Genomic DNA, 72,089 nt, shown 5'->3' on the forward strand with positions numbered 1-72,089 from the left:
TTCATTCTCCGTCAGCAAATGTAGCCTCAAATTTGCATTAACGAGCATCCCATTGATTGGAGGGCACTTGAAGGATACTTCAGGCTAGTCCGAGCAGATCGAGTGGATTAACATTCGATTAAGTATTTCTCGCTCGCAGGGCTTCGGAAAGGGGATTTTCTCCCCTGCCACGGGAAACCACAATTCGATCGTTGAGCACGTTCTCGGCTGGTGAAAGTTAACTGACCACCGACCATCCGTTCAATGCATTGTGGCCACTCCACACACACACCACAAGCTTTACTGTGAAACCTTGGTGAAGTTTTCCACGATGTTATCGCCCCATCGTTGGCAATCGCTCGCCACCGTAAACAAATGAAATGAAAACTCTTTATCGCCCGCGGATCAGCACCACTGTGGGGAGGGGGTTGGGGGAGAAAAAAAAGGAAACCCCATAACGTGCTTCGGGGTAATAAATATGAGGCCTCTTTACGGTAAGCAGGTTCGGTTGGCCCCGGGTTTCCGCAAGTTGCCACGCGGTTTCGTGCCCGGTGGTAGGGGGGGGGGGGGGGGGGGGGGGGGGATGAAATCGGACAAACCTGCGCCCATGAGAGCACTTTTTTGCTAGGTCGGGAAATGAAAATTGAATCATGCTGCTTTACCTTCGCCGAAAGTCGCGGAGTCATAAATTGAAACCGTTTCTCAAACAAACACATCCATTCATTCATTCTTTCACCAACCAATCCAATCCAATTGTGGCCAACAGGGCACGAAAATGAAAACGAAACGAAAGCAAAGCACACACACACACACACACACACACACACACACACACACACACACACACACACACACATTCATACACGCATACATGGGAACAAAAGGCTCGATTTGTGTAAAGCACTGGGCGCCCCATTCACGTGCGTGTAACGACCCCACACATCGGTCTCGATGGAGGTGCCTGGTCGTTTACGTGGTTTGTGCCGCCCGAGCCTTTGTCACGCCGTGTGCCACGGTTAATTACATTATTTGACCGTCACCGTTGGCCTTAAATGGTTCATGCTGAATTCGCTGAACTGTTTACCTCATGGAAATGGGCTTACGGTCACGCTAAATGGAGAAAATCTTTTAGCTGAGAAATGTGGTGGAAAATATAATACACCGTTTGGTGTTGTAAAATTATACGGTGGCCTAAGTACATTTGATACCATCATAATGGAGGAATATAGTAATTTGAATGGTTTGTTTATTTCGAGAGTTAATTTGAAGCTGTCTATTTAAGAACGATTGACGGCAGAAGCAACGGGAACAAAAATATATTATTTTTAAGCAAACATTTAACACATGATAGATTTGTTTGTTCTTCCACAATAAACCGTAATTAATAAGTAATACATTTAAAAATGGATTGAACAGCTTCATTTCAGTAAATACCCAACTTCCAACACGAAAATCTTCGTTCATCAGCACACGGGTAAACGATTCCAGAGATTTGAACAACAAACTGATGCGCGCACGCGGAAATTCATTTGAAATGCTGGGATAATGAAATCATTTTAATCACGGTCGCAAACATTGGCCACTCGATACGGGTTTTCGGGGGAATGGAAAACGAAAACAAACGCATGTTTGCGAATTCGGTTTTCCAGTCCCACATCCAGCTGCATCTCTTGTTTGGACGTGGCCTACCAGTTTTGCGAGGGAAAAAAACACCTCCAAGCCGGTAAAAAGGTGTACCGTTGGATAGCTTTTAATTACCGATATTCAATCAATAAACAATTTCGCCCGGCACAATGTCAACAGCTGGATGAAAATCTCGCCTGTTTTGGGTACACGGGCGGGAAAACGCGGCCGGGATTTGTTTATCCCGCGTATGCAATTATGATAATTTGTAAATAATTGATTTTATGCACATGGTCACGTAACGCGCCGACCGTGTTTTGAGGGGCGGTGGAAAGATGTTCTGGACTCGCGGAATTCAGGACGCTCGTGGAGCATGAGCTTCATTTTTCACCGATTTGTGATCAAACAAAGCCAGTGCGGAACGGTCTATGAAGCGATAATAGATGGTAAATGAATCAGTAATGGTATTCTGATGTCAATCCGTTTATGGGGAACTTAATTTAAATGTGGCATTCGCGTTGCCTTTGTGTAATGTAATCCCTCAGTTCAATATGGAAACAGATCATGAGGTAATTAGAAAATTAAAAAAAAACACGTCGACTATTTAAGGCTACAGATAGCAATGAAGTTAATTCAATTTTGGAGGCATAGTCGGTTTGCTTTCATGCTGCATTTAATTTAATTTCAACATAATAATCGAATCAACCACCCAAACCTATTATTTCATCAAATCAAAATTTTTGCTTTCCACGAAGTAAATATTGTGTGTTCATATCTCAAATGCAATTCAATGAAAAATGTTTCACTGATTTCACCCAAAAACCCATGAAGCTTTCGCGGGGGGCAAGGCTGAATCCGATGCTCACCCGTGCGCACTTGACAGTAAAAATTTCGATCTATATTCATGAATGACAGGAAATGAGAGTGAAAAGAAGAGGGTAAAAAATCGGCAGCCAACGCAAACACCGAAAATATATTAATAAATCAAGAACCGCCCAAAAACTCAACAACACGCAACTGTGGCGATGCTGTGGATTGAGTTTTCTGTTTTGTTTCGCTTTTCCCTTTCATCCGAAAGTCCTGGAATTTGGGAAAAAGGTCTCGTCATCCGGCAAACCCGTTGCAACCTTGGCTAAGGGTTCGGCTTGTGTTCGGCGTAAAATCCTCCACTACACCGGCCACCGCCGCCGTCATATTGACCGCCACCTGCACTCCGTGGCTAACCCGAGCGCACCGGAGCATTGTTTCCGTCGAGAGTAAATAATTCATTGCCCAACCCGTGCCACCTGGAGGGGACTGTGGATGGCGCCGTCCCGTTCGGCGACTCACAACTCCCAAATCACTTTTCCTTCCCGGGGTGCGTTTCGTGTGCCCTTGGGCTTGAGGTATCGAAGTTGTAAACCAACTCTCGACTGGAGGAAGGAGCAAAAATGGATCCCCGTTACAGCAGCGGAGGGTGTACTTGAGAAGAACAGGAAGGCAGTAGGAGCAAGGACGAAAATGAAAAACCAGCCATAATGGAATACGCCTTGTCCGGGGAAAACAATGCAGTCGACGAGCTCGGGGAGCAAATTATAATTTCATTCACCTGTTGGCCCTCGGGGAAGCACCTTGTCCCGTGTCCCAAGTGCACTGGGCGATCCATTTTTCCTACGGAGCCTAGTACTGAGCTCAGGAAAACTGGCAAAGGAAGTGGTTTAGCTATCCTTTCCGCACATCTGTAAAAACGAAAAAAAAAGAGCAACTCAAGCAACCAACAGGGACGTTCATTGAGATGTGAAGAAAAGTGTTTTTTGTGATTTATTTCACTAGCGTTTGTCTTTTCCAACCACTTCGCAACTGCACCGGTGTCCCCGGTAGTCATGTTCCGCTTCTTTTCGAGGTCCCCCGGGGCATCCATGCTCGGAAAATCATAATCGCATTTATGTGTAGCATTTGCTGTCTCGATGAATAAGAAAACATAAACACACAGAATAGAACTCGTTAACGAAATGTCCTCGTCAAGTGAAATATAACGTCATAAACCGTTAATAATTCATAAATGATTACATCACACGACAAGCATGGTTGTGCTTGAAGAATTGTTTTACCAAAAGGATGGGTTTGAATTAAAACATTCGCATGAATTGAAATCATAAACCCGTATTTTTGCTATAGGTACGAATATGTCAGGATTATTACTTTGTCAAATTTTTATCTGTTTCATGTTTTATTTGTTTTAAGGATTTAAAAAAATGTCATAAAGCGTTATTAGGATTCTTCCAGATTTCTTTTTCAAACAGAAATACGATACGCAACATAAAGTTAATTATTTTTTAACTCGGAAAATGCATACTTTTATGCCTTCAATTTATATTTTCTTGACAAGGATTCGTCCTTGCAAAATTCCTTTGTTTAAGCCTTTTTTACGTTAGGGCGTAAGGTTAAATTTATGAGACTGGAATACAACAATAATGCAAGATTATCGTTAATTTATGGGGTGGAAACTATTTGAAAGTGCACTGTTGTGCAACCTTACGAAGCAAGAAAAGAGCTGCTTGAAAATGCATTTTAGTTATACGTAGCACATTAAGAATATCACCGGAAAGGAATTTCACATTTCTGACCTATCCTATGGTTTTTCATGTTAGATTCTAGAAATAACACAAAAAATGTGCAGATCTAACCAAAAACCGACGACTTCCAAGAAATGGAGTCTGTGTGAAATGGGCTGTTTGCGAAATAAAACATGGAAATGGCAAAATAATCTACCATATCCGAGGACAACAAAGTACGCTGCAATCCTCCTAAATCAGTGTGCTTCTCTCGTCCTTCGCAAGGAAGTCTATCCTTTTTCCCTAGCGATACTTTTTTAGGGAAACGGAAAAACAACATGTGCACAAAATCAACTGGAACGAATTCACAAATCAAAACATTTACCGTGAATCTCGGCGAATCGGTGTGCACGCTCTAACACAATTTTCCGACCTAACATATGCAATAAGAATTAGTCACGGCCGAGCGGTGGACTGTTTCTGCTTTTCCCATAGGTTTTTATTATCGGCTCTTTTCGATCAATTCTTTTTTAATAATTTTTTTTGTCGGCCAAATCTGGTTCATCAGCTTTACGTAATGTTGTTTGAAGGGAGTTCAGCAAGAGAAAAAAAGGTGGAAAAAATTGTCCACGCTGATTCGACAGAATATTAAACCAACTCAGAGTGCCTCGCAACTCGGCGTGTTGCAGATCGGGGGGTTGTTTTATTTACCCTCAACTGCCCGGCCGACGGTGCAACATCAAATTGGTAAAACAAGCCGCGTCAGGTACCATCAGGTACCATCGGTGATAAATGATTTTGTTTTGTTACTTCTGCTGCTTTCCCTCTCCCAATTCGTTTACTTCCTGTGCACCATATGCTTATTGCATGCAGGACACGTCCAATCCATCGGTCCAGCTGTTGCTAACCGTTGTGGCGCTCGGAAGCACGGAGTGGTCGGCAAATGGTCGTGATTTTCGCTGCGGAATTAATCAAAATTGATGTTCAATATTTTCCATGTAAATATTGGTGATATTTTTTTTATCACTCGGTTTTTACGGCAAACCCTATGAAACTTAATTTGTTACTGAACGTCGAACAGTGGTGGTGTTGGCTAGGAATGTTTTTTTTTTCGCCAAATGGATGATATTTCAACCTCATCGAAGCTGTTTATGTGACGTTTTATAACAAAAAAAAAAACAAAATGCATAAAAACAAGGCGCGCAGAAAGAATGTTTGTGATTGTAGGGATTGCGGATGGTGATTTATTGATACACCGTAGCTAAATTAAAACGAATTCACATAGCTTATTAACAGCAATTTCGCTAATTATCGCTAAATATGAGAGAATTTGATGGGCTGCTAATTATAATTAATGGCATTGTTTACTCACTTACGAGCAAAACAAGTTAAACTGAGTTTTTGCTATTGAAAACTGCACATAAGAAAAAACTTGGTGAAAATACATACTACTCGCGTGAAATGACATTCTTCCTGAAGTATCTTTCAAACAAATAACGCATTATCTTTTGTTTTTAAGTTTGTAACTTATCAGTTGTGTACAAACAAAACTACATATGATTAGATAAAGTTACTTACAATCATGAAATGACTGCAAGTAAACGATAGTTCATTGCCACACGGTTTGAAAGTGTGCAGGAAAATAAATTTATTTTAATTAATTCATTGACCACCAAATTAGCCACTCCGTCATGATGGATTTTAATTAAAAATTCACATTTTCCCAACTTCTCGCTCGACTCCCGGTGGAAGTGCCATCCCGTCAGCGTCAAACAAGCTGCTCCCCTTTCCGTGACGCTTATTCGAGGATGCCACCGTCGCCGCGGGGGAACTAATTGAATCTTCGCCCGGGAGAACACGCTCACCTGTCGCGGAACTAAACTCATCACACCCCGCTGCCCCAGGGGCCAAAGGTGGCGGAAAATGAAGGAAAAGGGAAGAGCAAAAATGGATCAACACTCGTTTCACACTCACACGTCGAGCCTGACGCTGAAATGACATAATCTAAGATTCCGATAGGTCCGGCGAGTTCCGGCGTTGAAAATCGAAACCAACCCCAATTTTTCCCTAGGGCTAGAAGACGCCACCGCGGCGTATCTGCAGCTGGACAGAACTGGCACTGCTCCGCAGCGGATGCCGACGAAATGAAGACTAACTGTAAAATCGACTGTTTTATTGTTATTATGTCCCGCGCAGCTGAAGTTTCACACATCAAGCGTAAATCGTTGACGGCCGTTCCGTGGAGCAAAACTAAATTCCCTTCGGTTCAGCGGCTCGCGGCCACAATCGCGATCAGTTCTCAACGCCGTTGTCTCCTGCGTCGCCTACGGGGTTGAGGTTGAAAAATTAATTAGATGATAAAGTATCTGATTTCCCGGGCAGAAATATTTATGCCGTATCAAATTTTATTATCAAACTAGGTTCGACCTGGAGGTCGTCCGGCGTCTTTCTAGTGGTGCATCAGTTCCTCGTTTTTTGCTTTTGTTGTTTGCAGACTCCCCGGAATGATTTGGGCACTCGCAGCATCGTCTTGTGGTGCGACGTGCAAGCGACGTGATAAAGATGATGATGTTACCTCTTTTCTTTCTATTTTCACAGTTCCCTGGCTATGGTTACGGGAGCGTACGATGACAGTGTATCTGATAAACGGAAGTGCCTAACGGTCATCACCTGGAGCCTTGTGATGACTAGCACAATACAAGCATGGCAGTGTTGAGACTAATGTGTGATGATTGGATAACATAGTTTCAAAGTATTTCATTAAATGATACAAAATATAAGCAGCTTTTTGGGTTGTCATATATAACATCCTTCAGCATTCTTTTGTTTTTATCCTAAAAACTAGGAACTACAAGAATTTGTTTTCTTTTGCATCTTAGTGGTTGGTTTTACTATTTATTCACTATTATTTTGATTGCAAAGTTTAATCTTTTCTAGTTCAATTATATAAACTTGTCAAGAGTTACTTTCAGCATTTTTCTAAAGTACTTCCTTGTGATATTACTCAATGACACAGAAAACAATTCTTCGATTCATCTCAACATTGCACGCTTCCGCCCTTCGTAACAGCATCATACTCCTTTTATCTCACTTTAATCGTTCGCAAAACTTCAAACACTCATCGAACGACACGAACGACATTGGACTTTTATCTCTTGCCGCAACGACCGAAACCGAAACTGAAAGTTTGCCTTCCAGCGAACCGCAAAATCGCATAACGCAAAGCAGTTATGCACGGAACATTTCGCGATAACGATAACGATCGCCCCTAGCGGACCGTCAGTTGCGAGTGAAACTAAAAATGGTTATAGTGGTCCTTTGTGAATTGTAAGAAGAACCAAACTTCCCAAACAGAAGAAAAAAAACGCCACGGTTCAAAGTTTCCCGATATCATGCACGGTTGGCAAATGGTTGGCTGGATGAAGTCACCGGTAGCTTCTGACCGAAGGATGAGATATGTTTGATTTATCACTACGATGCGTTCCAACGACTTCGATTGTTTATTGGTACAGATTCGGCCGTGATTTACGACAAACCGGCGTCGGCGGCGTGCATAGAATAAAAGTTTGGAAACCATGTCAAAGCATTACGACATCGAAACGAATCGGATCCGAAATGGTTTGCTTTTCCTTGGATTTGTACAGCCTGCTGTAACTTATAATTCTACTATAGACCTACATAACGTGTCTTTGAAGAGAACTGCTACTGTTTGATGTGCGGTGACATAAAATGGTTCCCATCGAGAAAACCATTTGGGACATGCAAATTTGACTACAATACTTAAGTCTTGTCTTTGCCATACCTTGTTAAACATGATGAATAGCATTGAAGCGGCAAGATGCAATTCTGTCTTCGGTGGACAAATTAATAAAAGCTTTCAAGACACGCTACCATTCTATGCTAAACTGAAAGAAAAATGCCATACTTACGTCACAAGAGAATGTGTTTTATGTCAATGAATTGTTTGATCATGCAAATTTTACTTTTTGAGGTATTCAGTTATGATTTTGCTTGCATAACTTTCTCATCTGCAACAAAGCCGTTTGTTTCTCTTTGCTGATGCAAATGATTCGCTTCTTTTAGATGCTTCAAATATGTCTTCATTTGCGTAGCCTCTGTGGTGCGTTTGACACAGATCCGAACAATGCCATGTAGCATCTTTGTACATTCATGAATTCTTATGAAACATCGTGGCAAGAAAGCTTTGCGTTCATTTGTCATCTGCGGAAAACAAATTAAGCAAACTTGGAGGCCTCGGTGTCATGTCACGGCATTGTTGGGAAATCATCGCCAGCGACCGCTGCTATTTTGTGGGTGAACGAAACTCCAAAAACACGCTGTTCAACACGCCTTCTGCACACTCATCTTACAACCCCATCTTCTAATGCCTAGCATTGAGGCGAGAGTTAAGAGAAAACTGTTCACCTTTTCAAAGCTCCAGCAGTTTGCTTTTTTTCGGGAGGCGTTCGATTTCGGGGAGTGCGTTCTTATCCGATCGAATGTTAAACAGTGTCAAAAACAAAACCTTTATCCCCCATTCGGGAAGCGTTGGCATCTGAGCCGGTGATTACTCGCCGGCCCGATAGGAATCCGTTCTGATTCATTCGCTCGAGGCGCGTTTTGGTGCGTCTGTCGCCTGGCGGTGTCTGGTGTTGCCTTACGCACGACTAATGACTGCTGCGTAAAGGGAACGGAGAAAGGAAGCTGGAGACCCGAAACACCCGAAAAGACAAGATCAATTTTGATTAATACTCGCTTCGCCGGGCCGCATTCTTCTTTCCGTCCCCGCCGGACAAGTCGACACGACAAGCAATAAATTCACGCCATCCGAGGGGGCGGTCGGATCTCCGAAATTCGAGTGCTTCCATGCTACACACAAGCGGCCACCTTGCCCCGACGGATCTACGTCGAGCCCAATTATGGGTCCATCATCAGATTTCCAAGCGATTTCTGCGGCCACCGCACAGTGGGATCATCATCCGAAGCAAATGAAATCAACCGATCGGAACGTAAACAAGCAAAAATAAATATATATTTCAGTTTAAAGATATCAATTATTTACATGCCTAAACATTCATGAGGAGTAAAAATGATTCTGACAACTAAACTTTGTATAGAAAAGTTATCACTTGAGCAAGTGAATAAACAAAAAATGATTCATTTTCTTAAATGTTCTATACAACGATAAAAGTTAGATACATTTGGTGGATTACATCCATACTTTTCTTCAAACTAAGCTATAACAAAATTGCTACTAGCCTTATACATTACCTTCTAGATGACTTAACAGGGAGTGTGTTTACCAATTTTCTTATATTCGTACTGTGACAACCTACCATCGCATGATTCCACTCCTTTACAGTTTGTGTATTTATAATAATCTGCTTTAGGGAATTTGTAAGAATGAATTACATAAGTTTTCATAACTTTAAAAGGTTCGAAAGACGAGATTTTATCTAAATAAGAACCGTAAAATATTATTTCCGATTAAGTTTGAGAGCTGTAAGCAAAGCTTGATTTTGTGATGCATTTAACAAGATAAATGAAAACATTCTTGGTGTTTCACGTATTTTTTAAATTGATTTGAGCAATAAAGTTGGCCTTACACCCAACAACAACGCTTGTTCCTTACATTAAATTCTAGTATATTTATCCAAAACATTTTTACAAATTGAAGTTTTTCTATTCATTCACACAAAGAAAAAGGTCTGTGGGCTCAAACTTTGCAAACGACTTTTCAAAGTGATTAATGGCCGCTCTGTTCTCCAGTACCGTATCACTGTGCAATCGAGATTCCGGGGAGGGAGCGATAGCAGCGTCTTCTTCGCCAACCTGCGACGCGACATGAGCTATCAGCTTCGAGCGACTTTAATGGTTTGGCCCACCACGAGAAGCCACAGCCGCCCGGCGAGAGATGGAAACTCGATCGGGCTGCTTCCAGCACGAAAGGCCAGCATCCTTTGCGCTGGCCACCAAGATCTGATAGTGTTGCAGCCGGTCCCAGTTACCTCCGGTTTCAAGCAAGGCGAAGGTATGCGGCAGGGCTCTGGCTGAAGCCTTCCACCATTAAAAACAAACAATAATTCTGTGATTGAAATCTTCTCGCGCCTATGACGCGCCAAGGTCCCCGAATCGGACCCCATCCATCTCGGCGGGGCCACCGTGGCGTGGATTCGCGCCGTCCGGGAGCTGTTGACGGATTGTTGTTTTCCGTTGTTTTATTTGGTTTGATTCGTAGGAAAATAAATATTAATGTCCATTTGGCACTCTCGACCCCCGCTCCGCCGGACGATGGCACGCCTGGTTTCCATCGGCCCACAGCGATTAACAAGGCCGACAACGAGCGTCGAACAGCAGAGTGAGGAGCAAAACAAAAAAAAACCCCAACCAAACAAAACGAACGGCCTGACAAGATCATCAATCTGCCAAACAACTAACGCCAACAGTGCCAGCACCCAGCGTTACCGCGGCTAACAACGATGCTCGCTGATGAGATGCCCGCTGATGAGCTGTCGAACGTGACGGTCCATTTGTGCCCCACATGAACCCAATTTTCAGCAGCACCATAAATGTCGCTTCCACCAGCGAACTTACGAGCCCTCGCATGTGTAACGCTAGTGAGCGAGCGAAAATATGAATACATCCATATTAAGACGTAACCCGAGCGTCCGGTGGCTACTGGAAGCCTTATTTGTACAAATGATTTGCATACATTTATCCACCAGCAGCAGCAGCGTTCAAAACTGGATCATACAAAATCACAAAACTCGCGTCAGGTGTCAGTGGAACGGATTGTTATCAGTAACTTTGGACACATCTCTATCGAGTTAGAGGGATTGAGAATGTTTTACCGCTACTTGGTCTACTAAGTCATACGGTAAAAGTCCTAAATATTCAATCAAACCATTATTGGAAAAATGAGAGAAGAAAAACGAACTTCAGTTTTATCTTCAGCATAACGTAAAATCTTCCTAGTAAGCAAAACTTGCAAAAACCACAATTGTTGTTCGTGAAATATATTAACACGGTATATGATATAGCATCGAATAATTTAATAAGTAACAAATAAAACACCTCAAGACATTAATGTCTTGAGATAAATTTATCAAATTACGTACGAAACGAATACGAAAGAGCACTATTTCCATTTATTAAAAATCTGATTGGTTGAAAGCTATTAAAGAAAACGTTCTATTGTAGACGGGGAATTACATATTCAAAGCATTGCTTCTGAATAAAATATATATTAAATAATAACAAATAGCAAACCATATCTCTGTCATATTTCACTTCTTTAACAGGAAAATAAGACCCGTTATGGTAAGGTACATTCAAAGATAATGTACTCAATATTGTTTTATTTATCACAAGTTTATAATGAACATTTTCGCAAAAGTACGGTTCTTGTTCTAGTTGATCAAATCTAGTTAGTAAAGTAATGGATATTGCTGCCCAGCTCAACCTATGACGTGCAAAATTATTTCGAACAATCCTCCCCGACGATGAAGGGCTCCAGTGCGGCCTAACACAATTCCTGGGGCAATCATCCAGCAAACCGACTCTTTTGCGTTATCAATTATGCAGCTGCTCCTTAATGCACAAAGTATCGCTTTCTTGCTCTTTGGGGAAAAAAGGACATCTTCGGGACCGGTGCAGGGGACCAAAGCGATCGTATAATAATATTTGCTCTGCTTAAAACGATTGTGCAGCAAATCGTTACGCCCTTAAGTGCCTACCGCTCGGTATGGCTAATAGAAGACCCATTAAAAAGTGCTCGATGGTATTTCATTCCGTCTTGTGATCTGTGCGTCGTTTTTTGTCTTATGCTACTCCGTTGCTTTCATTTGGTCCTGAGGGTATGTGTCTGGGGGACCGGTTCTTACCCCGAACGCAAAATAAATGCTTCGAAAGAGATTCAACTGATTTGCTTTTGGGCCCCGAGTTTACGAAACGAGCTACCCAAACTCCCTGGACGGTAATATATCATCCTGCTTTTAGAATATATATACAGGCAAAGAACCTTCCTTCTAGGGTTTGTCTGTGTGTGTGTATGTGTTCTAATTCTAGATCCATCCGTATCGATTGGCTAACACCTCGGCGAACGACCGATCGGGTCACTTTATTATCCTCCTGGCGACAATCAGCACGCTTCGAGTTTCAGTCACAGCAAACGGACAGAATTTAACAAACATACATAAAACCCGGTACGGCACAGTGGGCGATAAATATCTCAGGCGTCGGACAAAAGCAAACAAAAAAACCGCGCACCGTGGACGGGCGGAGGAAATCTTTAAGATAAATCAAAGACACCGGACCGATTCATCATCGGGACAAACGATAGGTTTGTTCGTTCACCAACGGTTTGGCGTTCAGTTCTTGACAGTTTAGGACGTTCTGGGTTTTTTTTCCTCCCGTGTTCCGAGGAAGGATTTCGAAACTCACCGGAATACGCAAAGCAGATGGGGAAAACAAACCGCGCGTAGGATGCTCCACCTTACCGAACCATCGGCCCCGGTGAGGGATCATTAATTTATTGTCTTATTATCTGACGAAAGCAAAAGGAAGCGAACGAGCGTTTTACAAGTGTTCTACTGATGTTTTGATTTCGCGGAAGTGCACGGAAGTCTCCCGGTGATTCAATCAGCGAAGACCGCGACGTACAAAAGCCGAGAAGAAAACCGGCTGGAATTCCGGCACGATTTCCTTGTCGGTAAGGATCTGTGAGGGTGAAAAATCGTTTCTTCCATTCCTAATTGATGTACTCGGGGCGGACGAAGCGTTGGTGAATGCAAATTTCTCAAACACTGGCCGTCAATCTGATCTAAATAGTCCGGTGGGTGTTGGTTGAGCTCGAGTGGTATTTCGCCAAGTGATTCACAGCGCATTGGAGAACGAAGACATAAGATAAGACAAAACATTGGTTAATTTTTCAACGGTAGCTTATCGAGCCGGTTGAGCTAAACAAATATCGTCGGGTTTATTTTGAGTAATTGGGTGGGTGTTTGGATATGCATCGCAGTAATAGATTCATTGTGACAAGATACCTTACAAATGCTGTCATTTAGATACTTTGATGGTTGTTTAATGTTTTCAATCATGTCTAATGTTCAACGATTTCATTTTTTTGAAAAGGTGGTAACCAAAGTGCTTGAAATAAAATATTAATTATTGTGACAATAAAATGTTTTTTTTTCGAAAAAAAAGCTTCTTTCACAGTCTTTTCTTCTTTTTCGTATTTCACCAGTATGTTCAAAGTTTTCAGTTTCTGTAAAATGTTATTCAGAGATGAGAAATCGTCGCATAAACATCGGTTTATCCTCGCAAACATATCGATTATTGATACTGTTATTATTTCATTAAAAATAAAATGTTTGCATTCTTCAATAATCATTTAATTAACTAGGAATGCAGATACATTCATGTAAATAACATCCATAGATTTCGCTATAGGCACATCCTGCATTCATTCACTTGAAAAGCATGCCTGCATAAACTATGCAATCTTCCATCACATATCTTCTTGTTTGTAAAAATTAACGCTTACATAAAAAAAAAAAATATACTTTGCTATGAGCCATTCCATTCACAATATGTTTCAAATCCTCGTTTTCATAAGTTGTTTTAATGCAACTGCTATTCAATTTTCGCACACAGCATTGTTTTAGTTTAGTGCTATTTAATGTGATGCAATAAATTAAATTATTTTTGATAAAAAACATCTTAAAAGAAAAAAACGACAACCAGTTGATGCAACACACCAGTCACAACATTCAATTGCGTCTAGCAGACAAAACTTGCTTCATATAGTGACACACACATTCGAACGTGTTTTTGGAACAACTATCCATCACGCCATCATAAACCGGTAAGGATCCGTGAATGCAGCAAACAATTTGTTCCACGACCACGACCCCTCGTGATCCGAGGGCTTCCATCGCTACTACAAAAAGAAAAAGATAGAGAGAGGACAAAAAATGCGCAACATAAAAGGCCATGCCGATGATTGCAATGGTATGCTCGGATGTTTCCAAACACGCCGTCCCGCCGGGATGGAACGGAACGTCAAGCCAGCACGCCGCAGTACCTTGACATACTGGATACTCTTTTCGGGCCAAACCTTGAAAACGCAGCATGCCAAGCACGGCCTGGTGGCTTTTTCGTGTGTAATGAGAAGGGAAGAAGAAATCTGGTAAATATGATGTACCACCGACCAGAGCGATTGAAAGAGGTTACAACAGCGCGGCAACGAGGGAGAGAATTAGAAAATTTTAGCGTAAAATGTATGCAAACGAGATGCGTACCGAGAAGAATTAAATTTTTGAGAGAGAAAAAAAACACCCGAGATGGTTGCAACAAGTCGACGGAATCGGAGGAATCGCTCAATGTCGACCCCGATGGGAATGACAGCTGAAATTCAACACCTGTACAAACAAACGAACAACGCGACGGAGGGGTAAAAAAAACTTCAGACTCCGCCGCTTGCAGCGGCAAAGGGTAAAGGCCACCGTACTGGAAGGTCTAGCAATTGCAGTGTTGGTAACTGCAACGGACGGAACACCGAAGCATCTAGCGATCTTGGTGAACGGAACTGGATATCGATGCTCCTTTAGCGTGCGTGTGTCCCTTCGTCGGAAAGGAAACACAATAGCGCAGCACAATTATGATGCTTTCTGGGTGTCACATTAGGAGCGACTCGTTTTTAATAGACAGAAGAATGGCCCAGACCCGTCTTCTTAACCCGAGGGTCCCACGGAACCCGAATTGCCGGAATGCAAAGGCGGGCTGCAGCGGGAAAAAAGCAACCCCCGAAAGGTCACAGCAGACATGCACACAAAAAGTATGCTAATGGAACGTGATTAGACAATATCAACAAAGGATTAACATGCATTACGATCGTACTCTCTCGACCGCTCGCCGCCATTGTTGATCGCCCGGTACCGATAGGGTTGGGAACAACGCCCGAAACACGGAAAGGGCCGTCTGGTTTCTTCTCAGTGGTTCGCGGTCCCGGGCGTCGAGGATTAGGTGAAGTTGACGTGACGAGAATATGTTACACAATCCCGCTCGGCCCACGGTGGCCCGGCATCGTGGCCTTTCTGCGCCGAAAATCAAATGACAGTAAAAATCCGCTTAACGGGTGACGGTTTTCACGGCAAAAGAATCCACTCGGGGTCTTCCTGGTTATGTCTGGTTGAAGTTTAGGACTGGCTGATGCTATCTCCGACGGCTAGGTGTATTGAGCCGGAGGAATTAGGGTACTTCAACGAACACCCCTCGTAATTAAACTGAAACTCGATACCTATTTGAACAAAAATCTCACCAACAAATTCACAAATCATTTCAAACCTACTGCAAAGAGACAGCTGCTTTTGCTTTGAACATCTAATTTTCAGCCTAAATTAAATTAAATGAAATATTATTTTGCTCGGATGTCTTTAAGTTGACAAAACATCAACACACATTATACATTGAAAGTACTAATTGAACAATACAAGATAAAAAAATAATTTTAACTACTTATGATCTTACATGTATTGATCTTAGAAAGCACCCTAAATGTAAATTTGTATAATGAATGCAAGACTTAGTTTGGATAGGGTAAGTCTAATGCAATAAAATATTCACCAGCTATTGAAAAATGATTTCGTTTAAGAAAGTTATTCAGTTAAATGAAATTTACTGTTATGTTCAATGATATATTGAATTTTGTTTTCCTTGAAAACTTCTAGCTTCATGCAAGCTTTTGAAAACAAAATTTAACAAAAAAATTTTATTAGTAATTGAAAAAAAAATGTGTTCTTTCACTTTTTAAAACTATCTCCTTCGAAGCCATTATTGTCGTATAACACAACATTTCGCACGCAAAACTTTGTCACGAAAATTAGCAATGATGATGGTGACTATCATTGGAAATATGCCTTCTTAGTTTTACGTGCTCACTACAAGTGTAAGTTTGCCTAGTTTAATGCCTCTTGGGAACTACAAAACCTGTCTGGAGCAGTTCAATCAATGATGCATGATGCAGCGGTAAGCAATTCGGCTGGCTGAGCACTAGAATATTTATAAAATAAATGAACGACACATCTGCTGCGTTCGGCTCCGATCGATGCATTGCTGATTATCGCCAAAACTACCAGCACCAACGAGCTGAGATTTTCCCCACCACTTTCAATCTGGTTTTCATAGGCTTCCTAGGGGAACCGGGTGAATCGAGAGACGGATGGATCATCAAAAATTCAGCACTCAACGCACCAAAGGTGACTCATTTGGCTCGAGTCTAATTCAGGGGGTTTCCAAACAGCCGTTGGTGAAGTTCAAAAGCCATGCTTCCTGGATTTTGCTATCAACAACCTAAAACCCACTGGATGAAACATTATGCGTTGCAGCGGATCGAAGAGATAGTTTTCGGTTACAGTGGTTTCCTCCAAAGAGAGAAGATGTAAAACCAACTTCCGCTTTGGTTGCGCTCGTGGGGAAGATGTATCTTTGATCGATCGCTATGTTCCTTGCCGTCCAAATACGCAGTGGTGTAGAGATGATGGATTTTCGAAGAAAAACTGTCAAACTCCAGCAAATTTGTCTTCCACTATCGTGCATCAGAGTGAGGCTGGCAACATTTCGGGGGCTCTGTTCAATGAAAGTAAAATTAACTATGATATAGAAGAGTAAGGGATGGAAAGAGAAAAGTCTTTCGGTCCAGCATTCAACGATCAAACGAACGATTTCCTTTTCCCTTCGTATTATTTTGGGGGCATCTTCAAATGTCTCGCGAGTGTAAACACGACGACACGCCGTGGTGTCCGGTGCCGCACTCTAGCTGAAAGTTGAGGCCACAGGCGCGAGAGAGTGTGTCGTCCGCTGCGACTCCGCTGATTTAGTATCCGGCCAAGCAGCTTTTCAGTAATTAATTACATAATTAATTGCCTGAAAACCGAATATAAGCAGTAATCTATGGAACACATAAAATATTTAATGTTTTCTTTATCATTCACCTACGGCGAAGCCAGCGGTCAAAGTATCAACCCTCGAGAAAATTTATTGGATGCGTTCATCCTCCGTCCGGCCGTTTGGTGTTGGATCCCTTCCCCCGCTTCCCGCCAACCACACGCTGGTCAAAAGGGCCAAGGAATGATGTTTTCTTTTCGCTTTTATCTTTTTTCTCCTTCCGAGTTGAACCACAAGGGAGTCGGGCCGGTGTCTCCAGGAGGACCGTTTCCGGCGATGGGACGGAGTTGAACCGTCTGATCTTGCCTGGTAGTTTGATTTCCCTTTTTTTCCTATGTCACCTTCCCGCTTCTTTTTCCGTTCGTTGTGTGATTTCATTCATCCGTTCTGTACCGTTTATCTATCACCTATTTGGCCGTGGTGTCCATTTTTATGCCGTACGGCGTTCTTTGGAGGTGGACTGGGAAAGCTGAACCGAACCGAATACTCTAGGCAAACGCCGGCATTATAAATAGTGTGGTGACCAGCTCACAAATCAAGCCCGCTTCGGTTTCTTTAGCGAACAGAGGGAGACTGCAAATGGGGGATGAAATCTATCATTAAATTTGGAAGGAAGCTGGACACCGGACACATCATTGGGTCAGCGACTTGCGGTTTTTGGCCGATTTCCTATTTGCGGCATGGAGTAGCCCAAGGTATCGATGGATTATTGTATATCGGATCCAAGGGTGCATTTCAGGGCTAGGAGAATCTTATTTATCAAGTCTGACAGTTAATCATTAAAGATATGATAAAGATAGAAAACGTTGCAGATGTCGTAAGATTCGAGACGTTTACGAAGGAATTTAAACACACAATTTCATGGTGAAGATATAATAAACAAACTGCAAGTAAAAACATACAATCCTCTATTCTGTGCTGAAAAAGTTCTTAAACCAATGTACCTAACACAGAAAAGATCTAACAAAAACAGCAGGTTGGAAAGAATCAGTAAACTTTACAGTTTCAAATGTAGAAAAACAAATCCTATGGATTTTTCTGGGAATGAAACTGAAACCCACACACAAATTGAGTATGGTTTTCCCGTTTGACAAACGATACTCATTTAAGAATAAATGATTCGGATGAATCATTTGCAACGGAACCGGGCATGTGGGAAACAAACCTTTTTATTGCACTTTATCCATAGATCCACATCTTCCGAGGTGAGAACGGTTCGTTCGGTAGCCGTTCGGTGCCGGATCCATAATGGACACCTCTTCTTCGACTTCACCATCCATCGTTTCCTTTCCCCGCTGCCATTCGCTGGCGATAATGAAATGGAAACTGTCAACTAATGTGTTTTCAATACACAGCATCATAACGCTCATTAGGCTTTAATTGACACTCACGGGACGTCTCGTTAGGTCTGTACGGATGGGCCGGCATTAATGACGCACACCATTCGGAAGACGCACCGTGCACTCACACGGATGTCTCCTGCTGCTGCTGCCGCCGGCTAATTAGACGCATTCGCATCACTTACCCCCGGGGTGAGGTCATCCGCATATGCGTTTCGTGTTTGATCGAGCGAGTCGTTCCGACCCACCCGGAAAAGACAGCATTTGGTGGTAAGAAGATTTTCACGAGCCATGAGCAAGCTGCTAAGAAAATGTTGCGAAGGAAGTGTGCAGCAACTTCCTTTTAATTGGTATTAAACGAAGAGCCGCTGGAAATTGTGAGCTTTTTATAGCTCGTCGTAGGAGGTAGCCTTCCTACTTGCATTTCCTTGTTTGTTTTTAATAGATACCTATTGTTTAATCTGCAGTTTTCCTATTGTTTCATTATTATATAGTTGGTAATATCATAGAAAATAAGTGCATCAATATGTTGTTCGATTTGATTCAATTCGATTCCTTCGATTCAAAATAGTAATACTTAGTACTTAGTATTACTTATTTAATTTAAAATAAAAGCCTTGGTCCTGCCACCGACCGAGCTGTGGGATTCCAAATTTCAACAGAGGCCGTAACGACAGGCAGAAGGAAAAATTACATAACCATTCCGTTCTTTGGGCCAGAAGGTCGCTTCAACTGGTCTTAAGTGTCAATGGGGGCCAGTTACTCAAACAAAACGGCACGAAGCTCCTGTCAAACATGTTTTCGTAAAATCGCGACAACGTGACCATCATCGATGTTATAGCTTATTTAAAAACAGGCGATGACAAGTTGTAAAAAAATCCCCGGTACTTTATGTTGCTATTGAAGATTGTTATAATATATTTAAAATGTTTTGGTGTCTTTTAACTCTCATAGAATGCCATCGTGGATGAAAACCAGCGAGAAAGTTTTGCACAGCAAGTCGCTGTTCTTCCTCTCAAGATTTCCAGCACATGGAGAAGTATACAGTTTACAGTGGCTTTGGGAATTAATCAACTTTATGAGAAAATTTTATAGAAATATCCAATGGTTTGGATTTACCTGGCCACAGTAAATCATGCATCGGATAAATTGAAAGAGTCAAATATAATTGAAATATACCACACTGCTATTCCTGCTTATGCCTCTCAACTACAACCAATCGAAAACACATTTACAACACACAAAGGTAGGACCTATTCCAACATTTAAAGTCGGAGTAGCATTTGGTCATGGATACCACACAACAACTGGAAAAGATCCTTACACGATTGATTTTGTCGGCTATGGCTAAAGTTTCGTCCAAGGACCGTAAAGCCGGCTTACTGGCCGTCGGAATATTTTTTGAAAGTACTAAAAAGATACCTTAACTACTTGACAATAATATTTACTTCATTCAATTAGCTTGGCTAACTTTTATCTTACCGCCGATAAAAAGTTTGTCTATTTGATTTAATGCAATCGGTATTAGGTAGAATTATTGTTACAAGATTATTTTGTATAGAATAAAATACATCCAAATCGAAATGAGAAGGTTTTTCGGTTCTTAAACTAAACATGTTAACTGACGTATTAAACATGTAAACTTATTTTGTGAATAACCATAGCCGGGCACATTCTGTGTCCTCCTCTTGTAGTTTTAAGAACACACTATTTGAACCACCACAATTCTACTCAATCGATATCTTCCGTCGTACCTCATATAAGGGGTACTTTTAAGCAATCAAAAACCCAGCCAGAGAAAAACGAATGCACAAAAATACCCAATTCTTCACCCATCCAGCAGACAGACAGCTAAATCCTGTGTGAACGAGGGTGCCAAAACTTGCACACCAAATGGCCACGACAAGCGAATGAAGATTTATTTGCGCGGTTTTGCGCATCCGCACACGCGGGGGCGATTGACCTCTCGCTGCAGGACGTGTGTAGAATATCGGAGCCGACCATTCATTTACTGGTATCCAGGAGATAGACCTTTTTTTTTCCTTCCGGTCCTGACGCTGTGTGGTGGGATGCTGAGGTGGACGGAGGTGTCAAAGCTAAATTGACGGTATTTATATTCAAACGAATTTCATTGAGCATTATTAGCGCTTGCAGTTCACGTACTGCTTTAGCCAAATGTCTAGCGCAAATGTCCAGAACAACTAGACGTGTTCCGCATCGGTTGGTCAAGGAAAAACGAACATCAGCATGCGAAAAACAAGTTCAAACAAACGCTAGGTTTGAATGTCGGCGTTCGGACGTGAAATGCATTCGAGCGGGCTGTAAACACCGAAATTGTTCCCCGTCCACCACGTGGCTCACAGTTAGCATCCATGTGACAGCGTTTAAAACTTGTTAATTAAGCGTTTCAATGAGATTTAAATTAAACGCACCGTCCCAGGGCTTGTGCGATCGAATAAATTGGGCCTTTTGGCGCGCGCGGGCTCGTTTATCCCGCGCATCAAACAACGCGTGTCCACGCCGTACATTTACGTTTCATTTATTGGCATTTGACCTGACGCGTCGGAAGGCGGCGGGTCGGGGCGGCAACGGTCGGACGGATGGTCATGCTCAAGCGGATACACCACAACACCCTTACCCGTTGCCGATGATTCAGTCAGACTCCGGAATTCAGCCCGGTCCGGTTCGGATCCGTTGGTTTTTCCAACCCCACCCTCCTACATCCATTTTCCGCGACCAAACCGATGTGCATGTGGATGTGGTCCATCGCAACGCCCGGATAACAATTGGACGCATTAAAACACTATCAATCACAACTAATTTGAATTTTTAATAGAACCGGCAAACAAGCCTGAACTCAAACCACGGCACGCAAACCACGGGTTGACGAAGGGAAAGTGTTCTACGCCGATGTCGGTTCCGGTATCGGTATCTCTGGATGGGTTTTCCTCGGTTTTTCGTCCATGCTTTTTCTCTCTCTCTCCTCATCTGTTCTCTTCCCTAAGGTCGCTGGCGTTTGTATGAGTACGGGAAAATGATTTCCATTTGTTTCAATTATGGACGTGTGTAATGCGTGTGATCATTGCCTGTGGTCGGCCCTTAGTGGCCATCAGTTTGGTGTATTTAATCGTGTTGCTTTCATTTACATTAAAGTTATTATATCCGTTAGCATAAAGCCGCTAATAAAGTCAAGAATTTATTTATCATCGGTTTGTTTTTCGTTCAAACTTATTTGGCTTCGCATTTCAACCAAGAAAAAAAAATACTTAAAAAGGAATAGTTTTATGAGATGCTTATAATTTACATAAGAGAACTTTTGTCCATAAAATTAATGTTACCATGTTCAGTAAACTTTGTGAGATGTTGAAATTTTTTATCAGAATAGCATTTGAAGAAAAGCTTTCTAATCCTGAGGAAAACTTTCACATGCCATCGATATGGTAGACACGTTTGCTGATCTTATCATTACGAAATGGTTGGAAATTAGAGAGAAAAAAACATATCTCTTTTGCAAAATAGCAAACTGAAGGCTTTACCAGATGTTACCGCTCCGATCTAATTCGATTGCTATCATTCCAATATTGACCTGAACCTTGTCCTATGGCAGAGCAACGGACGGCTCGATGGGAAGTGAACGCCAACCGCCACATCCCAACATCAAACGCCAAGACAAACGAACGCCCGAACGGGGAGCGATGGGCGCCAAGTAATCGGGTCCGTGCCGGGCCGAAGCTGTGGAGGAAGGCGATGAAGATGAACGGAGGAGACAGGAAAAAAGAACCGAAAAACCCCCATTGATTAGATTGCCCCGGAATCTGACGTGATGCGCAATTTATCTAATGAGATTGCTATCGCCACAGTCATCACCAGTCGGTTCGCAGTGCCAACGCAAACGAAAACCGCTCCGTTCGGCCTCGTTAAAGCCCGCCGTGACGATGAGATCTTGTTACTGGGAGGGTTCGTGTCAGGGCGGAAAAAAAGAGGTAGGCCCACCTCTCGATAGGCCCCCACATCGGCCTGGAGGTCTCGAAGGAAGGAAGGTTTGGGTGGTACGGCTCTGAAGAAGACATTCACCACAAATGCCCGTACAATTTCGTGAAACCTTCAGGCGCAATGCCGCTGCTAATGGAACCCCAATGACACATGATGACACACAGTCGGCCGAAGATAATTGAAACCGAAGAACCTGAACAGGAGGGAAGCGGTGACACGGAAAGCGGAAAGAGCGGCCGGGGGTCTAAACCGAAAGTTGAATCCACGAGCTTTGACTCCTTGGAAGGCGGCGGCTAAGATAACGCTTACGTGATGCTTTGTTTCTCATTTTACTGGCCCTTGTTCGGTGAAAGAGAACTCAAGTCTAAGCCCCGATTCAATCACACGATTGCACGATTTTCCTTTTGTATCGCCGGTTTGCTTTAAGCCATTAATAATTATCAGCAATTTGACTTTGTTCTGCATCCAAGTAGATCGCATCAGATGATCTTTAACCTGGCGCACAGAGAAGATGATAGAACTATTTCGTGCTTTCTTGAGAATACCCTTCGGAAACAAAGACATTTTGTAGGACGCAGCATTTGTTGCGATAAATCATTTTGGGAAATGTAAAACCGATGAGACAACTAATGATACTGAGTGCTCTATCAAATTTAACCACAAAATTAAATTCAATTTAATACAATCAAAGAGGATGCACCAAAAACAAGAAACACAAACAAATTAAAGATGCAAACTTTGAAAAACTCTCTTGATGGTTTTGGCACTGAACCCTCAGTTCAGGTTTGTCTGTTTAATAATTAATTGTATAATTACGAACGAACGAAGCTTCTTCTAAACAGAAGACAATAAAAGCAAAGAAAATATAAAATGGATTGTTAAACTTGACATAAAGACACTTTCCCTTTTCTTTATTTGTATTCAATTTTTGTTAATTTTTTCAACTTTCAATTCAACTTAATTTTTTTCGATCTCTATTAATTTTCCATTTCCTGTTTATTCGAACAGGGTTATTAACAACAGGTGCTCCATAACAAATTCAATATTTACATTCTTATGTATGTTTATTTTTTACAAATAAGTATTACAAATCGTAAGTCCTTTATTGGAAATCACTGGTGTTCAGGGTATGTAAAGGTATAAGTGCCCTTTATGAAACCCGAAAAGGTCAATCTAGACATTCTTTGATGATATAATCATCTCGGATACATTGTAATCAAACACGCGCACAACAAAGGGAAGAGTGCTTGTCAAGAGATGAACCCTTTTGAAAAATTGAACAATTTGCACAAAGCGTTGCAAAACTACTTACAGTGATTGTGATACAATGAAAATCCTTAGCATCGCTTTCGTTATATTCGACCTCTTGAAAAGCTCAATCGCGGTAGCAATCCCATTTGATGTTCAATCTATGGATCACATGTTGCCAGCGAAACGTTGTCGCAGATTTTGGAATTCAATCAGCAGGTGATAGTTTTCCGCTCGACTGTGCGGTGTTCGTATGGCACCTCAAGACTCCTGAGACCGGACCGAGGATTGCACTCGTCTAGTTGGGGATTTACTACTCTTCTACCAGTTTTGTTTTCATTTTTCTGCGTCCATTTATACTGGCGAATCGGAGGAAGTTCACTTGAAGATGAAGCAACACGCTATCCCCCGCCCAGGGCGTCTCCGGTGACTCGTCGCTAAACGGCACCATATTCGCTCGGGGTCGGTTTTTTCCATCTCACGAAACGATTTATGGCCGTTGACCGTCACCGGAGCTCAAAAAGTCATCCAACTCCGGTCATAGTCAGTCTCTCCGTGAGTGTGTCTGTGTGTGTATGTTCCGTACCATGAACTACGTGGAGTTCACGTTGGCTTGGAAGTATCTGCCGCCAGTGTGCCTTACCGTCGCTTTCTGGAGTGCGAAACTAGTGCCGTCGTTTCCGTGTCACCGCGTCGCCGCCATTTGCTTCACACGCCCTCGCGGTTTCGGGTTGAACTTAAAAGTACACCCGCCCGGTCCGGTTGCCCGTGGCGCATCATCATGCCCCAGCATCGGCAGCGTCGCGTCAGTGTCACCGAACACTTTTCAGCTAGAGATTCGTATTTTTTTTTTTTTTATTATCACAATAAATCCTCCGCTGCGACTTTATAATGGTGCCGTAAAGCGGAATTTATTGCTGTATCATAGACAAATGTATAAATAAGTGTTTATTTATTCATTTTCCTTCGTGCTGCCCGGAACGAGGGCGTCCTAGCAACTCCACGTCCTTCTCCACGCTCGGGAGGGTCCGGAGGAATTGGCCAAGTTATTCGCTTTCAGATTTTTTGCTTTGCCAAAGGTTTTTACTTTCGCAAGGAGCCACAGATTGCTTCTACCCTTCCGTTTGATTTCTGCGAAACAAGTCTTTCGAGTGCAATAAACCATCCGCGCCGGTCGCTAACGAAGAAAGACGGAAGCACTCATTCCTGAAAGTCCTGACCGCGTCAACACAGTTTTGACCGCCACGCCAAGTTTCTCACACTTTGGTTGAGATGTTTCACCGATCGTTTTCGCCACTTTTGGTTTTTGTTCTCCTGCTTTGTGTAAGTCCCTTCCCGCATTTTTGGTGGCAAGTGAAGAAACCCAACTGAATGCAATCCACTTCTTTGGCGGAAATCGCGCAACCTTTGCTTGCGAACGGACAACGAAACGTGATGTTCGTACAATCGGCGCAATTAGATGCTGTTTGTTGTGCGGAGTCGGTGCACACAATGACGGACGGTTGTTGGCGGAACTGACATTAGCATTGGACTGTGCGAAGCATGATCGGAACTGAGTCGGAATCATTATCACCGTTTTGCATGAATTGCTCTTAACACCTCCTCTTTCGATCTTGTCCAAGAAATATGCGCTGCAATCGAGCGTAAAAATATAAAACTCTTTTTTTTCTGGTTGATTGTGTATATTTTCCTTCTCTTCTTTGAATAACTTATGTTTACTTTACTTAATTGATTGTTCATTCGGTACATAAATGATTAATTCTTATCACAAAGAGCAAAAACCGAGCATCGCAAAAGTTTGTTTTGCTATTTGCTCGGGCAAACACTTCAATGGCGCGCCATTGTTTATGCGCTGGCAAATAGTTTGCATAACCACAATGTCCTCTCTTGACATGGATTGATCAAATATTGTCCATCGCTGAAATGTCTGCGCATGCTGTACAGAAACACTTAAGTGAGAATTGTTCGTCCAGTGTGAACACATCGAATCGGTCGCCATTATTGTTCAGTTGTCATCTACTTGGGAACTCTGTTTGATGTTGACGTTAGTTCTTTACGTTCGTGCTTGAATCCCATTTAAGGAACGGCATTAAAAAAAAGCACACACATAAACACACACACACGTACCCCGCAGGGAACTATTTCGAACCTCAAACAATGACGAAAAGACAACGCCATTTTACGACATCCCGTGCCGCTTTCGCCACTCACACGGGCCATCGTTTCGCGATCGCGAGCTGATTTATGTTTCCGGATCGTCAAAAACCCCGAACGAAATGGGGACATTGACGAGATTCTTGTTGACACAAATGGCATCAGCTTGCGGAAGGAAAAGAAAAATGAGGGAAGCCTAAGTGGTTCCACGTTGTAAAAGAGTGTACAAGATTCCAAACAAAAATGATAATAAATCAAGGAACATTCAAACAATAAAGTTCACTCGATAAAAAAGTCTATAATGTAACATTAAGTTAGAACAAACTAAGATTGCCAAAAAAGTGAAAGACAAAAGACAAAACACCGTAGATAAAACAGTCAACTACAGTGGACAATGTAAAGCTAGCAACAACAAAGGTGTTATTTTGGTTGCAATATTTTATCCGAAACAATATTCGTGTCCACTTCGCAGGCGGTAAATCAAACGTCACAAGAAATTTCTCGTTTGACATTATGCAGAACGTAAGACATTAATGTAGGACAAACAGCAGAGTGTAACTTTATTGTCTTCCTTCTCCGTACCAACCATTGGCTCACGCTTCAATCCCCCGCAGACCCCGAAGGTTTCATTTACGATACTGCAAATAAGTTTTTAACTACGCCCAAGCTGTCCTAGGTTTCCTACATCGTACCATATGGCGTCCCCGGATGGAGCAAAGAGAGAAAGAGAGAAAAATAGAGAAGCAAACGGAAAAACACTACTCGTTGCGCAATGCCAAACCAGCAACCATTAGTCTCCGGTAGAAAACACGTTTTCCACGCGAAAAGTAACATTTTACGATGGTCATTTAGAAGCTGTGGCACTTCTTCACGCGATGTGCAGCTGAAACTACCTGTATCCATAGTTTATGACGCCCAACACCGGCGACGCTCGGTGGTAGGGCCGCAGACTCCCGGAGCCGCTCACGTAGCTGGTGGTAAGTTGGCAAAAACTAAGGATTCCGTTTGATGAAGTTCCGCGAGCCCTGGCAGAGCGTCCCACTGGCACAGCAGTTGGACTCATTTGCTGGAAATGATTTACAAATTGTGCAACCATCATCCCGGCGCAACAATCTTCCCGGTTAACGCGGGCCTCAGGACTGAGCCAACAGTCTGGACTTGAGAAGTCCTGGGTGGTTTTGCCCTTCGGCGACCGGGAAGAAGCGGGAAACGCCATCCCGGAGACGTAGCCTGTTATCAGTAGCTGTTTTTCTGCCAAAGTAAACACAACGTACGGTGTGCGGACTGGCTACCTACCTACCTACCTACCGACTAGAGACTCCTGACATTGCTGCCTCGGGCAAAAAACTTATACTCGTTGTGAAATATTCCGTCATAAATTATGCTTTATGCGGTAAGGTTTGCGCAACAACGGCTGGGTTTGCGTTGCTGCCGGGCATTGGTGGTCTGGCGTACTTCTCACGCCCCGATTCACTGGAGATCAACCCTCTTTCAACCTTCCTTTCCGCTTATCGCTCACATCCCTCGGAGGAAAGAGGAATCAAATTTGCTTCAAAAACATGACTGTAATTAGTAAATCGCGTCAAATCTCTAAGTGTGTCTGTGTGAGTTAAACTGAATTTTCATAACTCCAAAAACCCCTCAAATCGAAAGGAAGGAAATTTTCAACTTTTGATGTAAACTGGATAATTTATCGTCGGACGCAAAAATAGTACTACGCCCAAAACATAAGAAAGGGAGAAATCCTGTCCACCGACCTGCAAATGGACACACTTATTTGTCAATGTGTTTATTTTATTTATTTTTTCACCAACTTTCGAGAGCCCTACAGCATTTCGGATTCCACACGCCCGCACGGCCCTGTCTTAAAGGGTTTCCTGTCTCGCATACGTTGTCCCATCCTTTTGATTGCGTTACAATAGGCCCTCGGTTCAGCGCGGCGCAGGTGAGACCCGGATTTAACGCACTAATCCGTCATTAACCCAATTTGGGTGACACGCGGTCCACTCCCTTCGGCCCGGCGATGTAGCTGTTGCCTTCGAACGAAGAACACAATTTCACTTGCCAATGCTTTCGAGCTGACAGTGTAAAACGATGATTATTCACGATTAAGCTGGGCTTAGGGAAGATGTCGTCGGGCTGGTGCAGCATACAAAATCAATTGATGGCTATTGTCTCGTATTTTTCCCGAAACTCACCCGTTGCAATGTGATCACCACCAGGATGCAATTTGTTACTCTTTCTAATGGACAGTTTCGGTCGATTTTCCACAATGGGATTAACTAGAGAAATATCGATGGCCAATAGAATGCCACTTATTTGGAAATAGATATGTTTACAAAATGTGTAAGAAATTGGAACTGTTTAACGTAATAAAATAGTTTATGTCATCCAAGAACACACCACGAATGTCATCAACAATTTCGAAAAAGATCCTCCGGAAATCTAATCAATGAGAATCGAATTAAAAACTTCACTAGAAGACAAAATATCATTACAATTTATTTTGATAGAAATAAATTATACCTTTTGAGTCTTCAACCTCATCGGCAAGATGCTCACTCAACAGTCGTAGATGTGTCGAAAATCGTTTAATCATGCATGAACTCACCATCTACTTTACACAGCTAAATAAAGCAAAAACCTGTCCTCATTCGAGTGCTTCGATCAAGTCAATCAACCAAAACGGTTAGGATGGCTGTCTAAACTTCGGGGCTCGAAAAATGACACGACGGGAAAAAGAAACAACCGAATGCCGTTTTCAAATGTCCGAAACGTTCCGGTGGCTCCTAGTTTTACGGACTCATCGCATCCACGCACCGCTACGCACCGCGCGAGACCTTTTGCCCAAAAATGGGCGCCCGTCGTCGCGGAATGGCTTTTTAAAACTTTCCGTTCGAATTTTATTGCACCCCTTAGGGGCTTTCGCGGTTGCGTTCCACGAGTCCTAAGTCGGCTTTTATGAACCTGACCCAGCCAGGTTTGTTGCTTCCCTCACCCTCCATTCGATGCCGGAATCTATGCTGACTTCGTCTGTGCGTCGGGAAGAAAGGAGAATCGCTTCGCGGCCACAGAAGCATGTACAGGTGATAATTTATTCCGGTTTCGTCCGCGTGCCCTCAAAGACACTCTCTTTCTCTATTCCTCCGGCTGGAAAGGAGAAGAAACATGCCGACCCAGTGCAACCTTCGCTAACGGAAAAACATCTTCGCTGCGTCATCCCAAAAATGGACATCCAAACTACGCAAGGCAAAAAGCTTCGAAAGCTTCCCCAAAAGTCGTCCCCGAAATTGTGGTTTCATCTCCCCTCCTCAGCGCGCGCGCTCGCGACCTCTGGAATGTTTTATTGCCCTACGAATGAGTTTCTAATGTCATTCAACATATTTTGTTTCGTGCATCATAAAAATAGTGAGAAACAACGGGTTTCATTAGGCTTTTATTTTACGTTTTCTTTTTCCATTCGCGGGACAAATTTCGTGGGCTTTCGCTACTGAAATATTTCTCTTCCCATTTCGGTTGATGCGCCATGCGCGGCTCGAACACGAGTCATCCGGAATGGAGATTGCTATAATTGTTTCCTGTTTTCCCTCCCGTCCCAGCTGTAGGTGTATGCTGTGGACTCCGCCAGTGCATGTCGCCTTTTGTTTTACTACGGGTTTAACAATAAAATAACACTTAAAATTAGCTGACGTAGTAAAAAACACGTCTTTATGCGCCATTGTTGCGAGATCGGGATAACGCCTTTGGCCAAACACATACTCAAAAAGTTAATGATTATTTTTTTAGGCCAGGTTAGAGGTTTCCGTAAGCAAGCATATTCCCGTTCCGGTCGTCTATATATTAACATCACAAAAGATTGCCAATTGATTGCTCTTAATGGTTATGTGGAACTCTAAACATGAAAATTATGAAAAGAAGGTTTACACTTGAAATTTATTCAACACAAATAAAACGCTCTTGGCTTGCTACATAGAAATGATAATTGCCTCATTTTAATAAAAGTATTGTAGCTTCATAAAACGCGCAATAGAGAGCGAAATACAACTGAAACATACTTTAGTTAAAAGCTAGTAAAAAATGTGTACATGTATGATGTATAAAAGATGATGACTGAAAGAAATTTATTTTTTCCCAAATTGAGTTAGAAAAATGTTATAAACATTTATTTCTAAAGAATAGGCTCTATTCCGTCTATCAATTATTGCTTTAACTACACTGGCTACTTCAATCATTAAATTCAACAGAAACTCTAGTTGAATTATTTCCGTAAAAAAAGTGCTCATAAGAGTTAAAATGTATATTTAACGAAGCGTTTGGAATGTGTTTTCCTTTTATAAACACACAGCTTGGAAAACCAGTCCACACGACTTGCAAGTAACCGATACATTGTTTCCCTACATGCCATTTAGCAAAGCACGAATGTGCTCGAATTTGCTTCCATTTTTATGTTCACACGTTCAATGGAACACGATAGGCACGGATCAATGCTACGAGGCGGTACGCCCGATATAACTTCAATGGCAAAATGTCAGACCACCCAGGAAACCCTATTCTGCTTTCCGGGGCGAAGCCTCGTTTCGAACGCTTTTATCGCACGGCACATCACACGAACGGTTTGGTCCCGTGAATCGCGCTTTTGAACGCCGGGAGAACTTTCTTTTACGTGATTGCGCCTTTTGAATGCCCTTGCGCCTCGTCACTTTTCCTGCCTTTACAAACCGTTGAAATCATCTCGACTCCCTGGCAACCCAAGCCATTTCGATGCTAAAAACCTGCTTCCAGCGTCAATCGGGTTTGCGCTCGCCAAACCGCAAAACGTCACGTGTAGCCTCCGGGTGGTAATGTGACTTCATTTCATCTCGAAACTAGTTTACATCATTCGCCACTCCGAACCCGGCCCTTGCTAGCCAAAGCCCTCCCCTGCGTCGAAGGTAAGCGGCACGGTTATTAAACAAATTCAATCATTTGAATAAACAAACCGTCTCGAAACCACTTTCCCAACACAACAGGTAACACCGGGCCGTGGTACGAGGAAGCGCTCAGCCGCCCGACCGCCCAATGCCACGTCCGGGAGAGGAAACAATCATTCACTTCTCGCCGGATACGAGCTAACGAGAAAAGGGCTAGCATGGGAAGGGAAACTGAGATGCGAAAGGTGGGTTTCCCGGGCAAGGATATGAAAGAAACATACCGCAGGCAACGCCCAGGATCCATCGTCGCTGGGAAGCCACAGCGGTAACGGCCGCAAACAGGGAGCACAAGTGTACCTGTAAACCAATCCGGACCCAACCCCCTTGAAATCGTGTACATTGGCTTCTAATGGGTTACTTGTTAAACGCCTCGAGCTACCAGCAGGCTCTTGAAAGCAACAGGGTCCTTTACATAATAATCAATCTCGGAAATGTGGATACAACTTTATGAATAGTCACCAAAGCTTCTCCATGGCTGGTATTCACGGGAAGTTACAAAACCACACGAACGAGGTATACACTTACTGGTACACGTGAGAAAGCATGTGTAATGTTCTGTTTAGAAATGATCCACCCGTTTTGGATGGATATTCAGAGGAAATTGACTGCTAGACGAATTAACTGAGAAGTCAACATAAACAACAACAAATAGAAATTAGATAGCAAAGAGACGAAATAGAAGTGAAATATTTAAAATAATATATAACGGTAGCAAAGCGAATCATAAATTGAAAATAATTACATAGTTTTTTTAACAATTACAAAGCACGAACAGAAGAATGGCTAAATTGGCTAAAGTCCTTGAAATAGAGATTTTTAAACTTCTACCGAATGAAAAATGCATTTTTAAATTTTTCGTTTATTAAAATTCAACGGACCATATTTGGCCCCCTTGAAGCATTTTATTATTATTTAACAACGATAGATTTTCCATAAAATTGATTGGTTAGATAATGACCATCTGCATGAGACACCACAGTAAGTGTTGTTCTTAGGAAAGAACAAGATGTCCTTTGTACACCATTCACCGGCCCATTCAATTTCGCCCCGATGGAGATGAATGAGCGGAAAGCTTACGCTACGGGGCTTCGGAGTAAACACATCCGGAAAAGCGACGCGCCGTATGAAGAAGGAAAATGGAAATTCGTTGCAAGAAAGCTCTGCCATCGTCATCATCGGCATATTCACAACCATCAGCGCCATCGACGCCACCGTCATCATCACCATCAGCATCATCATATCCGTATAATAAACTAATTACGTTGCCAGGGGACGAAACGGCCCGTCCAGAGCCGTCACGTGTTTAATCAACGTGAAACGGTAGTTTCCGGCCCAATAATGAGACCCGGGATGCGGGAAGTTTTCCAGCAATCACCGAACGCACCTGGGCCTGTGGGTGTACGCCTAAGTTAGTGTGTACGATAACTGGCGTTGAAAAGTTTGGAGAAACAATTTTACCGTCCTCCCCGGAAGTGGTTCGCTTGTTCTTACAAAGGACCTTATACGACCGGTTGGGAACAGTTGGAAAAGTTTCACCGAACCAATCATCCAGCTCCAGCTAGTTCGCGACGACAAATTGTGTCAATTCGGAGGGACATTATTTTGATGAGCAGTAATCAGTGTATTATTATATTTCAATTTTCTAGTCAGTAGAGCGGTGTGTTCATCAATGGTTGACATTCATAGAGCGCATTTGGTTGATTAGATGAAAATGTACATGAGCTGCGTGTGTAATTTAAAGGTAAATCTAAATAGAGAGTATAGAAATTGCAGTTGATCTAGTAAGAATAAGGTGAACTCTGAATAGTTGCTCAAATGTATAGAAATAATATAAATTAGTAACTTAATACGAATAATGCAAAACAAAATATAATAATAGAAAAAACCGTGCACAAAAATACACACACAACATGAACGCATAATGAAATAAAAGTAAGCCGGAGCATACGAACAACTGGATAATGCAGGAGATAATTAAAATATGCTCAGCGTCTCTTTGATGTTTCGCTTGTTCGGATGTGCACGCCTGACAGGAAACAGAACGGCCCAAAATTTCATCCCAGCTTCATCTCTAATCAAATCACTCATCCTTCGCGACGAGGACGTTGCTCAAACACCACACTCCTACTCTGCCATACGTGACCACGGCACACGGATACAATCGTGCTCATAAACAACACTATCGTCGTCCATCCGGGTTGGAGCTGTTGGAGATGGCACGATCGTTGTCAACACACTGAGCGCGCGATTGCACAGGACCACGGATCCCGACGAACGTTGGTCCCGGGCCGGATGTTGGCCGGCGTGGTCGTGCCCATTTTCATCATCTGCTAGCCAGCATGTCTGGCAGCGCTGTGAATATTATCATTTATTCGCAAATTTTCACCCGCCGTCAGCCGGACGGGAGTTCCGCTCTGGTTTGTCTCTGTCTCGGATGGTATCCTTTTTTTTCCACCCGGTCCGACCAGAACGAGGAAATGTGCGACAAAATGGAACGACAACGCGTCACATGGTCCAAAAATTGCCACCAGTTGTGGAACACGACCAGGAATGTAATGTCACCGAACACTGGGAAAGAGTTCTGAACTGTGGAAAATTCGATCTGGTTTCGAAAGGCGAATTACGTTTCGAGGAAAATATTGAAATTTAGTTTATTCAATGAAAAATAATGTTAGAATTCACGGAAACTCATCAACATTGACCTCTAAACAAACTATTGTACCGTGGAGTTTTGACCCCACCATCGATCACTATGCCTACCAATGGAAACTACCTCGTCTACGGTCACCACTCGCTGCTGGGTTGGAAAATCAAGGAAATTTGTTTACGAGCACGCCAAACTGCCAACACGAGTGGCCCGATAGGCACGTCCTCGCATGTGCCAGCATGTAAAATATAACCATCAAGGACGACATCAGATTTGAAAAAGCTCACTCGCGCGTCGACGAATCTCTTCCCTCGCCATTGAACAAAAAGTGTATGCCTCCATCAACACCACAACGAAAGTGCCGATCTCTGCTCCTGGAGGCCGCGTTTCGCGACTGTTTGGTTTCGATTTAAGTGATAATATCGCGAGTTACAGCTAATACATGCAGATGGCAATGATTTGGCGAGCGAGCATATTTGAATGTGATATTGTTTTTATTAGCTAACACAAGGGCTGGTTTTACCATATGTAAGCGTTGGCTCGGTGTGGGATACAAATCCTTCCATTTTGTTGGCCCTTGTTGGTGACGTGCTGACGTGTGCCGGATGCGCTCAATGTGCGACATGTTCAAATTTCGTCGAAGTGATTACCCAGAATGTAACCACTCACAGGCGCTTGTAAAAAACGATGCGATAAGTTGTTCGAAACGAATCAGTAGGTAATACATCCGATTTGAATGTAGGTTGCAATTCCTTATGTTATAAACTAGCACTCATTTCTGAAAATGAAATATGCTATTTGTTGGTAGTAATTTTCTTATACACAGCTATGCTATCAGAACCTTATATCTATTATGGTTATCCAAATTTTGAAAAGGTGAAAAATATATTTCTTTACAAAATTACATCGTTATCTAAGAAACATATTGACAGTAAATTTTATAAATGCGTTTAATAAAAATGAAATTGAACAATAACATTAAAATTTGAATCTTCTATAAATACCGTCGTAAAAGTTTCCCGAAGGCAAACATCTTTTAATAAAGTCAATTGAAATGTTTATCATTTAAACTAAGTCTTATCAAACAGTAATAAGTAAACTAAACAGTAAACATAAACAATACCATGAGTAAAAGTTTTATTTTGGCATTTTAAAGGTTTTAATGCTGTAATTCAATATTTTAATAATATTTTTAGATTTCATACACTATCTTTGTTTGGTCTCAAAGTTTGAAAACATTCAATGATGTTTAAATAATAGTGAACAATTCATCGTAATGTTGTTTCTTGAATATAATGAAAATGAATTGACAAGGAAAACCGCGTAGCTAATCAATCTGACCGTAAATGAGACATCAAGCACCTAAAAACTGATAGGCTATCTATTCATCGCTAGGACAAACAAATCATTGATCGTCATGCTACCTATTTTACGCCCGTATTCAGAATGTTCCTTCCGCATTCCACCGTCGGACAACACTCGCAAAGGAAAGTACCTCTACAAGAAACCTTTCTGCCAGCGGGAGAAACGTACCCGGGGGGTAAAATATTACACCAGCCATGACCGCAAATTATCCTCGGTGTTCCTTTGCGATCGCAGACACGATACTATTTTGCACATCCGGACCTTTTGACACTTTCACATTTGTTTCCTCCGTCCAATTCCGGGGGTTTGGGAAGTCCCGCTTGCTCGGTCGTTTAGATTTCGTTTCTTTTGGGGAACTATCACGCTCCAGGTCAGCCTACGCTACGCCAAGCGTATCGTTTGAAAACAGGAGGAAGTAAAACTAAAAAGAACAAAACTACCGTCTGCTGATTTTCATTTTCCCTTTTTTTCAAAAGTTTCAAAAGGGTGTTGAAAAAAACCATGTCGAAGAGCAGATCTTCCACCTTCGATGCGACCCAACGATGCCGACCTCCAAATCGATCTGTAATAGTTGGGAGAACATAAAAAATAGCACCCAGCTACACAACCGCACAAACACGCACTCGCCTCGTGGGGCTGTTTGTCAATGCCGAAATGTGGCGCTTGCAAATGTCCTTCCGGTGTCGACGCCGGCTGTACGGTACGACATTAGACCCCCTCCACAGGTTGGCCGGGGGTTTTTCCGAAGCCACTTTCCACGTAGTGTGACATCGCAAACCGAACCTTGTGAGACCCCTCCAGCTGACACGGTGCTACTACAACGCCGTTACTGGCGTTCCTTACCTTCTTTCCTTGCTTTAACCTTCAACACCCAAAACACCCCGTTCGATGAGTGGAACACCGTTTGACATGTGAACGCAATGTTTTCACCCGACCTGCAACACACACACACACACACTCACTACCATCTACCGGGTTGGAAAAACCCCAAGGTTTGATGGAAAAGTCACATCGTTCCCGCAGCAATGCACTGGTTCACCGTCTGCCGTCTGGGTTTGCCGCTGTTGTTTTGCGGGAGTGTCTCGACTAGCGGGTTTTCCGGGTTTTGCTGGTGGTTTTCGGATTTCGGGTAGTGAGAGCGGGTCACCAAACTCCCGGACGCCCTTTCCGGACGCCATCTTCGAGTCACGGACCGTCATCTTTACGTCCGAGTTAGCGGAAGCCAGCAAGGATATGGTTGCCCTTTGGCGGGGTGCAACCTTTTCGAGAAGGTCTGCCGTCGAAGGACTCTTTTCGTTTCATCCTCCAGACGAACGCTGTTCAACATGGGCGTAAGCAAGCGTGCAGTACGCTTCCTATCAAGATACCACCCAACAGTAAAGGACACATTAGGCGCAGTAGAATAGGCATCCGAGACTAGGGACGGAAAATAAATATTTCTCCTCACAAGCTCAATGGTCAGTTTTTAAACCTCATGGCTTCAAATATTCAGATAAAAGGACATTATATTCGTAGCTAGTGTCGTCGTAGCCAGACAAGCTGTGGGACGTCTTTTGGTGATTATCGACAAGCAAAAAGAAAAAGGAAACTTTAATAGTGTATAATAAGTTTTGGTACATCACTGCTTCTATTTACAACCGTTGTCCAGTAATTTTCGTCTCTAACGCAGACTTTATTGTATCTAAGCCTACATTAGCCTATAACGCTTCTATTTGTGCCTCATCATAATTAATTTAGTCTCTAGCAGAAAACAAGTAAGTGAAAGGAAATTGTGGCTATTCGATAAAGATAAGCGCTATCATAAATACATGTATTTATATCTAGTCCAAAGACACACCACCTGATAAAAAGTCACCAAGCAAAAATGGGTTGAGGGACCCCCTTTTTTTGTGGGTCGTATATTCCACGCCTATGAAAAAATCGGGGAGATTCATGACAGAGCCATGAAAGATTCATGGAGATTCAATAAGGTTTCGAAAGATTCATTAAGCTTTTAACATTCGAATCCGCGATTCATGAATCCATCTGAATGAATCTTAGGTGAAAGATTCATATGAATGAATATCGCCAAAAGAATCATTAATCACAACACTAGTTAAAACCAAAAATCTGAGACAAGCTGTGTGATTATTGTGTACCACACTGTCCGATCACACGCAACAAGACACGCGCGTGTATGCCCAGACGCGTACTCGTTCTATGGCACCGCTTCCGCAGGACCTTTCAGGATAGTTTAAACAGGCATGAAAATATGCATGCTGTCCCACACTGTACCGGCCGTCACGCAACGTCCACCCGTTGTCCACAGATTGCAATTGGCTTTCGAGCAGGGCAAACCCCTGAAGGTCGCCAGCGATGACTAGAGCCACTCCTTTTCGCATTCAAACCACATCTCCTCCTCCTCCTCCTCCTCCGAACGTTGAAACCCGGAAATCGCACCACAAGAGAAATGTGACCTGCACGGGGGGGGAAGGATGCCAAGGTGGAGGTGTCCTCGTACCATAGTCGAATCCGATCCGGTTGCGTGGAAGTCGACAACCATCGAAACAACGCCACGACAAACGCCTCTGCCCCCGTCTGTACGATATTTAACAAATGAAGGCATAAATAAAATATGATAGCGTCTCGAAAAATGAGGAGGGATATAAATTTTAAATGATTTATGATTATACGATACAAACTAAGTATTGCTCCCTGGACGGTAGGACATATTGGGGGGTTTCAGCGAACAGGAGCAGACCATCGGTGGACGGAGTTGAATTGACGATTTTTGTGTTTTTGTTCGGACGGTTTGTGATGCGGAATCTTTGCTCGTTAATGTTCTTTTGATATCGTACACAAAGGCTATCCGAAGGGAAAATCTGATGCAATCGTTGAGTAGGTCTACAAGTGTTTCCTCATGGAAAACATCGTTTGCACAGGCATGCAAAATTCTTACCATTTGCTCATGAGCTTGGTAGTAATGGATATTCTTGTAAAAAATAGACACAAATTTGTTTGATGTTTTTAAGATATTACACGGCAAACAATATTGGTGGTAACACGTTTTAGGTAACAAAACAAAAATGCTTTTATTTATAAAATAACAAACTCTTGCCTTATCATTGTTGCAAGTTGTTTTAAATGAAGTAAAATAAAAGGTATTTTGGTGATAAACTGATAAATATGAACAAAACTCTTTGAAAATCATTTGTCAAACTTGGAGCTGAATTTGACTATCAAAACCATGCATTTTTGATGGATTAGCTGTATGTAAACAGTATACTTCCCTAACTTCGTGCTACGAAATAACAGATACATCATTTTCTTGTGTACATAACTCTACGAGAACCGTCTTTCAAGCACCGCAAAGTGCTTTTCACGAAACGCCTCCATCTCGAGGTTTTTGGAAGTTTTGAGCCTTCCGGTACAAAATCAGCTCGCACCCTAATCCCGTCCGATGATTGCACTTAATGCAAGCGCAAACAAAACGGCACAGATGCATTTAATTAACACGCTCGCAAACGAAACCCGGGCGGTTACGTTGGCGTACCTTATTTGCCATGGCATTATCATCAATCTTCCTGGGCTCGACGACGTAACGCTGCCACTAATCCGTCCTTTGAGAGCAGGTTCTGTCTCCGGTGGGCTTCCTGCCCAACATTCTGTTTAACTCACACAGGGAATGGCAGAACCCCTCAACCAACCCAGAGCGGACGGCTTGTAAAGTGATACAATCGCGAAAATCTCTGCCCAAAAAGTGCGTCCCGTCAGTGCAACGCAAATAAGGGCTGTCCGAGAGGGTAAAGTGTCCTTCTCGACAAACACACTGGAAATAGATGGAAAAGGACTTTTCTTCGAGGAGGTAGCATCGTACCAGCAGGACAACAATGGGTCGGATTCCGAGGGAATGATTTTCCGCCAACCGATGTGAATCCTACAGGACCACCATCCGGGAAAGCCATCGGCCATAGGGTGCGGAACGAGGGTAAAACATGAAAATGGACAGCAAAAAAAATTTGAACCAAAGTGACACGTCAAAATGTAACCGATTGTTCAAACGTCAACAGTCGCCAACGATGACGCCGGTGTTGATGGCCAGCGGACCCACAACCCTTTCCGGTGTTTGAACTCTAGGCGAGCCTGATTCAGGACACCGGACACCGAATGCCAACTGGACAAAATTTTAACCGTTTCCACCACCATCACCAAACGGACTTTCGAGGGGTCAAATGGAAATGATGAATGATGCTTTCTTTCCGCTTCGTCGATCAGATTGCTGACGTGTTGGGGATGGTTGGTGCCGGCCTAGCGCTGACTGCATCGTGTGCCTGTGTTTGTCATGTGAATGTCAGTTTTTAACATTAATTAAATTTACACAGGCTCGTGTCAGTAGGATCTCTTGTGATCGTTTGGACATTCACTTGAATACAGCAGGAACGGTTCTGAGCGATTTCATTCACACAACTCATCTAATGTAGATTTCTACTATGGAGACTGCAGCTCTTCCCCCAAAAGTGAAACCTATAATGCATGAATAGTACGGAAGGAAAGGAGGAAGTTAGATTGTGCCAACAAGAATTAATGTTCTATTTAAACGATCCATCTACATTTTAGTCATTAGAAACCAACTGTTTCTTTATTTCAATATTCGAAATGTTTCTAAGAATAAAAAAGATGTCAAGGCGCAATGTTGTTAGAAAAATCGTCTTACGAAAGGATAATTAGTTCCGCTTCAGCCAAACTTGTACGACTGTAATCTAAGGCTCAGTAATCCAATTGGCATTGGTTATCAGTTTTCATTTACATATATAAGCACACTAAACTTCAAATATACCGTATGCGTGATGATGTTTGCACCATCGTACTAATGTGGTTTCCACTCAAGTATGATAAGCCTCCGGAAAACATTGTTCAATTTTTGGAGAAAATTATATCTAACCTACATTTTCAGGACCTTCACTTCATTCCGACAGCGCATGGAGACTACAATGGCCGCAAATGGCAACTCAATCGAAGACTTACATGCTAAAACATTGACAAACATGTCCCTCTAGAATAAATGAAAAAACTCTATCTTAAAATTTTTGATGATATTTCAAATTTTGTTATTGCGGTAGAAACCATCTAAAAGAAACAATTATTTTCTCGTCATAAACTCGCAGTTTTATGATAATTGAAGGATGTTATTAGTAAGAAACAATACCTTGCTTGATAAAATACATAGAACAACGAGAAAAGTGCAAGTAGACTTTCAAACGACATCTCATAAAATATGTTTTAAAATGTACCCATTAGAGCAATGAAATGACCCCATTAATCTCGATATGAAACTATAACTGAAACCTCGTGATTATTGTTATCCCTTATTCTAGAATATTGTTACCCAATAAAGACTAGACAAAATCACTCATATTAAGGATCTTTATATTGCAAAGCATTTCCTGAACTCTATATTTGAAGTTAATTTTAACCATCTTCACTTTTCTCTCTACTTATTTATAAAATGCTCATCTAAACTTTTTTGTAATAAAACAGCTTATTTGAACGCAAGCGTGGTCGTTATTAGGTAACGTTATGCATTGATTTTACTTAATTCGTTCGTTCATTCATTTCCACTTTACAATTAACAGTAAACGCACAACGGCCAGCAGTATCATCAAATTAATCCAGCGTAATTCGATAATCGTCCAGTTCCAGCTGCACGGAAAACCCAAGTTTATCGCACAATATCGCTCGCAGGGAAAACTTTCTCACCGTAAACAAGGAAAATGTCGATTTTGTTTCCCTGGTCTGCTTTTTCATCTTCTGTTTCGTCTTCACAAATGTTTCTTAGCCTGCTTTTGTTTTATGCAACACCAACCGTCTCGCGGGCTCTCGGTTGCCCCAACGCGCTTCTTGGCGCTTCCTTCTAATCTCGTTGATTACTGTTTCTCTGCCGCCACCCAACACAAGCGGGAGAAGAAGAAGACGATGAAGGAGAAAATGTTGATGATGATGATGATCATGCTCGGCTTACAAACTATTTGCTTTTGGCTGTAAACATCACTTCCAACCGAGACTTCCCTCTGGCAGCAGCCTTCTCCCGTTTGGCTCTGCTTTTCAATCAAGCCAAGACATTGAGCAATACCTTTCACTTTTTTGCTTTCGTTGTTGCTAGGGTTTTGTTTCAACCTTCCCACCCTAGACCTCTTCCAATCATTGCCCGAGAACCCCCGGATATATCTCCCGCCTCCCCGAGGATGGATTTCGGCTTCCCCTTTGGCTAACGAGAGCGGGAGAAACAAGTAATCGAAAATAATTACATTTGCATAACAAATTACAGATAATTGTAAGTAATTTGTATCGTCTCGATGCGCGATCGGTCTCTCGTTTGCGGGCAGGCACAAACCAAGTCACACTGCAGCTCTGAATGCCGAATGTCGAACGCGGAAGCCTTTCGTATCGTATCGGCGCGGTCGTTTGCGAATGAAGCCAAAAGCCTTTGGTTGCCCACTTTCGGGACGATTTCGTCCGCACGAAACGTAAGCAAACCGTTTGACTATTTCATTACACTCATCATCACCCAGCCGTTGCGTTCCTTAACCCCGTTTTACAATCGGACGTTCCCGAAGAACTCGTAAAGTGATCCTCAGGCCTGAAAGGATGAGGTTTCGGATCGTGATCGCACCGGTACGTTACCCGTCATTTTTTTTGCCTCACCGTGGCGTAAAAGGAAAGCCACGTTTAAAAGCCACAATTTGTCTCGGAAATTCCTTGCGCAAATAAACTTTGCAAACGGGCAAGCTCGAGGGAAAGCATCGAGTCGAACTTGCCCAAAAAATCGACTCGATGTCGTGACCGGAACATATCGACTGGTAAAAGGTTTTACAAGTTGATTCCGTTTCGGATGCCATTTGGCCGGAGTTGGTGTAAGCGTCAGTTTTTTTTTTCATCCCCTTGCCATGTCCTCTGAATTTTCAAATTGTTGTTCATTTGGGGAGGGTTGATTTAAGGTTCGCTGCTTGCAGCTTAAATGGAACCGCGCCGCTTGACATTCCCGGCGTAAATCGGAACGCAAACGGAAACAACTTCGACGCCGGTGGTAACAGTCAGTTTGTTGAAGCTGGAACCAAACAGGAAAGATAAACAGAAACCAATCAAGTGAAGAAATCTGTAACAAGTTCAATATGTCAAGACGGTATTTTTTGTGTATGTTCCCTTACTTTCTGATGCTTCCAGCGATGTGCTGTGCTTTTTCTTTTTATGTCCACTCCCTCGCCAGCCGAAGGATACGGATTCCTCTTGTCAATGGGAAGCATCATGACCGCAGCACGAACCACTCTTCCTTACACTTGTCCATTGTTAAGGAGACAGTTGGCAAGAGCCCTCTCGAGTGGGGTTTGAAAGGGCATCCCAATTTTTCGATGGGGTTTTGAACAAGTTGGTCTTGGGACGTTTCGGCGGCGGAAGGATGTTGAGCTGGTCGGATGTTTCGATTCACCGAAGAAAGTTTGGACTATTCTTTATCCTTTTGTGGCATGCCGAACGCTGTCCAAGCATTTCCTCCGCCATCGTGTCCATTTCGGTAATTGTTTCACCGATAGTTTTGCGGTTCCAATACCGTTTGGGGGATACTCCCACATCCGGTGCGGCTCCGTAATTGAAAGCAAAGTCCATCAACCGTTCGAACTTCTTGGGGTTTTGCTATTCAATAGACGTAACGGCAGTAGAATTAAGGTTTTTACAAGCGTAATGATTCGTAGACATAAAGCATACGTCAATCTTTAAAGTACTAAATAGATTAAAATTTAAACATTTTTTTTTTTTACTTCATTATACAATATGTTCTACAAAAATTCTTGGTGCACAATTTCGTACTAGTTTATTGATATTGTACGATTTTTCGGATGGTCTTCGTGCGATGCAAGTTAATTGTTTACCTTGAACTCCAGTTTGCTCCTGTTTTATTCATCTGTCAAATAAAGTTCATTTGGGTTTATAATTCATTTAACTTAGTTCCTAACATTCCGTTAACCCAAGATTTCTTTTTCCTACTTCATTAATAACCACCAGAATGTAAGCTAACAACCTAGCTTTAATTTCCAACAGATAAATGTTATCATTTCTTTTTTTTTAGGGATTGTACGATGAATCGAGTCTATTTCAATGTTTTTTTTAAACTTTTCCACTGTTTAACTTATTTTAGTTTTAAATTATTTACTGTTTTATTTTGAAATATATCAACTTTTTTCCCATTAACCGTCAACTTACTTGCTTCAATATAGAAAGCAATCAATGCTGTGTAAATTATTGAAGTATGATTCTTTGATTTCTTTATGTTTTGGAGAATGAAGGCTAAAGCATTTAATTTGCAGATAAAAACATGTTGATCCACACTTTTGAAAATGTTGGGTCAATGTATCGGTTGATTCCTAATTTTATATTTATATCTAAACGGACATCCAAAGATATTTTTTGTAAACACTTTGCCAATAAAACTGTTGCAGGGTGTACAATTCATGGTACAAATGTTATTTGTCAAAATTAATACAACTAGATAACCACATCAAAATGTATTCTTACATCTACATTTAATATGTGAAACCTAATCAACCTTGACGATATCGGAAATACACAACGCGTAGTTATTTTTACCATTTCACCTTCCAACAATAACTCAGATGCACCAGAGTGCATATAAATACACTTACATTTCTCGATGAGCGACGGCGTTGGTCTGTATCAAATTTACTTCACTTCGCACCATCGAGGATGCGGTTATTTTTCATCTCCCTTCGGAACCTCTTTATGCTACTGCTCCTACTAAGCAGCTTCGCTTGCCAAAACGCTGTGGTGCAACTTTTCCCGCAGATTCCGGCACTGCCTGGTGCGAGCAACGAGCCCTCCCGAGCGACACCGACGCAAACGAGCGCCATTTATAACTTTCGAGCATAAGTAGTTTAATTTATAATAAAAATAAATTGCATCAAATTAGCAAAAATAATATCATCTTTGCAGCGAGCTCGTTGGGGAAATGAGTGCCTCTTTTCCACACTTCTTCCTGTTTGTCGCTTCGTACCTTTTTTCGTGGAAGAACCTCGTACTCCGAGCGTCTCGTGCTTATTGTGCAGTGATCACGCGCATGGAGAACTTTCTTGGCCCGATCTCTTCCCGGGGCCAGGGGAGGTATGCTTTCCAGGGGCTGTGTTCCACACCGTCGCCGAAAGGCAGGCACGCAAATAAACTTCCTCAGCAGCCCCAAAGCGCGGCGTGGAGTGACTTTCATGCTTAAAATTAATGATTGTGATGAATATTCACTCGCTCCTCTTCGGATCTTCCTCCCAAGCGTGAACTCAAGGATGCTTGCCCGCGGTCGTGTGCCACCATTTTCAACCGGCTGCCCTTGCCCGGCTCGAAGATGATGATGGCGCTCATGATGGCTGCGGAAGGGCAGCTACTTAGAGCAATATGCATGCAAATTACAATTTAAGAGTTTTGGCGAAAAGTTCACCCTCGACCGAAAACGGGCTCCAAATCGTCCTCCTACAGATTTTGGTGCACACAAATTTTCACACTCCTTTTCGTCAGCACAAATATTTACGCTGTCGAGTTGTTTTGGCCGTCGTGGCCCTTTTCTCGACCGGATAAGGAAAGGATCGAGCCGGGCCACATATTTTTGCCTCGCGTGTGGTTGCACCCCAAAATGGCTTTCTCAGCGATTTGCCAGCGAAGCTCGGGGAGAAGCGGGAGTATGTTTGCCATTCCCCAACCCGGAGGCCAGTTTCGTGCCTCGGTGTACTTTACGCCGTGAGTTATACCATTTCTTACCAGTCTTACCGGTCCGGAAAGCTGGCCAAAGGGCAGACCGGAGAGCTTACGGTTTTATTTTTGGACTTCCAAAAATTCATTTCCCATTCCAGCCACCTTTTTTGGGTGGCATTAAAATTACGCTCCCTTTGCCGCCTCCCTTTTCTCCCGAAGCACGTTTGGGATCCAACGCGACCGGACACAAACAGTGCACAAAAAAATTAGGGGTGTTATTGTGTGTTTACGCCCGGCAAAGAATGATTACGGCGTGAACAAGTTTAATGTCTTCAATTAAAACAAGATTTATTAACATGACAATGGACGACGCGTGAAGTGTTTCACGTCTCGTGCGCTTTACTCTAAATGCAGACGAAAGTCATGGTGCTGGGGAGGCGGGGGTTTGATGGAAGAACGGATTAGGGATGTTTTCCGAGGGCCGTTGACCGTGACGGCTTGAGTCGTTTGGAATCCATCTAACACAGGACAGGATTAAATTGTGTTTGAAAGACATCCATCATGGACCTTTTGAATGACAAACAAACGGTAAACATTATGCGACATCAATGTTTTTATCTAAAATAAATGAAAAATTATGTTATTACATTGTATTATATTCATACAACATTAAAACTGTGTGAACTGTTGCATTTTATTATTAACACAGAAAAGGTTTATGCCTGAAACGAACGAAATAAACACAATTCTATATTTTATGTAAATAATAAAAAAATGGACAAATACATCAGCAGAAAAGGTGATTTTTTTTTTTTTGTTTTTTTTATATCTTTTCAAAAATAGGTTTTCCTTTAAAATAAATTCCTTCATTTCTTCGTTTGTCCTTTCGCATTAACCAACGCTACGAAATGTACCAGGGTTTATGTTTTGGGCTCATTATGGATAATCGTTAATCCATATAAAATATCGTTTCAATTTTCAACAAATTACTCCGTCACTACTTGAGAGACGCCTTCTACTTACTTGGAAGGAATAAATTCAAAATTATAGCACCACTCGCTACCCTTTTAAGCCTTCTTTCCGAAACATTCAACGCCCCTAATAAAACCCACTTCTTCCGGAACAAGTCGCCCGGTTGGCAACGGATGAATAGCCAGTGTCCAGCGGATGCAATCATCCGTGAAGGATACCATCCTTTTCGGATCGATGTCGCAGGACAAGCATCAGAAAAGCTCCAACCGCAAACAGCACTCACTCAGCTACCATGAACTGAGCCGGAAACTTTCCCGATAAGGAGGTGCCATTTTTCTGCCCAACAACTATCCGGTGAGTGAATGTCTGTGTGCGTGTTCATGAAGGATGCCGTATCGTTTTTATTTTCGTTTCTTTCGTCCGGCAAAAGGATCTCCGGCGCACCCCGGTTCAGAAAGGGATTTTCCATCCCAATGTTCGGGTGACCTTAATGGGTCACGGAAAAGCCATCCAAACGTTGGCCACTCAAGGCATCATCCGGTGGGGGTGGATCGTAGGCTGCTGGTTTGCTGTTGATGCCAACGCGTCAGGCTCGTGCCTTCCGACACGGAAAGCGTTACAGTTCATTAATTTAAGACAATAGTGGTGCCTTCCGGATGTCAAAGGTTTTAGCGACCAGCCCTCAAAAAAAGGCTATAGTCCGGCGGCAGCATCGGCGCACCGGAAAGGCGTTCGAGCGTGGCGCACGGTGGCTCTAGCTGGGAGAAGACGAACGAAATACCACAATCGAGTAAAAATCCCCTTCCGAAACCCGTCAAGAGTTTTCCGACACCGGAAGCAAAACGAACGACGTGGCGGGGAGAGAAAAAAAAGCCCAGCCGAAGTCCCCACCGATATCAGACATATTTCGAAGGCGCGCGTCATCATTCCATCTGCCACCGCACGCCGCCGAAAGTGAGTAAACAGAGCAGAAAAGAAGGACATTCTACGGCCAATTTATCAACCATCGTCGGCATGCGGCACTCGCCGGAAGCAGTCGGTCGGAGAGCACGGGCGTGATTTATGACTTCACCGACGGAAGATGATGGCGAAGATCAGGTCCACTTTCGCACTACATCGAAACTCATTGAGCGGGAAATGTTTCCATCAAGTACGTACTATGCCTTTTTTCCCACTCCGAAGCTTATTCCACTCCCCCTTGAGATGGAAGTGGAATCAACTTTTTCCAACATTTTCAACATGCTCTTTCCTTGTGGAGCGCTTTTCCATTCGCTTGCCTTACACTCGGATCTCGTTCGTTTTCCCCAACGGTCACTCTGAAAGGCTGTCATCAATCGACTTTACTCCGGCTCGTTTGAGGAATCGCAGAATTCTTGGTGGAAAAAACGACCATCGTACTGCCAATCATCTCGGCGTAATCTTGCTGCAATCCAAGATCAATTAATCAATCAATCTTCCCGATCCTAGGGATACTGAGAAGGTGGGGGGAGGGTTTATAGAAAAGCATTCGCGAGGATTATCGCGCAAATCTGCTTAGTCTAATCATATCAGCAAAAACTCAAAAAAAATCCTAAATGATGACAACGGTCGATTTTAAAAATGTTACTCAGTAATGATATCTAACAGAATAAAAATTAAAAAGCAACAACCGCACAGATTCTTCGACCTACTTAAGTTCTAGTTTAAAACACCATTACTTCTTTCTCTTTTTCCAACTATTTCACAAACCCGACAATTCATAGTTCTTGGAATGCTTTGATGTTCCCTCAAGCGCCCAAACACCATCAAAGACCCTTCCACAGATGACAACATGTATCAGGCCATCAAACTGAAACCTTCTGCTGTGATCGCGCGCGAAGCAGAGACCTCCTTCAATGACGTGCTCCGAGCTGGTGGGCGGATGAACTTTTCTTGGAAAAACCAGCGTGGAAAACGCCAACGAGCGATGTATTCCCTCGGCAGCGCTAAACGTCAACCGTGCGTCAATTTTATGATGCCACCGAAGCTACAGGCGGGTTTCTGTGCGAGCAGTGTCGGTCGTAGAGCTCGTCAGTAGTGTTTTGTAACAATCTCAGCTCGGGACCTTTTGTTTTGTTTTCGTTATGTTCTATCTACCTAGAAGAGAAGTTTTTGGTTTCATGTAAAAAATTTAAAAAAAAATGAAACATTATTTTGTTCAACTTCTATGTCAATTCAAGTAAATTATTTTTTTATGATTTTTTTTCATTTGAACATTTTAATTGAATATGTAGTATTTCTATGAAGCTGATGAAGTTTATAAAGATTTACATTATAAAATTTAATTTTCCCTAGCTATTTTTATTTCAATTAATCTTTCATGATACAATACTTCCTTTTGTTTCATCATTCATTTGTTCGCTTCTTGAATCAGAACTGATGATCACAACTGCCACATGCACTCTCCGGGCGTGATGTGTTTGTTCCGAGGGCAAAGATTTCAAAACCATGCGTAAATCTTCCGTTCTCATGCGTCCCCGAGGGCTCATCAGATGCGACCGTCCAAAAGTCCGGCCGAGGAGAGATTCGTTTGTCAGAATGTTTTACACTTCATAAAATTATCGCCGCTCTAAATTCTCAACTGTGTTTTGCCTTGCCGTCAGTTCGTTTCTCTCGATCGTTCCCGCATCCCACACAAGTCGGTGGATTGCCAACGTAACGGAGGAATCCAACCACTTCCTTCTGAATGGAGGGCGAAGGCGACGATCGACAGAGACTACGCCAGCGACGTCGTGTCAGCGCGGCTCGTCACCGTCGCTTGACATAAGTCGCGCGAGCGGGCGCACGACAAATGACAGCCGCGTGACCGTGTAATGAGCGACATCTACACGCGATATCAGTCAGTCGTAGCCCGGTGAAGGTGGACCAACCCGGGCACACCGCATCGAATCCGTTTTTCCCAGCCGGACACGGTCGAACCAGCGCCAGTCACCGAATACCTCAAATTCCCAAGCCAGACCTCGGGGCTAATGTTTTGATTATTTAAATTTCAACGCCATCCAAACGCCGAGTCCATCGGGCGTCCATCCCGCAATCCCCGCCATTGACCCGAAACAGGACGGACCTGTCCGCCCTCGGCGTTGCACCGAAAAACGGGGCAACTTTTCAATCTCCGTGGGGACGACCTGTTGCCGTAAGAAGATTAAAAAAGTTTAGTGAATTTCCATTTGATCGAACGGCGGTGAAACTAATGCCGAATTGAGGATAACTGATTTAAATCACATAACCTCTACCGTCATCACACCCTCGCCCGCTATGAAAGTCCCGGAAACAGACAACGGGAAAGGTAGTTCTTTCGTTTTTTTTCTAGATTTTATATTTATCTATTTTCACTCAATCTTCCACCACCCGGAGACCCCCTCTGGAGCCATAATCTATTCCTCCCTCTTGGAAGCTTGCAGTAACAGATAATGGAAGCTGTTTTACGCGGATTTACCACAGCTCGAGTGGCGAACGCCCTCTCTCCGAGAGGACACACTTTTGGTGACCGAACCGACCGAAACCGGTGGCTAATCTGTCTTGCTTTCCGAATCATAGTTTGGTCGAAACGGTTCCGTTGATGGTTTGCATTTTGCAGCTGCCACTTTGAACGGTTGTTATCTAAAGCTTTTGATGTCGTGAAGAGTAGCGGGACAAAAGTAGCACGAAGGAAAATAAAAGTTTCTGTAAAAGATGGGCCTCTTTCCTTCCGCTGAGTTTCTTATCGTAAGGTTTCTAAGAGTCGAAGGAGTTATTGTATAGTCTAGAGATTATTTTAAATCCTTTCATCAAACGAACGTCCAAGTCAACAAACGTATAAAAAATAATTAGTTTTACATGTTTTATGTAACATTTCAAGCTTTGCAAAATTCCTTAACAAGCCATTAATTCCAATACCCCATTTGCATTTTTTTTCAAAGTCGTGTATGTGTTCATAAGTTTTATTCTTCTAAGGAAATTCTTGAAAAAGTTTTTTCAAAGTTGTAATGAAAATATTACAAAAACCATCAAAATAATAGACAACTAATGATAGTTCAGTTGTCACAATTCAAGAGTTCAATAGGATCAAATTCTAGTTCCTTTGGCATATAACTTGATACCTTGCTAGTGCTTCACTGGGTTGATTCTATCTTCCAGAAAATAGCAGCCCATAAAATCTAACTAAATTGCATTATATTATTTCCACAGCTAAATTCATATGGAGCACCTTTTCAGGCACATTCGATAGGTGAAAAATCGCCCGAAATGTTATGCCAACGATAACTACCACACAATAGAGCGTATAATATGGCATTTGCAGCTGAAAAAGATCTAATCAGTGCGAACCCGTTCAGTGATTTGACACCTTTCGGAAACACCGATCCCAATCGATTTGTCGGAGCCGGTCCGAAAAGGCGATACGGCAAGAAAAAATCAATCCCGTTTCGGTGCACTGGGCCACGATTTTCTGACCTGAAACGAACCTACACCGAACGGAAACGTGGACAACTCCCGCTGAGTTAACAAATTAAAATAAACGATTGCCGTCAGACGGCGCGCTACGGTCTATTTAAGGTGCGTGCGGTTTGTCGTTGGAGTATTGTTGAACGAACCTCTATATTATTTTTTTTTGTTAGTAGTATGCTCCATGGAACCTTGCAAATGGTTGCCTTTGTGCGTATTTTCCCGACGAGCCAAGAACGAGACGCGGCGTCCTATTTTGGGACAGCTCAATCATAGTCAGTTATCAATCTTTGCCCTGCTCGGCACCGGACATGACAATTGAAAACCTACCGATTTCTGGTCCACCTCCGGGGCGATTGTGCAACACCTTGGCACGGCCGAAATTGCACGGCTCGACCACCTCCATTTAACCTCGGGCCCGCGGGGGTCGAGCCCTCGCGACTCGCGATGTCAAAAGGTGACGCAGGTTTTCGAGAGCGAAAGTGACCCGATATCGCTGGCCGCCTTTTCCCGCCCGAGCTGCTTTGACACACGCTGTCAGTGCAAGTGTTTGGTGGCGTTGGTGATCGGTCTGCAGGCTAAAAGGGCGGCATCATTACCGACTCCCTAACACTGACAACCATTTGACCGCAGGAGAGACCTACGAACTGTGTTCGATGCGACCTGCCAAAGAGTTAAGTAACCGGCCGACAAACGTGGTATCATATTTCCACTCCACGCCAAGGCAACAGTCAAGAGTATGAATTTCACTACGCACTGCCTTCACACGGTGCACTGCATGGTGCCATCAGCAGAAAGTGTCCGCTTTAAGCATCTAACAACATATCCAGCTGCAAGCCTTCAATCTGGTTAACTCGTTCAAACGAAGCAATTTTTGCATAATTATCAGTTTGAATTCAATTGTCTATTTTTTATAACATGATGTACATTTCTGTTAAAATTGTTAAAATAACAAAACGACATATTCACTATGTTTAACAACATCAAATCACTTTAAAGATTAATTACTTCAATAACATAAAATATTAAAAATTAAAAATATAGAGAACCACCACAAACTTTATCAAATATACAATAAATGTTAACTGACATGAAAAAGATAATGTCGAAGCGGCGTTGGTCAGTCAACTGTAAAAATGTGTGCAAATGGCTCACGAATAGGAACGCCTACACGAAACGAAAAAAAGTGACAGCAAAATCGACATTTGCGCGTGTATGTTTAGCCTTTGGCGCCTTGTGTAAACTAAGCATTATGAAAAATCATTTACGTAAATCCAGTGCAATAAAATTACATTTATTTCTAAGAATCTTTACTTATGAGGCATAAAACGAATAACATTTTCTCACTACTCTAAAGTTTAGGAGAAAATACAGAGAAGTAAAAATACTTGGCAGTGACCGCTCGGAAACCAACTTCCTATACACTATTTGACTTCTAAAATTCTCCTAAGCATCATATCTATGCTCAGTATGACTAATTACATGTGTAAGATAAAAATAACAAGTTAACATGCGTTTTAACTATTCTTTGCTGTGAAAACCCATATCGGTAGTTTACAACTTATAATAAACTGTTTAATCATCAATCAATCATACCAAACGGGGCTCATAATGAGAAAACAGTAGATCAAATGAGTGTCCGATGTTTGCTGCCCACGTCGAATACCGTGGTGCTGATACCCGTTCCGTTCACCGGGTCCGCAACCGTTCGCCACAGATTATGTCATCGATGCCGGGCAACCACCCGATGCCCGGAGCCAGTGCCCCATGCACAAATATTGACAGCTCGATTATACGCCTGACACGTCCTGATACAACCGGGTGATAGTATTAAAATATTACCGTACGCCGTTGTGACTTGTCTCCGGGTATGCGGATTAATCACACTCATTTTCGAGTCTATTAATCTATCAAAACCTCCGGACCGGTTCACCCTGAGTTAAGAGCGTGCGACCAAACAAGACAGGCTTGTTCGGAAGGCCTGTTTGTGTTCCGTTTGCGGCTCGGTTCTCTAGTTAGTTGCAAATTTAAATTACATTTTACCAAATTTATAATGGAGCTGGAAATGAAGTAGCCCCTAATCTAATTAGTCCAAACCTCGAATGCTAGCAGAGTTTATCGTAAAGTAATCGTCCGAACGAACCAACACTGAGCTAACTCCTTCATCCGACCGCAACGGTAAACAGTGGCCGGCAGGGAGTTTCGAAACCATCTGCAATTTCGGACACGTTCGGTGGAATCCTTTCTCGTGCGGCCACTGTATCAAAGGACTTCCATGGACGGGTGCATCCAACTCGAACCAGTGCGTTCGTTAAACGGTCGACACGGTTGGTCCCTCGGCTGTGCATTGCTACGGATTGTTTGTCGACCAGACGGATTGGCCCGGACAAGTTTTCCGCCGAAAGGTTTTGAGACAATGTTTACAGTGCAATCCAATTTTCCGATATTTTACCAAAAACCCCGGATTTTGCGGAAAGCCAAACATTTGTTCGGTGCAATGTTCTGCAGCGAAAAACAGCTGCCGGCTGCACGTGCCGTTTCCATGGTCGCACAAACACTGCACATGCCATCAATCGCCCAAGTGAGTGTTTTTGAAGCTTCAAAGATCCAACATTCACACTACTTTGATTGGGGGAAATGGTGACTATAAACAATATGGGAAAATATAATAGTTCTAAAATTGCAACACGGTTATAAAAGGATCTTTAAAATGGATTCTTAATGCTGCTGATTAATTTTCGGTCTGAAAATATAAGTTCATAAAGCAATGATTTCATTGTAATACAAAGGAATAGATAAGCATATATTGAATTAGTTCCAGTTATACTTACAGTTTATTACTAGTCTTTAACATTATTGGGGTACTATTACATTAAGTTTATATAAATTTCGCTTCATTAATCGATACACGTTATTTTGTGAACATGGTTGTGACGTTTAATACATGGAAAAATGTGGAAAATGCCTTCGGCCTCTTGATTTGGAATCAATAGAATTGATTCGTTAGATCTCTGTCCTATTATATGAGAGACATATGCAAATGATTTGAAACCAAATTGCCATTTATGCAGAAAGGTATTAAGTGAAACCGAATCTCATTATTCTTCCTACCCATCCTTAGCAAAAATGAATCAATTTCGTCAAATTCAATACCGACACCATAAATTCACAGCTCTAACAGCCGGAAACAATAGACACCCCAATCGGCGCTTTTTAATCATAATTGCCGCTACTAAATTTGCAGCATCTCAGCACAAAAAGCAATCTAAATCAATTCTTCGGCTGCTGCTGCTCGTTGCAAATTAAACAACTCCCGCACCAAACGCCTATGACGACAGCGCTGACAATGGCGATGAAATAGATTTCCTGCGGGCTTTTCAATAACTCTGCTTCAACGCACTTCGAGCAGTGAATGCGTCATTACAGCTGCGTTGCGCGGTCGGTAGGTGCTACCCCCATACCGGAAGTGAAACTTTTTTTTACTACAAGCAGATGTCCCCGTTTTTAACTACCTCCGGCGAGAACGCGTCGATTGTCGTACCCTCATCGGGTTGGAGGTGGTGTTCTGGTGTATTTGCCAGAATTGCCGCCAATAATGACGGCTTCTGGTGAAAGATGAATGGGGCTTTTCCATCGCTTCGAAGCCAGTGAGGCGAAAGGACGTTTCAGAGCGGAAGCAAATATTTAGTCCTGTGCGAGCCGGGTTTTCGCCGGTTGAGGGATGTTTGCTCCATGTGGCGTGTGTGTTTCCAAAGGTATTTCGTCGCAGAAAGGGCTCCAACAGAGAACGTCAAATTGCAACCGCGTTACATTGCTCTCGATGGGTTGTTAGTTGGGTTCCACTGTGCGGGTTACTCGCTTTAATTACGTTACCACCAACGCCATCACCTCTGGTGGTTTTGTTCCGCCATGTAACTTACTCTGGCTTTCTCTATTTTAAACGCTAAAGGTAAGATTGCACGATAGCAAGGTTGGGTTGAATGTAGTTCTAATTTTCTTAACAGTCTTAAATTAATTTAATATTCCTTAAAATGTGGAGATTTTTGTACCGCAACCAAATTTATCAATCATTAAACCTACGCAATCAAATATTAAAAGCCTCTGTTTTGAATAAAAAATAATTAAGAAAACTTATCGATCATGAGACTAATATTTTATTTCAATGTAACGGGTTAGCACGAATGCCTGGAAAAATACTCCAGTTTGTGAACGATAGGATATGTACAAACATAAGGAAACAACAAAAAGAATCGAATTGCAGTAGAACGTCAATTATCCGTGGCCTTCACGGATCATGGTCAGAAGAGTAGACGGATAATCTAGTTTCACAGGTAATCTAACTTTATTGCAAATGTACGTTTAACAACTTCACGTTTACAGCGCAAAAAAAAAATGTTGAAAAGGAAAATCATCATGTTTTTATCAACAATAACGTAACAATCAAGTAACTGATTTAAAAAATATGGAAATTTGTTAAATAAAATTATTTGGACTCTAAATTTGAACTCTAGATTTGGTAACTCTAAGCACAATTTTTTTTTCAATTCGTTGATATTCGTTGAAAATTTTAACATTTCGTTCAGTCATTTCTATTAAATTGTACAAAAAACACACTCACGAAAGGCTCGATTAGTTTCTTTTAAAGTGGATGCTTCTTGGTTGAACTTGATGTTGGTAAAACTGTTGAAATTAAAGTTTCAGAAGATGTTAATGATAGGACCATAGAATTAGAATAGAATTCCACGTTCAAATCAATGACAGAATTTCAGATGAGACATGATGAGAACATTGTGTGAATCTCATACATTCGAAATTTTGTTATTATTTGGCTTGACCTCGATGATCGAATTTGACCTGATCTTGTCAACTTAATTTTAATTTTTGGAATACTGTGCATGACACTTTCACAATTTATATAGTCTATACGTCCCTAAGAATCCCAGATCACTTCACATTAGGTTTCAAGCTCCCTCTGCCCCGCTTCGCAAATATTACACAATCGCATCTGCTCCCACTGCGCGATTTTACGTTTCCTCCAAAAGAGATTCAATTAAATTTGATTATTGTTCCCTTCCTTCCGCCCAGCTTCGACCAATAATGAGCACGAGCAAAAGCCACCATCCAAGAGGGGTAAAAGGGCTCGAATTATGATTCACTTTCCGCCCTGGCTCCGTGTTCCGTGTTTGGTGGAAAATTATGCCTCCCGGAATCGGAAATTTTCCATCCGATAAAATTGATGAGAATCCTCCAAAATCGGTCCCAGTCCCTGAGCCACAGTTTCGATGATAATCGTGCACGAGAACCATATACGCACGGCATAAAAGTACGTCCGTTTTCCATCGGTTTTCCTCGCGACACTCATCGCGGTACGCGTGCGGAACGGAAGCAACACGAGCAATATCTCGCTCTCCACATCTTGTTTCCAGACTAAACACCGTCCGATCGGGGGGCAGCAAACCGGAACAGATGCACATCACGTGGAAATATGCGTGTGGTCTTCAACCCTTCACCGGGCCCACCCACTCGAGCTACCCTTCATTCCGCCCGCTGACCCCTTCGAGCTAAATGAAAGGGTCAACCTCGTCTATCGTCGTCCCTCGCCGTCAATGTTCGGTGGGAAGTGGGGACCGATGAGGGAACGAAGATAAACATTCCACCCGAGGCCGTGCAGAGTGTCTTTGTTTTCAAAACACTTCTATGCTCTCCCATGGGCAATGGGACGGAGTTTTCGGGCATGTTTGGTACTACGATCGCACTCGATCATGCTCGGATCGGTTTTCGTTCCTCGAACGGGACCCCGCGCGGTCGACGTCGATCGTCGTGAAGTTAAGACGTGAACTTCACATCCACACCGCTCCCACTCGGGCAAACACAGCCCACCCTCATTGCCACCGCTACCGTTTGGCTCACGGTTTCCGCGCCGAGGGCACAAGGAATCAAAACTAATTTGGTTCCATGATCGTGATGGTTTGTTTATTTAGAAAATGAAATTCATCCCATTTTGTTTGTGTGAAAGCAGTCCGGGAAGCGCTGAAAGGAGGAAGAAACGAAGGGAAAATGCCTTATCCCTTAAATGGAAAATAGGAGATGAAGCAAAATATCTCGTTAACCCTTGAAGTAAGCTTTCAAAAATATTGAAAATAACACATTCTAATTTGTTAACTATTATTATCGTAATACTTTTCATAAATTGAAATTGGAAAAAAACTTTTCAAACTTAAATTAAACAAATCTGTTTAACAAACATAAAAGCATGATCCAGGGTTCCAATATTCCACAAAAAAATATCAAACTACAATGAGTGGTATAACAAGGGGCAAAATAGAGAAATAATAGACATACGAGCTCAGCACCGACTACGATCGGAAAATATCCGTTCGAATCGAGTTGTCAAAGGTCACTCACGTTGAAAAGCGCGGGCAAATCTGGCTGTCAAGTTTCACTCACCTCCTCTCAAATGTGTTCATTTTACCTGCCATTTTGAATATGAACGTAATGAACTATTTTCGCAAATCCGTTCGTTTCCGTTTGTATGGGAAGAAATCCGCGAGGTTTTATGCCGCGGATTCTCAACGAATTCGTACATTTGAGGGTACTTATTAAAAAAAAGAGTGTTAATTGCTTTTCTGAGGATCCTATTTGTAGTTTTTTTTATGAATTTATCATCATTTTGTATAATTATTGAAATGATTACCAATGACTTCGTTTGAAAAGAAACAATCATCCACTTCATGGAAAAACTTGAGCGCCTTAGGTATAAACGAAGCTGGAGGCTTCAAAGGAACCTTTGAACATATAAGGTATAAACGCACAGAGTTCATTTTTCACCGACCGTCGAACGGATTTTATCCGATCGTAGTCCGTGCTCTACCCGATAATTTCACCTCCCCCAAGCGATTAGCCTACTGACTTTCCATCTGCATCAGAAGGGTTCGGCCAATAGACAGCCAGCATACTCGGCAGGATGGGAAATGAGTCTATCACGATAATGGATCAGTGGGTGGGTGGGAAAATAATTACCAGTAATTACTCGAACATCGAAAAAAAGCGTAAGGCTGATTAAAAAGATTGGAAGAAGAACAGCACAATAAATGAAAACAATAAAAAACAGCCACGTAAGGGACGGAAAACGAAGCAACAACCAAGCTCTGAGGAGAGATGGAGGAAAAAGAGATTCAAAGACGATTGATTAAGCCAACCCGATTACCTTAAATCACATCTTTCCGGCCTACGGTACGCGGCGTCAGGGCGGGTTCCGGAATGCTTCGTTTCGTTCACGAGAGAGCGATCGAACGAAGATGGAAAAATAAAATAAACGATCCCATTAATCTTTCCCGCCGATGACATTTGGCTTCTCGGGAAACGTAAAACGCATCCACGCAATGAAACAATGCACAATCGGTGCACATTTTTTCGTAGCTGTTCGAACGTGATCGGTACATGACACCGCACCAGCGATGGATGGGTAAATGTGCGGGTTATCGGATCGACTTGTTAGGGGAAAATTGTTTCAACCCACACACACACACACCCCAAAGTTCCTGACGTCGGTAAAGTTTCGTCGCGAGCCTTTAACAAACAATGGATTCCAAAAGTCACCGTTAAAATATGATAATTTGCACCTTCGCCGGGGCGTCAAAGTGAGTCAGAAACCGCGTCCCGGTCGCAAAATGGATGGAAGGGCGGAACCATTTTACCGTAAACGATACCGTCCCCGAACTCCTCCACGTACCTCCGCCAGCGAGGAAGGGCTAATCGGAAATTAAGTGAAGTTTTCGTAATGACAAAATTACCCACCACTTGCGGAATGGCAACACTCGCACTGGGTTGATTGTATGGGTCGTTAAATTATCATGTAACGAGATGATTGGTGGAAAATTATGTTTCTTTTTTTGACAAAGAACATTCAGATATATTTTTGAATGAACCAATCAAAATTGTTTCATCTCACAGTTTCAGCCTGTCACAAGGAAAGGACATTAAGGAAAAACAACTCGGAACAAGTGTGTCTATGCCACGTAGGTATCAAAATGAGTTGGATACTAATTTCAATTAAAAGCAAGAATTGTTTAAAATTTACTACGATTTTCTATGATAACAAAAAGCATCGCTCAAAGATTGTTTGAATGAAAATTTCTTGCCTTGTTAAGAGACAGCGTAAAGAACCTTCTTAACAAAATAAGCGAGTTCGTAGCGATAAACATATTATCAAACCACAAACAAAATATTGCCAAAATAGTAAATTATAAAAATATTCTTACTCTTATTATCTTTTTCACGTAACTTACGCATTAGATAGGCTTTTGTTAAAAAACAAAAGGAAAAAATGTTTGTAAACACGCCACTAGATGCTTTTATGGGACAAGAATTAATGATATTGCATATGAAAACGCCGTTTTGGAATATTGCCACCCTGGGGTTTCTCTATGGAACAGTACGACAAACTAATAGAGTCGCTTACTAGCGAGACAACGTTGCTAGTCAAAGACCACTTACGCGTGCGAAAACCCATTCCCTCGGATTAAAACGTCTTTCTTAGGCCGGAGAGAAGCAATCAATTACTTTGTACACACGCAGCCCGTGCCGAGTAGCCCGCATCCGCCGGGGGAAAACAAACTGCACCGCCATCTTGGCTTGTAAGCGAGCGGGCCAAACATAATATCGTTACTTAGACCTCCACCGGTCCCTTCCCCACCCGCCGTGGGAGTCACTCCAAGGGTGATGATGGGATGGTGGAAAAATCCATCAATAATAAATGCAAGTCATGTCAGCGTCAAGCAAATGCACGCCTGCAGCAGCAGAAGGCAGCAAGCGGGGTCTGCAAAAATCTGCACCGACAAGAAAATGAAACAAACGAAGCAATAGCAAAACGGTGGTGCTATAAAAATGCACAATGCCCCTGCTGCACCACGGTCCGTTTCGCCGCATCCGCAGCGTGCAATCAAACAAAACGCAACGCTCCGCGCACTTTATGGTGTTGGCCGACTGTGTTGGTAAATGAACGCGAACGAGCGCGCTAGAACGCGCCACTAATTTATTGCATTGAGATAGCGGCGCGATGGGCCCGGAATAAATAATCAATTTCTTTCTTTCGCTGACAAACCGCGCGATCCGGTCCCCGAAGATGGCGCTCGAGCGAAGATCGCGGGAAAAGGATGCGGTGGAGGATGAGGGGGACACGCGGTCGCGCAAAACTCTGCGCCTGATAAATGATTCATATTTGTACCAGCATCGCACGCGATGCATAACGAATCGATTGTACCGACCGGATAATATGATCGGTGAACGGATTCGGATCCGTCTCCACCTTCCACCGGTCGAAGTGTGTTTCCGCTGGCAAATCAAACACCAGGTTCGCGTCCGACACCAGCTCCGTTGCGGACGTGGTTTGACTGGGTGGATTTAGCGGAAATGCAAAACATGGTCGCCACGTGGTTTGGCCAACGTTCGCGATGGACCTTGCATGGGGAGGGGGAGGGGATGAGCGGAGCGGGCTCCTCGAGCGAGGAATATTAACAAGCTGACAAATACTCGAAACACGAAAGAACACTGTTTAGAACAATCAAACTATGTTCAACATCCGTGAAACGATGTAGTTTGCATTGAATGAATCGTCATTGTTTACGAGATGTAAAACTGAAATGGCATGAGTCAAATCAGTATACTACAAAGGATGGAGAATTCGATTGCTTTTGATAGTTGTGGGAAAAGCGTAGCATAGCTTTATAAAAACGAGCCTTGATAATAAAGAAGTTTGTCAAGGTTCTGCTTGCTGTTAGTTTTCTCCTATATAAGTTTCATAGGTGAAATGATTCCCAAGTATATTCCCGTTTATGACAAAATTGCTTACTAAAGAGATTCCTATTAACTTTAATCACGATGATAGAATAAAACTCAATTGTAATTGTTATTGAAAACAGGTTATTTTCTATAAATTGATCAAAACCCTGAACTTGAATAAATTACCCAATATTCAGTAAAAAATATAAATTTCCATTTACCATCGAATTTTTAATGACTAGTATTAACCAAAAGCTTCACTTAAAATCTCGAAGAAAAGATTCAATGTTGATATTTGGCTGGAAAAAGCCCGTTATGTCCAAGATGATGGGTATTTTAAAACTGATGGCTTTATAGATGTCCAATGAACATGGGTATTTTAAAACTGATAGCAGTCTGAGGTAACTTTGAATCTGAGAGAATATATCCTAGAACAATTTATGAAAATGTTACATAAATAGTATTAAATTCAAACGAAATATCAACTTTTAACAATAAATGTTTCGCGAAGCTGTCTTCACGATCCTTCTCGAGAATACAATACTAAAAATTGATTCATTGAAAACATACTGTAGATTTCCTGATAAAAATAAACGAATTCAATTTCACATCACATCAACCAGTAACAGACATAGCTAGCACATTCTGAAAACGATGATTTTGGGTTTTTATGCATTATTTTACACATAAAAACACGCTGAAATTCCATCATACCATGTAATAAATGCACATGATGGAATTTTAATGATGAATGATGAATTGATCATAATTTATTCAATTATCAATTTTATGCTACGCTACTTATTAGATTCTGATGATATAAATCTGATTTGTGCATTGCATTGATGAAAACAATATTCACAGAAAAAACAACAAAATTGGATGGAGTTCGTAGTCGAGATTGAAAAATAACGAAAACCAGATTGTCTGAGGGTTTTCGGTACGTGACCCTTCCCCGTCGAGCTAAAGCTGCGACCACCTGCCCACTCGCCCGCTCCCCTGCGCGGACAGAGATCGCACGAACTCCAAACTCGAATCTGCGTGGTCCGCCGTGAATTGCGTAATGCGATTGTATTGCACACTTTCGATTTCGATGGAGCTCGCTCGCTCTAGGAACCGATACGGTTCCTGCTGAGCAGTGCAAATAAGAAACCGATGTAACCGAATGATAAATGAGCGTCAGCTATCCGGCACCCACCGGGGGCCTTTCCACGGTCGCCAGTCGATCATGAGCCGCCGCCTGGACGCGTGGTGCCCCTCGGCGCGAGATTCGGAATGAAAGGGAATTTTTAATCGAAAATCGGTGGCCCCACGAGGAAGAGGCAGAAAAAAACCACCAGAATCGAATTGGAAGAAATATCGACGGCCACGAGCTCGGCCCTCCTAGGTGGCGGCGTGAGGCCGTTCCTTTCCGAATGATCGAAAAGTGCACGGAGAGGCGTGAAACTAACACAAATCACCGCTTGATGCCGCTTGGTCGCCGCAATCCGTGTCCAGCGTGGAGGGTGGTTTTATTTTCTCATCCCCTAATCTTTGCAACTTTTTTGCACGCCGTTTGTCGAATTCGAACCACGACACGGTGTGGTCTCAAAAATTCGCTCCCGGAGTGCACGCTGTTGTCCTTTTGAACACTTGTTGTTAAGCGAGCGGGAAATCTAAGCGAAACCTTCCCCCCAGTCATGCAGGTGTTTTGGAATGTTTAATAGTGAATTATGGGCACAAGCATCAACGATAAACCTTTTACATTCGTGCCATTCACTCCCAGGTATCATTATTTAAATGTGATGTTAACAAAATAACAAGGGCATATTTGACTATTCAACGAATAATTTACAATATGCTTTCAATCAATTTATCCTTCTAGATTAATATAATAAAATCGTGGAAACATATTGAACAACGGGTGATGTTAACATTCCTTAAGCCATGAAGCAAATCCAGCAGTGGCATATTCAATGTGCTATTAAACAAACAACATTGGCTAAAAGCTTGTCGACCGAATATAAATAATGGTCTTAAATTGTCGCAATGTTTAATATCGAGTAACAACATCGATGTTTAACAGCAATAATCACTCCAACCAACAAGCTCCATAGCTTCCACTCCCCAAGCCAAGCTTGCGCCAATCCTCGACACATTATTAAAAGCAAATAAACACATCCCGAACACGACGCTCGCGCTTGTGGGGCCGTGCAAAGTTGTGTGGCTGATTTGTAGGACTAACAGATTACCTCCCAGGCCAAGTGAGGTTAAACTAAACTCAACTCTACTCCTAAACTCAGCTGCCCCGACCTATAGCTGCCCCGCCGACGCCCATGGAGCGAACTAGATAATTATGCCTCACAAATTCATAACCAAGCATAGGGCACACACACACATATAAAACCCAACAGAGCTGTTTCCAAATATCTCAGCTGTCAATCATCCGAAGCGGGTATTCAATGCTGGAGGATCAAGGCTCATGTCGCGGCCCGATTTTTGGCGTCAGATGTGGTGTTTGCCGGTTAGGAAGATAGTCGGTACACCGAAAGCTGCTGGTTGGAGCTCATGGCAGCATCTGGTTGGCAGGTTCCATTTCTTGCTGCCTGTTTTTTTTTTTTTTTTTGCAGTCCTTTACCGTTCCATTTCGGTTTAGAAGGGACAATTCTGTATGCCAAAGCACGGATGCTTTGAGGCTTTTCGAAGGCTAAGGAAAGGAATATCGGCAAGATGCCGACCGCTCGAAGATGCCCGAGTGAATCAGAGCCTGTCGCAGCGGACTGACGATATGGGAGACTTTCATGATGTCGTGCCGCGTACAAATGGCTAATGGAACCCAAGGCCATTGCGCCATCGACCAAACGTAATCAATTATCGTGCCAACTCAACGCGAGTTCGCGTGCGCCAAAGATGCCACAGTGGGGTTTGAAGTTTTACTTTCATTCGCGACCTCCCATTTTTCAAGTGGACAATTTCATCCAAGCGCCTTTAGGATTTGTTTATTTCATAAATTTCAATGAGGCGAACGCATCTCGTTGGAAGTGAATTAATTCTAGGAAAAGAGATTCTTTCGGGGGAAGCTGAAATACTACTCGCGACAGATGATGAAGTTTAATTGAATAAAGCACTCGATTTTGTATCGAGGAATGCAGCCGATTATTTTGCTGATTCCGAGAAATTGTATCCAATGTATTGGAAATGGTCCAATTACTACAAGTCCCACACAACACGAAGCCGTACATAGTAGTATGAATTAAATCTGAAATCAATATATTTCGAAGCGGAATCGCATATATGCATAGAAAACGTACGTGCAATGTATATTCTTTGTTGTATGATACCGATTAAGAATTTAATACGATTTGCTTTATGCATGTGTAAGTCCTATATGACGCGGACTTAGAAATCACATATGACTAAACATATACAAACGTATAAATGGACGCTATTGTGTCGCATATAATACTGATTAAAATCAGTATTTTTTTTATCAATGTACGGATAGCGGTGTGGGTTTTCTTCCAGTCTTGAGTATCCTTCATCCAATCAGCACAGTTGGTACATTGGATTGGCAATCGAAAAACAGATGTCACTTCTTATAAATAAATCAATTCAACTTTTACAAAAACTACACACACACACAATATTTATGCAAACGACACTACGAAAAAACATGCTTACTTCATTTTGTATAAGCAACCAAGTATCCTGTACTTTTACCATACCAAAAACTACTTAAAATTAATACTTGGTCAAACTTTTGTCAAAATAAGCTTTTTCCAAAAACATTTTCCGGAACTTCACAGTTTAAACTGTAAACAAACAAAAAGTTAAAAGTTGGTATGTGTACTGTGTAAAAAAAAAATGTAAACAATATTCATGTCATTCTGACTCTTTGACTTAGCTTACCGTAATATGTTCTTACTTGGATTTTTCTCATTTGCATTGACATTTACGCGCGAAGCTGTTTGGGTAAAGAAAGTTAAGTTTTCTTATTATTTTCGTGAAAGCACAAAATTGGTACAACATCGGACACACTTGGTACATTTTTCTTGTATCGAATAATTTATATGTCATTTTATGAACCTATTAAACTATCCAAACAGACTTTGTCATTGTTACCATGCAATTCATAATAAATATTCTTTTGAAAATGTTCATAATAATAACTGAACAGGTTTTCAAAAATTAATGTTAAAAAAGAATGTTTCTTTTTAAAAATCGCACACGGAATTAAACAAAAAACACGCGCCACACAAAATACACACGTCCAAATAGCGCTTGTTTGCAATCATTAGTATAAAGCTAGCCATTGATCTTTTACCCCCCATAAGTTCTCCCTCCCCCATACTTCCTAAGGATCCGTGCCCCTATCGTATGTGTATTTTCACGATTAAATTTCAACCAACCCTTCATCCCGCATGTGATATCAATGAAATCTCGCTTTGTTCGTTCCACTGACGCCTCCTGAAATGTTTCTTCTATTGTAGGTCCTGACCATTAGCCAAATGGTTCCTACTTTAGTTAATCATCATGACCCTGAAAATAAAGCAGATGAAAAGAAAGAGGGAAAAAAGGCAGCCAATTACGTACGCAAAATTATCTCGAGCCGCGGGAAAATAAAGGCAAATCTACGGGACGGCTAGACCGAGAACGGCTTCCGAGCCACGCTTTGCTCCTTCCGAAAGGCTCGTTCTCGCTTCCGCGGGCCTTCCGTTCGCCGGTAAACAGCCTCTTCGCCCCGACCATTGCCGTCCTCAAACCTGGCACACTGGGTACTTAATTAAACCTATTTATTAATTTAGTCAAATTGGCTTCCTCGGGCCGAGTGGACCGGATCATGACCAGCGCACTTGTACCCCGTGGCACCCCGTGACAAGTGAGTGACGAGTTTCGCCGATGGTGAACGACGAACGGAAGGGGATGGTGGGCCGCGAGGAGTCGCGAGCTGCCGGCGAGATTAGCAGCAAATTATAGGTTTACCGAATGGCCACTCCGACGGTGACGTTAGGCCAGTCCTGCAGGCTGATACCACGGCTCCCACCAGCATAGCACAGGCCCTTCGACGTTCGAATGGGTTCACTTGAGGCTCATTCGCACTGTGCGTTTGGTTTGCGTACGGTTCATTTGAATATCCACGAGCGGTACACACGGCAACAAAAAATTTAACCACCACTTCCACTCGCGTTCAGCCCGGGGAAAACGCATTCGACAATGGTGGCTCACATTCGTCCCCGTAAAGCTAAGTATTTAATGTAGTGCGAGTTGAACTTCGTCACAGGTGCTGGACAATTCGGATAAAAATTTAGCATGTTTTTTTGTTAAATTTGATGGATATAAATTTATAACTCTATGTTTTGCAACAAACATTCATATTAAATTGTGTAGAAAAACAAAATAGAAACAAATTTAGGTCTTCTACCGGTATTGGTATTGCTCAGGATGCGTATCGCTCCAGGTAAGTGTTACCAGGTACAAAATAATATCATAGCACTCCTCCATTTTGTACTCATACAGGCCAATATATTTCGTGACACAAGAATTCTGAAAACAATTGTGTCATACTCGCGTCGTTGTTGAAAACTTCCCTTTTTTTCATAACATTATATCAAGTTACTACCAAGAATCGAGTTTTCCAAAGGAAATCTTTGATTGAGCATTGAAGCAAGCTGACAAAAAACCGGCCGAAACTTTCATCACAATTTTATGCGATAAACTTTTTTTTAATGCTGACTTTAATCTCGGTAGTAAAATAAATTCTCGGATTAAATATAAAAAAAAGAATTAAAAGCAATTTTGCCTACCTATTAGTAAATGGAATGATGTTTTTTCTGGCTCAAACTAGTAGTTCCTATGTTCGAGGAATCAGTTTCCCTGCATTCAGGTGGATTTGTTTACGTAGCAAGGAAAAATATTTTTTAAATTGTAAATATTTTGTAATTAGTATTTCGTAAGTTGTAAAAATAACTTGATTAAATATTTTGAAATAAATGAATCACTAAAGGAATATTTGATTAATGCAACATTATTGAATGTATTTTATAGTTTATAGTTACAGTATAAATATATTTATGTATTTATAGTTTCGATAACATAATAGATTCGATGGGGGGTCCGCGACAGCCGAGCGGTAGCGCCGGTTAGAAAATCGGCCCATGAGCGCCGGGGCTCACCACCTCGACGGCGTGGGTTCGAATCCCAACCGAGACCGGACCATCCCCTGTACGAGAGGACTGACTATCCACGTACAACAGGGAAACAAGTCTCGTAAGCCCTTAACGGGCAGGCATGACCAATAGGTCGTTCACGCCAAGAAGAAGAAGAAAAAGAACATAATAGATTAGGAATAATGTTAGTTAACAAAAAATGAATTTACAAAAAAAATGAATAATTGAATTAAAAGAAAAATAATTAGGAAGATACATTTAATAAAAAAAAAATTTTGGTTGTGTACCACAAATCGCTTCCATTTGCCCTACTGTGCTGTGGGGATACCTCGCACTCGCGCGATATGACGAACGCCAGCCGCGTACCGGAGGGCCACTCTTTTGTTTGCTTATAATTAACTTGATTGAATCTCGTTCCTCCCGCGGGGACCCGTAACCGGTTTCCTATTGGTTCGCGGGTTGGGCCCGCGCCTTTTGTCGAAGGTTTCGGCGGTCGAAAATTTGAATGTGTTTTTCGAGTACCATTTTTCCCGCGCTCCGGCTATACATTCCAGCCTGCACGGCGTTATCCTCCATCGGTGGAGCCGGCCCAAAGGAGTGTTTGTGGGCCGAAAATCGCTTACTCACTGTGAGAAATCGTTAGTCGGTTTGGCGTTTGGGGGCCGCGCTGGTGCCGGAACCGACCGCTTTCCACCAAACACACCCAAAACGGCCGCGTGTTATTGTTACAGCCCTATTGTGTCTTCATTCATGAGTCCTTGGCAGTGGAAAAAGAAAAGCTTCAAAGTCCACGTAACCAAATCCACCTGAATGGAGGGGAAACGAGGGTAGAAGTAAAAAAAACCCGGACACGAAGTAAAACACATTCACCCAACGCTTCTGTTGGGCCGGCAGGACAAAGAGTCACCCGCGGGCGCGAGGGTAGTGAAGAAGATTCACTTTTCAAAGATTGACCGCTAAAGCAGGCAGAATCCAAACAAAACAAAACCCCCGGCGGACCGGGCGTGATCCGCCATACCAGATGCTTATCGAATCGGGACCCATCGGGCTAATTGAATTCGTGACGACACCTACCAGGAGTGAGTTGTGTGAGAAAAATTCAAATATGGCTGCTTAAGGCCGACTCCCCTTTTCCGTTCGGTGGGAGAAAAATTCGGCGGTTGTTGCCGATTGTTGAATGGACATTTTTGGCCCGGTGGAAAACCGATAAATCAACCCTATACGGAATCGTTGCACAGCGGGAGGTTCTTCCAAACCTATTTCTAAACCAAAAATTGAGGTAAATGTTTCCCTTCAACCCGATCGCTACGAGTCGGGATGCTTTCACCATTCCACTTGTTCATCAATTAAAGGGGATTTTTCATTTATTTTAAATTCAGCATATTTTAAACATTTTGAAATTGTTATTGTTCCAAGGTAAAGTGACAACAATGGAAAAAAATATCAAGATAAAGATGAACAAAAAGGATGCATTTAATTTGCTAAAATTATGGTAATGCTAAAGAATTGGATTGTTTCGAATTGGCTCTGTTTAATACAATTAAAATAACTTCATCAAACAAAGACTTTTAATGAAGAAACATAGCCCTCACTTCACTGAATAATGAAAGCATCGTTGCTACCCTTGTAAGCCACAATTTTCGCTAGATTTATCAACCCAACACCCCAGGCCGAAAGGTTTTTCCCTGCGATGCCTTCGCTAGTGACATAATTTCATTGCGATCAATGAACGGGAACTCCTTCTGTTCGCAGCCAGCGCAGTCAAATTTCACGCATAATAAACGGCGCCATTGAGCGGGTGCCAGCGTGTCCTTTTCCATCTTTTCTTCGCCACACAAACACACACACACACACATTCGGTTGCACCCTTCGGCAAACCCTTCATTCTTGCCTTGCGTTTGCTTGCTTGAGCTTCCTTCTTTTCCGATGGAAATTTTCCACGCCCGGAATCTGGCCCAGCATGACTAATTTCCACGACTTGGACCACATGCCTGTGGCTTGGGAGGACATTATTACTTTATTTTTCTTTTCCCGCTAGGTACTCTCCTTCCATCGTCAACCCATTTCCCGCCCACTGCCGAAGATTCATGGAGAGTCCTTTCGTCCCCGGCCCGCATTCCTAAATTGGGCCGGAATTTCGGAAGAACGTGGCCACCCCCCGCTGTGATACCGTTTTCGCTCGTACACCCCCATCACCAACCTTCGCTTCTTTCAGCAATGGTGGCCAATTTCCCCCAGCGTGCGAGCGTTATAGTAAATAATTTTTATTAATTACCGGATTATGAGACAACCGTTCGACTCGGTCCGAGGCCGTCTTCGGCCTAGGAGTTTCGGCGAAGGCGGGCCAATAAAAATCCCGCCGAGTTTTGTGGACCAGTAATTGATGGTCAATTAGGGCCACCGTTAGGGGCGTCTGTGGGTGCCACAAACGCAACTCTCGCAAGCGCCATTTCCATCGAAATTTATGAACGAATAACTAACTCCGCTTCGATTGGCGGTTTTCTTGGAATAATTGGAGTGTATCCAAGGGAGTGGGGTACAACTTCGTCATCTCACAGCAACAGTGAAATCGACGGAAACAATGTCTGCCCGTGAGATTCGCGTCACCTAAGGAATGCATGCATGCGATAGGATCGGTGACACGTACACAATTCTGCTTAAAAATTAACACTCAATGCTCAACAGCGTTCGGACCTTGAGTGTGGCCAAGGGAACGCAAAAAGGGAAAAGGCTTCACGGGTTGATATCATCGAACGTCTTGGTAGTAAAAGGCAAGGCTACGTGATCCAACGCCGCAATAGCATACGGACGCCGCATGACGATTGTATCCGTTTGACAGTGGTTCGATGATTGAAGACTGATAGGTTTGTCTCTTCCATTTGTGTTTCATCGTAAAAAATATAAATATTGGAGAAAATCATTCCATCGATGTATAGGATGAGTAATGGGATCCATGCGTAATGGATTCTATAAGAAAGTATGGAAACAGGAATAGCAACTATGACTAACAGCTTCTTCCTACGAACATATTTGCAGCCTGATACAAAGCTATAAAACCATATCACAAGCTCACATTTATGAAATAGAGATATAATTTAATATCTCTAAACTGATGCTAGTTACATGACGAGATTCCAGGCCAATAAAAAAATCTAAAACCAGCAAATGAATTCACCTCACCCAAAACCCAATGGCAGTTTTATTTGCAAAACGCTAACCGTAACATTGGTTTTTGTTCAAAATTTTGTCGAAATTATTTTACCAAGAAAAATCTAAATTATCTACAAATTCTAATTACTTTCCTATAACATGTTTTTATTGATTTTTTTCTCTAGGTGAGTAGATTAAATTTCAACTTCTATAGCATAAAGACAAAACATCTAAATTTTTTCACGACGCCCGTTGCATACATCACTCAAACCGCCATCATCGTCGGCAAAACGATTTAATCGAACAAATTTCGCCAAGGCCACCGACCTGATCCGACCATCTGGTCGCCACAAAACGGAGTCCTATCAAGCGCCGTATCGTCGAAGTCGCCGGCACTTTTCGTGGTTTCTCCGGTGCGGAAAACCGCAAGTGCATTGGCAGGTTGTACAAGTGCATGGGATGAATGTTGATGATGTTTCCCGTTTTGCCCCGTCCGTTCCTGAATCTTGACACGCAGCAAGCCAAACCAGGCCCATGATTGCGCCATGAGTCGCTACTGTACGCGCCAAAGCCGGCCACTTTTACCGCATTAATGCACTGATGCATCACCTGTCAGTGAGCGTTGAATGCATTGTGTCCGTGGTGCTGGTTGATGCACCTTGCACCGAGGGTGTATGCACTGGTCGGTCTGCCACCAGTTGCCCACAGATGGGCAGATTACTGTCATTTATCATCATCGGCGCGGCATGGCCAATGGGACATACTTTACCATTAAAGCTGTACATTAAAGGTTCACACAAGGAGTGTTCACGTGAATACTCCTATTGCGATTAGGTGGAAATGGTGACTCCTTTGGACACTCGCTAGTCACTGTCAACACATTCTTCCCTTAATAGCGTTTCAATTGATCCATTCGCTCCCAGTTAGAGACATCAATCTGTAAAAGTTGCAAATAAACCTTACAAGTGACTTGTAATAAAAAATTAATATCAGTCAAACATTTAAATTACTCTGATTGGTATCTTTCAATTATGCTCAACAGATAATGTAAAGCAAATATAGCAGCAGTCTTGTTGATCCCATCATTCTGATAAAAATAATGAATATGTTCGTTGCGAACTACTTCTCATTGTTATAAACTGTTATTGAAACTATTTTGGGTCTTTAAACTACTTTGGTAAATTTTCAGTGGATACATTTTGTTCCACAATATTTTGCTTATATTTAATTAAGATTCAATTTCTATTTTTGAAAATAAATTTATTCATGTTTACTGTGTCCACCAAATGTTTGGCTACAGCATGTAACATGATTAAACTAACTTTTGCACTTAGGTTAAATTGATTCGGTATGTATTGTTCCTTCAATCATTGCTTCTGTTCTTCAAAGAAGTCAAAAACAAAGTATAACAGTTGCAATTGGGGGGAAAAAACAGAGATACACATGGTTTGGCTCCTCAAAACCGTATGAGTTATATCCCATGCCATCCATACCCGATTGGTTCTTCATTAGACGAGCTAAACCGTCCGACGACGAGATCGTGACGGTATGGAACACGATCGCGCCGTCGAATGGCGCAATTTTGCGGCAATGTGAGCCAAATGTGTGAACCACGAGCGTACGCAATCCGCGCTGAAGACAAGCAACGGCCAACGGAAAAGAAAACCAACAGTCCTCCCGAAAGAAACGGTGCCTCGCAGTAAAAACCCCTTTGTTGGTGTTCTCGTTGTTTGCTCACGAGCTGACACTAAGTATCGGGATGCGCAGGCCGCCTCATCCGGCGCGCCGAAGGATCCGAAAGACTGAGGGAAAAATTAATCCATCGATCGCGAGAGATTACTAACCCACACACGAGCCGCCGACGTTCTTACGAAATCGGTTCCCCACTTATGGTCTCCACCGATCTCAACGATCTGTTTCCCCCGTTTCTTGCCTTCTTCAACTTCTTTCAGCCGACGAGTGGGCAACGAGTGAGTTCGAAAGATAAATAAAACTTCAGTTGAGATAAATCATTTGGCATTGTGTCCCGGGGCCGGACCGAGAGCAAAGGCGGGCACAAAGAAAGAATATCATAAAAATCACTCGAGATTACCGCGCACCGAAGAATGCTGAAGGGTTTTCACGAATATCGGCGAGTAAATAAAACTTTTATTACCACCGCCCTGTCCCGATCCAACCCTAACTTCAACTCGTTTCAGTCGGCAAGTGGAGTGGAGGTTCTCGTCGGATAAGATAGTTTTCGGCTGGCTGACCGACGACGGCGACCCCTTGCGATCGACGCGGGATTGTTACCGTCAAAGGCAGTTTAGAGGTGATTTTTCACAATTACTCAACGCAAGCAGACGATGCACAGCTTCCTGGAACTTTGCTGCAAAGAGATGGAAGAAACAGCAAGAATTTTATTCATTCGAACGCATTTTTTATCAATTTTATCAACCGAATGGGATTGGAGGATCATAAACTTTGCTTCTATCTATTCATCTTCATTTTTCAACCACATTTAAATTGATATCCACACGTTTTTATGCCGTACAATTAATGACAACGTTGGGAGATATGGGTGCGTTATGGGGTTTCCTTACATTTTATGTTCGATTTTGTCTCCTTTTCACATCCTGTTGATGATGGTTATCTATTAGATGACATAGATTAGCTAACTACTATTAAGTGAATATAGCATTCTATCGTCAAACAGCCCATTTTTATTGTGCAATAATTTCTTACACTGTAAAAAACATAATTTTGCAAACCTTATAATATTTCAAAAGCACCGAAATGGTTCAATACAATCAAACACTGCTTGTAGATTTTACTCGAAAAGAATTCAACTACAATAAGAAATATAAAATTATGAGTCCTGTTACACTAAATTTTAAAACTTTGAAAAATCCACTACATAAAGAAATGCAGCAAATCAATAGTTATTAAATTTCAAAAAGAAAGCAAACTCTCGCAGTTCGTGAATAATCCACCAAATATTCTCAACACGAACAGTTAACCAGTAAAACAAATCAGCACAAAAACAGTAAAACAGTTTTTAAATATTCTCAACACGAACAGCTAACCAGTAAAACAAAACA

The sequence above is a fragment of the Anopheles ziemanni genome, chromosome 3 (genome assembly GCF_943734765.1).
Source record: "Anopheles ziemanni chromosome 3, idAnoZiCoDA_A2_x.2, whole genome shotgun sequence".
NCBI lineage: Eukaryota > Metazoa > Arthropoda > Insecta > Diptera > Culicidae > Anopheles > Anopheles ziemanni.